The sequence below is a fragment of the Caretta caretta genome, chromosome 24 (assembly GCF_965140235.1).
Source record: "Caretta caretta isolate rCarCar2 chromosome 24, rCarCar1.hap1, whole genome shotgun sequence".
NCBI lineage: Eukaryota > Metazoa > Chordata > Testudines > Cheloniidae > Caretta > Caretta caretta.
Window position 1 is genome coordinate 15,002,669 of NC_134229.1, and position 68,158 is coordinate 15,070,826.

A 68,158-nucleotide genomic window follows, 5' to 3' on the forward strand; every position below is an offset into this window, starting at 1 on the left:
GCTTAACAGTGAAATCCTTGCTGATCTTAAACACAAAAAAGAAGCTTACAAGAAGTGGAAGATTGGACAAATAACCAGGGGTGATTATAAAAATATTGCTCGGGCATGCAGGAGTGAAATCAGGAAGGCCAAATCACACCTGGAGTTGCAGCTAGCAAGAGATGTTAAGAGTAACAAGAAGGGTTTCTTCAGGTATGTTAGCAACAAGAAGAAAGTCAAGGAAAGCGTGGGCCCCTTACTGAATGAGGGAGGTAACCTAGTGACAGAGGATGTGGAAAAAGCTAATGTACTCAATGCTTTTTTTGCCTCTGTCTTCACGAACAAGGTCAGCTCCCAGACTGCTGCACTGGGCAGCACAGCATGGGGAGGAGGTGACCAGCCCTCTGTGGAGAAAGAAGTGGTTCGGGACTATTTAGAAAAGCTGGACGTGCACAAGTCTATGGGGCCGGATGCGCTGCATCCGAGAGTGCTAAAGGAGTTGGCGGATGTGATTGCAGAGCCATTGGTCGTTATCTCTGAAAACTCATGGCGATCGGGGGAGGTCCCGGATGACTGGAAAAAGGCTAATGTAGTGCCCATCTTTAAAAAAGGGAAGAAGGAGAATCCTGGGAACTACAGGCCAGTCAGCCTCACCTCAGTCCTTGGAAAAATCATGGAGCAGGTCCTCAAAGAATCAATTCTGAAGCACTTAGAGGAGAGGAAAGTGATCAGGAACAGTCAGCATGGATTCACCAAGGGCAAGTCATGCCTGACTAATCTAATTGCCTTCTATGACGAGATAACTGGCTCTGTGGATGAAGGGAAAGCAGTGGACGTGTTGTTCCTTGACTTTAGCAAAGCTTTTGACACGGTCTCCCACAGTTTTCTTGCCAGCAAGTTAAAGAAGTATGGGCTGGATGAATGAACTATAAGGTGGATAGAAAGCTGGCTAGATTGTCGGGCTCAACGGGTAGTGATCAATGGCTCCATGTCTAGTTGGCAGCTGGTTTCAAGTGAAGTGCCCCAAGGGTCAGTCCTGGGGCCGGTTTTGTTCAATATCTTCATAAATGATCTGGAGGATGGTGTGGACTGCACCCTCAGCAAGTTTGCAGATGACACTAAACTGGGAAGAGAGGAAAATAGGCTGGAGGGCAGGGATAGGATACAGAGGGACCTAGACAAATTGGAGGATTGGGCCAAAAGAAATCTGATGAAGTTCAACAAGGACAAGTGCAGAGTCCTGCACTTAGGACAGAAGAATCCAATGCACCGCTACAGACTAGGGACCGAATGGCTCGGCAGCAGCTCTGTAGAAAAGGACCTACGGGTTACAGTGGACGAGAAGCTGGATAGGAGTCAACAGTGTGCCCTTGTTGCCAAGAAGGCCAATGGCATTTTGGGATGTATAAGTACGGGCATTGCCAGGAGATCGAGGGACGTGATCGTTCCCCTCTATTCGACATTCGTGAGGCCTCATCTGGAGTACTGTGTCCAGTTTTGGGCCCCACTACACTACAAGAAGGATGTGGAAAAATTGGAAAGAATCCAGCGGAGGGCAACAAAAATGATTAGGGGACTGGAACACATGACTTATGAGGAGAGGCTGAGGGAACTGGGGATGTTTAGTCTACGGAAGAGAAGAATGAGGGGGGATTTGATAGCTGCTTTCAACTACCTGAAAGGGGGTTCCAAAGAGGATGACAGAACAAGGAGTAATGGTCTCAAGTTGCAGTGGGGGAGATTTAGGTTGGATATTAGGAAAAACTTTTTCACTCGGAGGGTGGTGAAACACTGGAATGTGTTACCTAGGGAGGTGGTGGAATCTCCTTCCTTAGAAGTTTTTAAGGTCAGGCTTGACAAAGCCCTGGCTGGGATGATTTAATTGGGTATCGGCCCTGCTTTGAGCAGGGGGTTGGACTAGATGACCTCCTGAGGTCCCTTCCAACCCTGATATTCTATGATTCTATGATCAAAATGCAGTTTGGGAAGGACATTGAGGACGTGTTCCAGCTTTGTGGGTCATCAAAAAATGAAGGTACCCAAAAATAAGTGGACACTTGGCAGAATTGCCCAGCTGCCCTGAAATATTATTGGCCAGCAGTTGAACTCAAATTGCAGGGTCGAGGCCAATTAGAATTTAACTCCTCATCCTTTGAATTCAACTGTTGGCAATTCTGCCAAGAGTCCATTTATTTTTGCGTACCTTCATTTTTGCATCCCCAACTTCTGGGGATTTTGTCCAGATTTCTCTTTTTTTGAGGTTTTGCTTTTATATATAAAGGGCCTGGATTGAAGTTCAACAGCTGTATGCATCCGATGAAGTGAGCTGCAGCTCACGAAAGCTTATGCTCAAATAAATTGGTTAGTCTCTAAGGTGCCACAAGTCCTCCTTTTCTTTTTGCGAATACAGACTAACACGGCTGTTACTCTGGAACAGGTGTAGACGTGACCTGAAGGCATTTTTAAAAGCAAAATCTGATGACTGATCTGCTCCAGGCACGATCTCAATCAAGATTTGCGGGCCTATAAGTCGATGAATGTTTCCCATCTTTCCAGCAATATTCTGTTTAAAAAAAAAAACAAAAAAAAACAAGCCCTATTTTTGGTGGTTCACTTTTCTAATGTTGGTGTTTAAATATCCCTCTTTCTTGTAGATACTTAGGCATGTGAGTAACTTTAAAACTCAATGGCCTAGATTATGGGTCGGCAACCTTTCAGAAGTGGTGTGCCGAGTCTTCATTCACTCACGTTAATTTAAGGTTTTGCGTGCCAGTAATACATGTTAAAGTTTTTTAGAAGGTCTCTCTCTGTAAGTCTCTATATTATATAACTAAACTATTGTCGTATGTAAACAAGATTTTCAAAACGTTTAAGAAGCTTCATTTAAAATTAAATTAAAATGCTGATCTTACGCCGCTGGACCGCTCAGCCGCGGCCAGCCTGGGGTTCCGTTCACCTAGGCCAGCAGCAGGCTGAGCGGGGCCTGCGGCCGGGACCCCGGCTGGCAAGGGGCCGGCAGCCAGAACCCCCGACCGGCAGCGGGCTGAGCGGGGCCAGCGGCCGGGACCCCAGACCGGCAGTGGGCTGAGTGGCTCAGCCCGTTGCCAGTCTGGAGTTCTGTCCGCCGGCTCCTGCTTCTGGGATCCCGGTCCTGCTTACATAGGGTGGGTACCTACCTTCTCCCTGGTTCTAGCCCAGAGGAGTGTGGGTCCTCTGCGCTCTGCGCTTTAATAATCTGTCCCCGCAGTGCAAAGCACAGCTGCACAGGACGTGGGGCAGGGTCTCGGAGTAGCCGCACTTCCTGCAACGCTTGTCTCGGTTCCCGTGGCGGACGGCTCCGTTGAGCGGGACGCAGTTGAGCCGGGCACGGGGGATGAACCGCTAGTCGGCGAAGCGGGTGAAGCTGCCCCCGGCGAGGAAGTGGTTGCTGGCATCCCACTTGCTGGTCAGTTCAAAGGCTTTTCCCTGGTCTGGCTTACGCTTCAGGGCTTCTATGTACAGCGAGTGGATGGCTGCCTTCAGGGTCCTCTCCAGCAGGCCCCTGGCGCTCGGGGTGACGATGGTGTTGTCCTCAGACCTGATCTGCGGCACCCGGGCCAGCTCTTTTCCGCCCCCCGACCCCAGTCCCCTATCGGGGCAGGGTGAAGAAGCTATGTCCTGCCGGCGGCTGCTGCAGGGCAGGCAAGCTCCCCACTCCCCCGCCTCTTCCCCCAGCCTGCTGGGTGCCTGCCCCGTCTCCTCTCCCTCCCTGCCGCCCATCAGCTGAGGGCCCTGGCAAGGGAGGGGGAGCCACAGCGCGCTCCCTGCTCCGGGGAGGAGGCGGAGAAGAGTTGGGGATGGGGCCTTGGGGAAGGGGGGTGGAATCTGGGCAGGGGGCTGGGAGCACCCCCACGACCCTAGCCCCTGCCCCCAGCCCTCTGCTCTGACCGCTGCACCCCCCCATGAACTCAGCCCTGACTCCAGCACCCTGCACACATACCCAGCCCCCCTGTCCTGACTCCAGCACCCCACACACAGCCCCAGCCCCCCCATGCCTTGGCTCTTGCACCCCCCACATTCCCACCCCTCGCACCAAATGGGAGCTGCCCAGCTACGCACTCGGCACCCAAACCTCCTGCCCTAAGCCTGAGCTCTCTCCCTCATTCTAGCTCCTGGCCAGACCCTACACCCCAACCCGCAGCCTCCTCCTTCACTCCCACCCTCAGCTCAGTGCAGAGAGAGGAAGCGAATAGGCTAGAACCAGGGAGAAGGAAGGTACCCACTCTATGTGGGCGGGACCCAGATCCCAGACTGGAAGCGGGATGAGTGGGGCCGACACCCGGGACCCTGGCTGGCAGGAGCCGGCGGACGGAACCCGAGACCGGCAGCGGGCTGAGAGGTGCCCCTGGGGAGAACCTGCTGGTTAAAAGAATTAAAAGTCAGCTGCCTCGTGCGGCTGCGGGTCTGTTCCCGGGAGCTGGGGGGTCAGCGGGTCAATCCCCGCCCCCGGCACCCGCTGCTTTCTCCGTCCGCACGAGCTGCCTCGCTCCTCTCGCCGCTGCCGCCGGACGCGGCTGATCTGCATAACCCCGCCCCCCGACAGGGGCCCCGCCCCGCGCCGCCCCCTCGTCTCCCCGCCCCAGGCGCTGGGTGCCGCGCTCCGCCGCAGCCCCTCTCGGCCCCGGCCCCGGGGGGCGCCTCCGGCCGCCACTGGTCCAGCCACCGCCGCGGCCCTGAGCTCCCCCAGCTTCTGCACTCGGCTCGGGGAGCCCGGCAGCGAGAGCCGGGCTGTGCATGGAGGGGAGTTTCTGGGGGTGCGGGGCGCGCAGGGGCGACGGAATTTCCGGTCCCTAAAAGGGGAGGGCACCAGCGCCGGAACGTGGCCACCCCCCTCCCGCGGCTCCCCTTCCTCCGAGCCCCCACCCTTGCCGCTCCCCATCCCTCAAGGCCCCGCCCCTTCCCCCCGAGTTCCCCCCGGCGCTTCACTTTCTCCCCGATCTCCTGCTCTCATGCCGCCTCTTCCCCCCAGTCCCCGCCCCCGCCCCGCCCCTTCCCCCAAGGCTCTGCCCGGTGCCGCCCCTTTCCCCAGTTCTCCAACCCCGCAATGCCCCTTCCCCCTTGTGCTTCCCCTTCTTCCTGAAACCCTGCCCTGCCCCGCCCCTTCCCCAAGACTCCGCCCCCACACCCCGCCCCCACACCGCCCCTTTTCCCCATCGCCGCTCCCGCACGGTCCCACCCCTCCTGGGCCCGCCCCTACCCCGCCTCTTGCTCCAAGGCCCCGCCCTCGCCCCGCCCTTTCTACCGAGCCCCCGCCCCCGAACAGCCCCTTCGCCCAGTCCCGTCCCCACTCCGCCCCTTCCCCGGAGTCCTCACTGCCACGCTGCCCATTGCCCCCGGGTCCCTGCCCCCTCACTGCCCCTTCCCTCTAATCCCCACCCCTGGTTGGAGGTGGAGGCTGACAGCTTGCAACCCCCCCCCCGTAATAACCTCACGACGCCCATTTTGAGAACCCCTGGGGTACAGAAGGGCTCAGCAAAGACCCGCGGGAATTCACATGAGCTGCGCCTTCTCTTCGTCCTGCCGGAAGCCTGCAGGTGGCGCTGTTACACGCCGGGGAGGGGCCACCCTGGGGCCTGTGCTGGGACCCGCACCTGAAGGGGGGAACAGCAAATTGCGGCTGCCGGCAGGCCCCGCCCCCCAGCAGCGGCAGGCCCCGCCCCCAGCTCCCGGCGGGCCTTGCGGCAGCGGCCGGCGCGCTCGGTGCTCGGGTCCCGGCATGGAGCGGGGCGGGCCCGCGCTGGAGCTGAAGCTCTGGGCGGCCCAGGAGATGGGGCTGCCCCCCGGGAAGGTGCCCCCCGACGGGGCCTTCCGCCGGTGAGAGCCCCGGGCCCCCAGCGCGGGACCCCCCCCGTCTCCCGCCCCCCCGGACCCTCCCCCCCAGCTCGGGGCCCCCCCGGCTCCTTCCCCGCCCCCCTCCCAGCGCGGGACCCCCCGGCTCCCGCCCCCCCGGACCCTCCCCCCCAGCGCGGGAGCCCCCCGGCTCCTTCCCCCCCCCAGCGCGGGGACCCCCCCCGTCTCCCGCCCCCCCGGACCCTCCCCCCCAGCTCGGGGCCCCCCCGGCTCCTTCCCAGACCCCCCCCTCAGGTCGGGGCCCCCCCGGCTCCTGCCCCCCCCGGCTCCCGCCCCCTGCCCCCCCCCCGCTCTGGGGCCTGTGCTGGGACCCGCACCTGAAGGGGGGAACAGCAAATTGCGGCTGCCGGCAGGCCCCGCCCCCCAGCAGCGGCAGGCCCCGCCCCCAGCTCCCGGCGGGCCTTGCGGCAGCGGCCGGCGCGCTCGGTGCTCGGGTCCCGGCATGGAGCGGGGCGGGCCCGCGCTGGAGCTGAAGCTCTGGGCGGCCCAGGAGATGGGGCTGCCCCCCGGGAAGGTGCCCCCCGACGGGGCCTTCCGCCGGTGAGAGCCCCGGGCCCCCAGCGCGGGACCCCCCCCGTCTCCCGCCCCCCCGGACCCTCCCCCCCAGCTCGGGGCCCCCCCGGCTCCTTCCCCGCCCCCCTCCCAGCGCGGGACCCCCCGGCTCCTGCCCCCCCCGGCTCCCGCCCCCTGCCCCCCCCCCCGCTCCCTGGCTCCTGTTCCGCGGGTTTCCGTTTTCCTCCTTGTCGGCGGGCTCCTGCGGCTCCCCCCCCCCCGGCCACCTTTCCCCTGCTCCTTCGGGGTCCCCGCTGTGGGGGCGGCCTCCCTCTCTCCTCGCGTCCTGCCCCCCGGTCCTCCTTCCCCCTTGGACCCTCCTTGGCTCCTCTGCTCCTTGGTACCTTCCTGCCCCAGCCCCCAGCCCTCCACCTTTCTTCCCCATGGGTTCCCTGACTGCCCTGCTGCCCCCACATCCCCATTCACTGCCCCTTGATTATATCCCAGCTGTGGGGCCAGAGCCCCCCCCCACTCCGCTCTCCCCCATAAAAGGGCCTCCCAGCCCCCTGCCAGGTTACCCCCGAGCCCTGTGAGGTTACCTGGATGAGCCTGGCCCGGTGGGGGGAGGGAAGGAAAAGGGGGTATCCAGCCCTGGGGCAGGGACGTGGGGGGGGTATACGGCCCTCAACCAAGGGCCACCCATGCTCCTCGTAGAGGTTTCAGGTCGCGTCCCCGTGGGGCTGATGCTGTTGCTTTGTATCCCCAGGATGTGCTCAGGCCAGTGTGCGGAGATCTGGAGATACGTCACCCGGCACGTGCACCACCAGAGGTGAGAGGAATGGGGTTCGGCGCCTTTCCCCTCAAAGGGCCGCTGGCTCCTACCCGGCCCCAGGGCGGGGGTCTGGCTGGCTCAGGGGGGCAGCAGCGGGGAATCGGACATGGGGCCTTCTGCTTTTCAGGTCTCCTCCCAGAGCCAGGGGTAGAACCCAGGAGTCCTGGCTCCCGTCCTCCTCTGCTCTAACCACTGGATCCCCCTCCGTTCCCAGAGCCATTGCTGCTTCTGCAGTAGATTCACCCCTCTCTCTTTCCTCACAGGAATGTGAAGAAGATCCGAGGGAACTTGCTGTGGTATCCTTTCCTCGTTCCCCTTTGCCGTGGGGGCTTGTTACTATGGGCAGCTTTTTCACCAAGGGGCCCATCCAGCCCAGTGTCCTGCCCCGTCCCTGCCACTTAGACCAAGCCCCTGGGCCCATCCAGCCCGGTGTCCCCTATGCCCTATAGGAGCGGGTTTAATTTCCTCGCTGACCCTTGGCTGGCGTCCGTCTCCAGGCCTTGGACCTCCAAGCTTGCTGGCTCCGACCTCTCCCTGACGTCTGTCTGTCTGTCTGTCCATCTGTCCAGGCCTCTGTCACTCTCCACGTTCAGCCTCCTTTACTCAGGCCTTGCCTCAGGTACCAGCATCTGGAGGAGGCAGAGGTGAGGGGGCTGGTGGAGACTGCTGGGTGGATAGGGGTGTGTGGGTGGGATGGGACGGGACGGGTGTTGTGGATGGGATTGGGTGTTGCTGTGGTGGGTGGGGGAGTCGGTAGGGGATGGTAATCTGGATTTGGAGGGGCGGGGAAGGGGATCGGGGTGCTGTGGGATGGGATAGAGTGGGTCAGGGTAGGGGATGGGGTCGTGGGGCAAGGTGAGGATCAGGTGGTGCTGCGGGGTGGAATAGGGTGGGAGCAGTGGGTGGGAAGAGAGTCGGGGTGGGATCGTGGTGCAGAGGGGTCCTATGGCATGGGATAGTGGGTGCCTTGTTGCTGAGCTGTGGATCTGGGAGATGAGGGTGGGGGATTGGGATTGGGGTGATGCAGGGTGGAACAGGGGCCTTGCCATGGGGTGAGCAGGATGCCTGGGTCTACAGCAGTCGGTGTCTCCCCCTCCGCACAGGGAAAGCCCAGTGGGTCGGAACCAGAGCAGGAGCGGCGCCAGCAGCTTGCCCAGGGCGTGGCCCGCCTGCGTGGGGAGCTGCAGCAGCTGGACCTGCAGATAGAGACAGCCCAGCGCGAGGTCATGGCTGACGGTAAGGGGGGAGCCCCAAGGATCTGGGAGGCGGCGTAGTCTGTGCCTCCAGCGCTCTACCCCAGGCCATTGCTCTGGGGGTGGGGGGCACAAAGTCCACCCCAGTTCTCCCCCAACACCCAGTGGGATCGTCCCCCTGCAGCCCAAATCCATTTCCCCCCACTTCTTTGTGGGGGGCAGGGTAGGATTGTTCCACTGCCCTGCTGTCCTTGAGGGCAGCATCCCCCCATGTGGTCTCTTCTCCATCCGCAAAGTTCCCGTGGCCCCTGGGGCTGCTGATTTCCCCCTATGGTCCCTCCCCAGACAATCACCTGTGGGGTTCACACCCGTCACCTCAGGACTCCTGGGTTCTGGGAGCGGGGCAGGGGAGTGGGAGAGGCTGGGAGCCAGGACTCCTGGGTTCTATCCCCAGCTCTGGGAGGGGAGTGGGGCCTTGTAGTTAGCGTCTGGGGCTTGGGGTGGGGTTTCCCTGATGGTCTTTCTACTCCCACCCCGCAGAGGTCTCCCTGGAGGCGGCCCAGGAGCGGATCCGTGATGCCCAGCGCTGCTCCCTGCTGCTCAAGGCCTATGCGGCCCGCCTGGCCAAGGAACGCCAGCAGCTGCAGGGCAGCGTAGCACAGCTGAGGGGGCGGCTGGAGCAGCTGAAGGACATCAGCAGGTGTGTGGGGGGTGGTTCCATCCTTAGCGTGGGGTCCCCACTGCTCCTGGTCGCGTCCCCCGGAATCCTTTGCTTCTGAAGCACTATCCGGTGGACATCTCTGCTGGGCAGTAGCTCCCAGAATCTTTTGCTCCTTGGTAGGGGGTCCCATGGCAGGTGGCATTAGGGATTGGGGATTGCCCATCCTGGGTAGCATCTCTCAGTATCCTTTGCTCCATGGCAGGGTCCTGCTGGGTATGGGGGGGGGGATGTCCTTAACTGTGCTCCCCCTTCCTCTCCCGCCTCCTCCCTCCCCGTCCCGCCCCCCAGCCAATTTTCACAGCCTCCTCTGGTCTCTGCAGAAAGGCCAAGGTGGAGCTGACGGTGAGAGGGAAGGTGCCTGATCTCGGGTTTGCTGGCTTGGAGCCTGAAGTACTGGTGAGTTGGGGAGAGGATAGTGGGTAGATCCTGGGTGGGGGGAGAGGAATTTGAGAATCCTGCTCCCCTCTGCAAGTTGGGGGTGGTGATCTGGGGATCCCAGTCCTGGATCTCATGGGGGGGAATCTGGAGATGCCAAGGCAGGCTCTAGTGACAAGGGGTACCCGGTAATCTGAGCCCTGTGAATGCCAGCATGGGGCTCTGGTGATCTCCCTGTGGGATCTGGCAATGGGGTTTGGTTGGGAAGGAGGAGGGAATCGGACCGGGCCCGGGGAGAGTCTGTCGGGCCATTGGCAATCAGGTCTTGGTATCCTGAGGGATCTCCCTGAGCCTGGTGCCTGGATCCCAATAAGGGGGGAGGATCCAGTAGGTCCTGGTGATCTGCAGCTTTCTTGAGGGCCGTCGTGTCTTCCCCACCCCAGTAACCCGTCCGCGTGTCTGTCCCTGTCTCTGCAGCGGGACGTGCGGACGGCCTGCCAGCTGCGCTTCCACTTCTTGAAGTCACTCTTTGAGCACAGCACTTCTGGGGCCCGCCCGTAAGATCCTGTGAACTCCCCTGCCCTCTCCTTCCCCCGTGCTCTGTTTCTTACCCGCCTCATGTGTGTCTCTCTTAGCAGCGGGACAAGCGAGGAGCTGCTGGACACGTCCTACCAGCACTGGCTGAGCACGGTGGAGGTAACGGGGGGAGGGAGGAGCAATGGGGTAGGGACTCTGGGGACGGCTCGCCTGCTGCAGGGATGCAGCCACCTCTGGAAGGGGCAGCTGGGAGCCCCTTAGCGCTGGGCTGGGGCATTGGGGCAGCCCTGACTGCCAGGGGAGAGCCCCCTGCCCTGCTCCCTGCAGCGCAGCGCCCTCTAGCCCCGTATGGGGCATTGGAGCCAGCCGTGAGGGAAGGTACAGCATCACTGGCCCACTGTGGCTCATCCCACCTCTCTGCCCACGCAGGCCATCGTGGGTTCCCACCCTCCCAACCATGTCCTGGCAGCCCTGGAGCACCTGGCCCTGGAGAACACCCTGCAGATGCAGGAGCTCACCAGCCGCATTGACATTCCCCGCGACGTAGAGGCCCTCAAGTGGGTACCGCTAAGGGGCTGACAGTGTGGGGGTGTGGTGCTGTACGGAGCTATCGCCCCCCAGTGGTGGTGGCTTGTACTTGGGGGTGGGGGCAGAGTCAGAGCTCGAGAGAGAGGGGTGCTGTGGGGCTTTGGCCCCCTGGTGGTGTCAGCTTGTACTGCAGGGGGCAGAGTCTGGGCTCTGGGGCCTGTCACCCCAGAGGTGCTGCAGTGACCCATGACACCAATGCTGGGACCTGTATCTCTGTCCTCTGACCTGCAGGTTCCGCTACGAGAGCTCCCGTCTGGAAGACCTGGCGGGGCCGCCAGCAGCCCTGCCCTCAGTCCGGGGCCTCATACAGGTGAGTGGGGGCATGGGGAGGGGCAGGCAGGGCCGCATGTGGGGGCTGGGCAGTGCCAGTGGCTAGGATATAGTGGGGGGGAGGGAGCCACATCCGGGGCTCCGGGAGTGTGGGATATATCAGGGGGAAGGGGCTGTATCTCAGTGCTGGGGGGTCCCAGGGACAACAGGGCCCATATCTCCAGCTGGGTTATAGTGGGGGGAGGGGGCAGAGTCCCCTGGCCCCTCCTTACCTGCTCCCTCCCCTGGCTGCAGGAAGGCTGGAGCAGGTGTGAGGAGCTGTGGGTGCAGCAGCTCCCCCTACAGGCCCGGGAGCAGCGCTGCACGGCCCAGCTGGCTTCTCTCGTGCAGGAGATGCACCGGCTGGTGGTGGACGGCTCGGAGCACGCAATCCTCGCCAGGTAGCTGCCTCTGGCTCTGGGAGACACCCCGCCCCCTGAACTCAGCCCTGCACAGTTCGTGACCACCCACCGCTGGGAGAGCGCTCCCTGCTGGCGGGACTTCCCACCCCAGGGGTACCCCGGCTCTGTCAGGGCTCCCTGGAGCGTGCTCCCTGCTGGGGAGACTTCCCTGTCCTGTGGGGTCCCCCTGCGCTCTCTGGGCCCTGTGGTGAGCACCCCCTGCTGGGGAGACTCCCTCCAACCCCCCCACTGAACTGGCCTGTCCCGCCCGGCCTCCAGGGCGGTGCTGGAGCTGGAGCTGCGCGCTGTGCGGCTGGCAGGGCTGCGGGATGGGCTGCGTCGAGGCTGCCAGGAACTGGAGCAGGAGGCAAGTGCCCGCCATGCGGAGCTGCAGGCCTTGCAGAGCAAGCGTCAGCGCATCCTGGACTTCCGCCACCTGGTGGTGAGTGCGGGAAGCACGGGGGGAATCTGGGGGCCAGAGCAGGGCAACCTCTGGACGTGGGACCTGCCTGGGGGGTGGGGAGGCAGTAGGGCACACAGGAGGATGAGGTGGGGTTGGCTGGGAGGGTGTCCATGGGTGGGGGGTTCCTGGAGGGGGATCCACAGGGTACCTGGCTGGCCTGTGGGGAAGGAAGTAGAGGGGGTGCATGCTGAGGGGAGTATATGGGTTTGGGGATGATGGGGGGGAGGGGAGGCAGGGAAAGGAAGGAGTGGACAAGTTGGGGGGTTGGGGGGTTCCTTCTGTGGGAAAGGGAGTGATTGCGGGGTTGAATATGGGGTGCCTTGCTGCCCCGGGGGGAGCAGGGACACTGTCTTGAAGCATCCCCAGGACTGACACTTTCTCTACCCCCTTCCCCCGCAGCGTGAAAAGCAGCAGCACGTCCGGGCGCTGATCAAAGGCACCTCCTACATCAAATGCCAGCTCCGCAAGGACCAGGCCGAGGTGAGACACCCTCCCATGCCATGGGGCGGGATCAAGGGGCACTGACAGAGGATGGGGGAGTCCAGGGCTGGGATACCAGGAGGCTGTGGGTCGGGCCTTCACGGGGGGGTGGAGCGCGAGGTCCGGCAGCTGGGGGCCATCGCCCTCCCCTGCCTGCTGCACCGCAGCCTCCTGGGGTGAGTCTCCCCCCACCCTCCTGCTCTGTCTGATTGCTCTCCCCCACAGCGAGCAGGGTCCTGGGGCCAACTGTCCCCTCTTGGGCTGCCCCAGGGGCTGGGTCCCCATATGGGGGGGGCGCACCTTGGCCTTGGGGGTGTACCTGTGCTCCCCCTCCTGCACTACTGGACTTGGGGTATGCAGGATTCCTGGGATTTTCTCCCCCCTCCCCTTCCCTCCCCACCTGTGTCCCATTGAAATGGGGCTGAGACCCACCCTGGGAAAAGCACCCTGAGATCTGCCGGTTGGAGGGAGGGAGGGAGGTGCCCGCAGAGCAGTACTGGTACTCTGCTCCTCTGCCCCAAGCTGGGGGTGCTGGTCCTCTGGGAGGAGCATCAGTACTTCAGCAGTGGGATTAATGCTGCAGTCGGGGCACGGAGACAAGCAGGAGCGTTGGTGCTGGGGAATACTAATGAAAACGCCGTATTCTCTGGGCGGAGAGCTAATACCCTGAGAATAGGGCAGGGGCTTTAATACTCTGGTGGGCGCATGAATACTCCCCCCCGGGGGGGGGGGGGTAATGCTCTGAGAGCCTTGGTACCCGAGATCTGTGGTAGGAGGATTAATACTTTCTGGGCTGATAATGCTCTAGGAGCGTCGGTAGCCTCTAGCGGTGAGAGGAGCATTGATACTCTGGGGTATTAATACGCTGGGAACACTGGTACCTGCTCTCCCGGGGGTACCAATGCTGTACTATGCCGGCAGGCTGCTGTGAGGACGGGGCCCCGCCAGCCCTTCCTGGGGAGCGGGAGGGCTGTGGGCTGGGGTGCCCGGTGGGGATGGGGGATGCCTGAGGGTGAGGGGTTCAGGGGCTGATCCTCAGCTGCCCTGACCCGGTCGTCCCCCGCCTCCAGGTCCCAACAGGTCCCAGCCCACGAGCTCTCCATCCATCGGCTGGACCAGACGGGGCTCGCCCAGCACCGGGCCTTCCTCACTGTGTGCCAGGCTGCCGGCTTCCCTCTCTACAAGGTGAGACGCACACTTGGTGGAGCAATGGGGCAGGGAGCAGGAATGTCTCCCCACAGGGTGGGAGTGAACCCCTCCTGTGAGACCCTCTTCTGGGGAGAGATGGGATGGGGGGCCCCGGGGAGGGGGTGGGGCAGGAGCACCCCCCAAGTTTATTCTGCATTAAACCTCCCCAGAGCCCCCTGGGGGGTGATCTTGGGGGAGAGGGGGCAGGTCCTGTCTCCCCTCACCCCCTGTGTCTATCTGTCTCTGCCCCAGGCCCCGGAGCACCTCCTGCCCCACATGGCTGAGCTGAAGAAGGAGCTGCTGGCCCTGCGTGCCCAGCTGAGTTACAAGAGCCAGGCGCTAGCCAGCCTGCAGCAGCGCCAGGGGACCGACGTGCAAGGTGAGCTCTCCCCATGGCTCCAGGGGGGCGACCCCCAGCCTGCGGCCCCTTCCCAGGGTCTGCGAGGGGCACCCTCCTGGCACACGAGCCGGCCTGAAGGGTGGCAGGACCATGGCATCCGCCCAGCACAGCTCAGCACCCCCCCCCCCAGCCATAACTCCTCCGGGCCTCACCAATGTCTCTTTCCCCCAGTCCTGCTGCAGGCCCTGCGGGACCACGACCGGGAGCAGGCCGGAGCCCTGGGGCCGCGGATCCAGCTGGTGACCGAGCAGTGCGAGCGCCGCATGGAGCGCTGGCCCGAGGTGCAGGCCACGATCGACGCCTGGTGAGGAGCCCCCGCCCACCTGGTTTATGGGACGCCTTGTTCTCCAGAGGGGGGAGGCCCTGCCCATCCTGTGCTGGGAGGGGGTCCAGGGTTGGTTCTCCCCTGCCTGGGGTGGGGTTGGGGCTGTGAGGAAGAAGGGGGCTTGCCCAAGTGGAGGGGGGGCACAGGAGGGACTGATGGGGGGGGGGGGGTTGGAGGCTGGGGTGGGAAGGAAGGGGGTGGTCTGGTGCCTCTGGAGAATGGGCGTAGCTAGGGGGTGGCCGGGGGGGGGGGGGGGCATTGCCATAAGGGATGATGTGGGGGGGGGCAGATTTTGAGTGTGGACGTGGTGGTGTCTGTGCTGGGGGGGGAAGTGGGGCGAGGGGCCGGAAGGAGCCATCTCACCTGCTGCCCTCTCTCTCCCCGTCCCTGTGTTCAGGTGGGAGCAGCCGGGGCAGTTCTCCCTGCCGGCGGAGCACCGCCAGGGCCTCACCTTGCAGCAGTGGCTGGAGCGCTGGACCCTGGCCCTCAAGACCCTCCAGCAGCACAGCTGGGCCTGATGGCCCCGTCCTGCCTGGGAGGGGCTCGGGGAGCCCCGCCCCCAAAGAGGTGCAGTTGTAGGTAGCCACACCCATGTTAGGCGCGTCCCACCCACACTCCTTCCCTATCTGGGGTGCAGTTATTGGGGGCCTAACCCAGCTGTCCCCTCTTCCACAAGGTGGGGGGTCAGTGTAAGGGGGGGTGACCCAGATGCTGGTGGTGGGAGGGTTGGTGGGGCTGAGCGGAGGTGGGGGAGCAGTGTCAGGTGTGGGGGGGATCCCACGTGGGTTTTGTGGCGTTCTGTAATTCCCATTGTTCTGAATAAACTGACTAATGCGCATTCAGGTCTATGGCAGGGACTGGGACATGGGGCCTTTCCCCTCTGGGGGACGCCAGCTCCGACCTGCCCCAGGGCAGGGACTGGCAGGCTCAGGTGGGTGGGGAATGGTCCCCTGCTAGGGGGCACCAGCTCTATCTGGCTGCTCCAGGCTGGCTTGGCCTGTGGTTCTGCCTGGACCATCCCACCCTCCCTTGTGCCCTGCCCTAGGGGCCAGTAAAGACGGCCCTGTCCTGGGCACCTGAGCCCAGGGGTTTATTCCTGTGCTGAGGTAGCAACAGCCCCTGCTGCATCTTCCTTGCCTGTCCTACCCAGCGCAGCCCACTTGGGGCAGGCAGGGATCCCCTCCCTGAGCTCGCTGCCCTGGCTGCGGCCATGCCCTCCTTGGCAGAACCACCTCTGAAGCCTTTGGGGGGCTTTGGGGGCAACTTTGTCCTTATCCCTCTTCCATGGAGAAACTGAGGGATGGAACAGGGAGAGGTGAGTGGCTTGAACCCAGGAGCCCTGGCTCTCAGACTCACCCCCTCCCCCTTCCTATTGGAAATCAAGTGGAGGGAAGCTTTGCTGGGGGGACCCCCAGCTAGGAAGTGGGGGTAGACAGCACCTATCGGTGGGGGGCGGGAGGCCCCTCTCAGGCTGATCCCTCTGACTTCCTCAGACTGGGCCCTGGGAGTGTCCCAGAGCTGGCCACCACCTGGGTGATTTGCAGGGGGGAAGGAGGGTGCCAGCATTGTACCCATCCCCTGGGAGCTGAGGGGGTCTGGAGTACCCTCAGCTGGTTGGGGGGACATGGGCTCCTGCTGCTCTGTGCTGGTTGATAGCATATGCAGGCTTTGGCTGATCCCCAGGACAAAGCCCCGCAGCACCCTGCAAATCAAACAATTCCCCTGCCCACAGCTAAGATGCTGCTGGCCAGGGAGCCGAGACCCCACTGTCATTGCCAGGGCTGCTAATTCCCCTCAGCTCAGTCGCAGCCCAGCTGGTTAAAACATCCTCTTGCTGGACTGTGCTTAACGTGGCTGCAGAACCGAGTGCGGAGGACCGAGCATTCTCTGGTTGCAGCAGCTTTTGTCCAGCAGGCCCAGACCTTCCCAGGCATTTTGGTGTCTCGCTGTCCCTGATTTCCAGGAATGACGGTGGATCAATCTTAATAGCCCTTGCGATTTCTTTGCTGGCTCTGGGACCCCCCCCTTTCAGCCCCCCTTTTGCACCCTGCTGTACAAACCGGCTTTAAACCCCGGCTTTCCCTACTGAGGAACAAATGTAGTAGCCCAGCATGATCGCAAAGCCCTAGAATCCTGGAGACGATCAAAGAAGCTCTGAGCCCGAGAAACGTCTTCCCTGCCCCTCCTCTAAATATCAAAGGCTGCCCCCAAAATCCAACTGGGTCTTGGCCATGGATCTTGTTCCCTTGATGCCAACGGGTTTTTGGTTTGATGCAGGGCACGAGATTCCCAGCTTCCTGGGCCACTGGGCTCGGAAGGGAGCGAGGAAAAAGAGCAAGTGAAAAAAAATGATCAGCGAGAGAGAAAAGTGTGTGAAAGACAGAGAAAGAAATAAAGGGAGAGGAAAAACATTAGAAAGTGAAGGAAAGAAAGAGCATGAAAGGTAGAGGGGGGGAAAAGGAAGCAAGAACCTGCAAACTACGGAAGGAAAGGAACAAAAAAGAACAAATGAACAAACAGGAGCGCTAGATAAAGCTAGAAGGGGACAGTAACAGAAAGGACAGACTGACCTGTTAAGCAAGGTTCCACCCCAGATTCTCCATGTTGGGGGCACAGGCCCTCCCACTTCCCTTCTGGCTTGAGATCCTTTCTCCTCTGCTTGGGTTAACCATCCATAGGTGCCCCATGCTCCCCAATCCTGACCCCCTTCCCACACGCTCAGGAATGGGTAGGGGGAGGCATCTTTCTTTGCAGGGCTTCAGCTGAGCAGTGCCGTGGGTGTCTCTCCCTGGGGCGCTTTGGTTGGGGTTCTTTAAGCTCAGTCCTGAGCGTCTGTGTGTGTGTGCGGGCGGGGGTGGCGTTTGTGGAGCCGGGGCACGCACCAGAGAGAGGAACTGAACGCAGCCCAGCACCGGCTGGAGCCCAGACGCCGGCAGGTGGAGGAACATGTCCAGAACCTACTTGGATGGTGTCGTCCAGCGCTGCTCCCCGAGGGGGACGGATAAGCGCAGGGGGGCGGGTGTAGTCGCAAACCACTGCGGCCGGTTTCCTGTTGGTGTGACCAATTTTTGTAAAGCCCTTTTTTTTTTTTTTCATCCCCGTCTTCTTTCGTCGCGAGGGCTGGGCGGCTTTCTTCACTGCCATTGAGCAGCACGAGGGGCTCAGGGCAGAGACTCGGGGAACTTGTCGGGGGGGGGGATGTACGGAGGGTCACGGGGGTAAGAATCCCAGTTAGCCCTTGCAGGGCAATGGCGGTGCCATGGCTTTTAGTATTCAGGTCTGTTGATCCGTACACAGCAGCATCTAAAGAGACCGGGGCAGAAGCAGGGCCCCCGTTGTGCTGGGGGCTGCACAGACACAAGGACAGTCCCTGCCGCAGCTGAGATCAGGGCCCTGTTGGGCGAGGCGAGAGACAGGCCCTGCCCCAAAGAGTTTACAGTCTCCATACCCAAAAAGTGGGAGGAGAAAGAGAGGCCCGGTGTCACACAGCAGCACTGAGAATAGAACCCAGGAGTCCTGGCTCCTCCTGCTCTAACCAGTGGCCTCCACTCCCCTCCCAGAGCCTGGATAGAACCCAGGCGTTCTGGCTCCCAAAATGGGCGGGAGTGGGGTCTAGGGGTTAGAGGAAGGGAGGCTGGGTTTCGGGAGTCCTGGGTTCCATTCCCAGCTCTCGGGTTAGAGTGGGGCTGGGAGCCAGGACTCCTGGGTTCTTCCCATTCCCCCTTTTAACCATTTCACACAGCAGGAGGGGGCAGGGCAAGAAGTGGTGATGGGGTGAAAACTACCAAGAAGTGCAGGGAGCCTGTACCAGGAACCCGGTGGTGCAGAAACTACGGCCCCCTCCCCACCTGTAACCCCCCCTTGGCTGACATTGGATTGTGCCCCCTCAGCCCCCAATCCACCCCCATGTACCCTGGGGGGGCAGAGAATAGCCACAGCCCAGTGGGCCCTGGCCATGCCCCCAATCCTCCCCCTATGGGCCCTGGGAGACAGAGAATAGACACCCCCGTCCAATTGAAGTTTCTCAGTGACCCAAAGTGTGTGTATAGGAGGGGAATGGGGGGGGCGGTGTGTGAGAGTATGGATTTGTGCACGTTTGTGTGTGAATCGGATTCTGTCGGGGTTTTGTGTGTGGGCGGGTGTTTGTGTAGCTGTGCAGGTGTGTGTGTTGATGTGGCTGGATTTGGGTGGGTGTTTGTGTATGTTAGTAATAATGTGTGGGTGGGGCTGGATTCATGCATATGTTTGCAATTGTGTGCGTGCATGCTCTGCTGCCCTCTGCTGGCTGTAGCGACAACCGCTTCTCCACGGTCACAGCCCCCAAACTGTCACCTCCAGTGGCGATTCCCCCATCCTACACGGGCTGGCCGGCCTGACCCTTCACCCGTCTGCGGAGTGTGGTGGGGGCTTCAGCTCGCCCCCTGTGGCTCAGCAGGGTGGAGGAGCGGGGCGCTGGGCTCCGATGCACCTGGAGGGCAAATCAGGTGGGGCAGGGCCTGTGGTTTCCGTTTCACGTTGCCTGGTGCTGGGTCATTGCACAATCCCCAGCCACGCCGCACAGCAGGCCCCGAGAGGGAGTGGGGGGCCTAGCAGATGATCCAGTACCAGGGGGGAGAGGATATGTGGTTGCGGGGAGGGAAGGCCTTGGGCTGCACTGGAGGAGTACAGAGCAGGGGTGACACCCCAAAAACCTGCAGCAAAGGGATGGGCAGATGGAGAGGGATAGAAGAGGCAGCGAGCCTAACATCTAAAAAGGGAGTGGGGTCTAGTGGTTGGGGGTGGGGGCTGGTGGTCTGAATTCCTGGGTTCTATCCCAAGCCCTGGGAGGGGAGTGGGGTCTAGTGATTAGAGTGGGAGCACGGAGAGGGGCAAGCCAGGACTCCTGGGTTCTCTCCCTGGCTCTGACTCTTGTGTAATCCCTCAGCAGTTACCCAACCCGCCAGCGTGTGGGAGCGAGGGGTGGGGCCAGGTTGCAACACGGCCCAGAGTCCCGTGCGGCCGCCTTAGTTACTCAACCAGGGGCAGGGTGGGAGATGGCCTGGGAGATCCGCTAAGAAAGGTGCTTCCAGTAGGTTTTTGTGTGGGTCACGCTGCCCCCTGCTGGATAGACCCCTCTAGATCAGAGCCATGGACCCCTCTAGCCCAGTCTCAGCCTGGGTCAGAGCCTGGGAGTCCATCCTCATCTGTCACCACGGCTATGTCTATTGGTCTCCTGGAAAGGTCCATTCCCATGGGTAGCTGTCCAGTGGCAGTGAGTTTCACAGGCCTCAGCACATGCTGCATGGGGCAAGAGGTCCTTGTGTTGGGAGCAGTGGGAGTGAACTGTGTGCGGTTATGTCTCTGAGAACGATTGTGAATATTGCGGTGTGTGTGGGGTGATTGTGGCTTGGGGTGTGATTGTCCCTCTCATTTGGGGGTGGGCTAATGTGTGCCCCGGGTGTGTCGGGGCACAGACGTCTCCCTAGGGCCAGCTTGCATGATTTCCCATTACGAACCAGCTCGGTGCTGGTGCCCCCACACACGGATGGCAGTGACCGGCCGGGGGGGGCAGATGTGATGGATTCGGAAGGAAGCACTTTGGGAAAATCAGTCAAGGCCCTGAGCAGAGCTGGGACAGAGACACAGTTACCCCTGCAGCACCCAGGCAGGGGAGTGGGGTCTAGTGGTCACAGCGGGGTGGGGGCTGGGCGCCAGGACCCCTGGCTTCTCTCCCTGGCTCTGGGAGCGGAGTGGGATCTAGAGGTTAGAGCAGGGGGACTGGGATCCAGGACTCCTGGGTTCCATAGTGGCAGCTGTTTTTTCCTGTGTCTCCCTCCCTAGAGATCCCAGCCCAGCCCCCTAGCTGAATGTGAGCGGGGTTGGGGGGCGGGAGGGAGGTTGCCCTGCCACTTCAGAGTCATGATTTGAGCCCCTCCGCCGCAGGGCTCTGACATCACAGAAATACCCCTCTCCATATCTCCAGCCCAAGTCAGAAAGTAGGGACCCCTCCCCACATGCGGAGGAAACTTGTGGGTTTCTTGGGGGTCTCTGGTAGAGGTGTCCAGAGGGGCTGGACATCCACCAGATTCCCCCCTTCCCCCCATGGCTGCAAGGAGAGACCCCCCCTGCACCCTCCTGGACAGCCCCCTGTTACGAGGGGCCCAGGGCACCCAGAGAGGGTCAGGAGGTGAGATGGGGCTGTGGTGGCAGGAAGGGGGCAGAACTGGGGGCTGGTGCCAGGTCGGGGGCAGGCTACACGCGGGAAAAACGTGTGGCTTTGTTTAATATTTCCCAAGGCTGTGGCTGGATACAGGTTTTTGGAATGACTTTCGGGAAATATTTTGTTTCCAAACAGACTCCAGATACCAAACGATGGTGCTAAGACACTCCCCCTGCGCCCCTCACCCATTACCCCAGGGTCCGAGCCTCTTCCCAACCCGCAGGGTAGTTCTCCTCCCAGGCTCCTGCGAGGGCGGGAAGCGCCACCAGCCCCATTTCCTGGATGGGAGAACTGAGGCCCAGAGAGACTGAGTGATGTGCCCGAGGGCACCCGGGAAGTGTGGGGCAGAACAGGGGGCTGGGATCGGATTCTTTTGCTTCAGTAAGTTTCTGCCCTCCCGCCTCCCCACTGTGCCGTGTTTCTGTGCCGCTGAGTGGTGCAGGGGCGGGGCCTGGGGAGAAGGGGCCGTCTGGGGCGGAGCCTAAAGTGAAGGGGCGGGGCGAGGGCGGGGCCTTGCAGGAACGGGCGGGGCATGGGCGGGCCTTGGAGGGGTGGGACAATGCGGGAGCGGCGATGGGGAAAAGGGGCGGTGTGGGGCCGGGGTTTGGGGAAAGGGTCCGTGTGGGGGCGGAGTCTTGGGGAAGGGGCGGGGCAGGCCAGGGTTTCAGGAAGAAGGGGAAGCACAAGGGGGAAGGGGCATTGAGGGGTTGGAGAACTGGGGAAAGGGGCGGCACCGGGCAGAGCCTTGGGGGAAGGGGCGGTGCGGGGGCGGGGACTGGGGGGAAGAGGCGGCATGAGAGCAGGAGATCGCGGAGAATTGAAGCGCCGGGGGGAACTCAGGGGGAAGGGGCGGGGCCTCGAGCGATGGGGAGGGGCAAGGGTGGGGGCTCGGAGGAAGGGGAGCCGCGGGAGGGGGGTGGCCACGTTCCGGCGCTGGTGGCCCCCCCCTTTTAGGGACCGGAAATTCCGTCGCCCCTGCGCGCCCCGCACCCCCAGAAACTCCCCTCCATGCACAGCCCGGCTCTCGCTGCCGGGCTCCCCGAGCCGAGTGCAGAAGCTGGGGGAGCTCAGGGCAGGGCCGCGGCGGTGGCTGGACCAGTGGCGGCCGGAGGCGCCCCCCGGGGCCGGGGCCGAGAGGGGCTGCGGAGGAGCGCGGCACCCAGCGCCCGGGGCGGGGAGACGAGGGGGCGGCGCGGGGCGGGGCCCCTGTCGGGGGGCGGGGTTATGCAGATCAGCCGCGTCCGGCGGCAGCGGCGAGAGGAGCGAGGCGGCTCGTGCGGACGGAGAAAGCAGCGGGCGCCGGGGGCGGGGATTGACCCGCTGACCCCCCAGCTCCCGGGAACAGACCCGCAGCCGCACGAGGCAGCTGGTTTTTTTCTAGCAGCAGGTTCTCCCCCGCCCCGGGGAAGGGCACCGCGCCCGGCAGCGCCGCAACACCGGGCTGATGCGTGGAGCGGACGGAGCGAGCTCCTCATCCCGCTCCCTGTTCCAAAACTCCATTTAATATGAAGCTCTCGCCTGGAGAACACACCGGAGATTAAACGGAGAAGACCAGACACTTGATCTGAGCCATAGAGACCGAGAAGCGATACCGGGAGCCTGGGACACCGCGCTGCCCTCTCGCCCCCACAGCTGTTCACGTCCCCAGGAGCTACTCTGATAACTTCGTAGCTAAGTGGCAATCACTGCCCCGGAGTGACTCCGATGCGGACTCCCCGCACCGGTTTCTGCTCAGACACAGAGCATTCTCTCCGCCCGCGTCCTCGGCTCATCTCGCCGGGCCCCCTGGCTGCCGCCGGACGCGGCTGATCTGCATAACCCCGCCCCCCGACAGGGGCCCCGCCCCGCGCCGCCCCCTCGTCTCCCCGCCCCAGGCGCTGGGTGCCGCGCTTCGCCGCAGCCCCGCTGCCCCTCTCGGCCCCGGCCCCGGGGGGCGCCTCCGGCCGCCACTGGTCCAGCCACCGCCCCGTCCCTGCCCTGAGCTCCCCCAGCTTCTGACCCGGAGTGACTCCGATGCGGTCACTCAGCGCGCTGATCTGCATAACCCCGCCCACCGACAGCTGGGGGATTACACAGGAGAGAGTCAGAGCCAGGGGGAGAACCCAGGAGTCCTGGCTTGCCCCTCTCCGTGCCCCCACTCTAATCACTAGACCCCACTCCCCTCCCAGGGCTTGGGATAGAACCCAGGAATTCTGACCACCAGCCCCACCCCCAACCACTAGACCCCACTCCCCTTTTAGATGTTAGGCTCGCTGCCTCTTCTATCCCTCTCCATCTGCCCATCCCTTTGCTGCAGGTTTTTGGGGTGTCACCCCTGCTCTGCGCTCCTCCAGTGCAGCCCAAGGCCTTCCCTCCCCGCAACCACATATCCTCTCCCCCCTGGTACTGGATCATCTGCTTGGCCCCTCACTCCCTCTCGGGGCCTGCTGTGCAGTGTGGCTGGGGATTGTGCAATGACCCAGCACCAGGCAACGTGGCACGGAAACCACAGGCCCTGCCCCGCCTGATTTGCCCTCCAGGTGCATCGGAGCCCAGCGCCCCGCTCCTCCACCCTGCTGAGCCACAGGGGGCGAGCTGAAGCCCCCACCACACTCCGCAGACGGGCGAAGGGTCAGGCCGGCCAGCCCGTGTAGGATGGGGGAATCGCCACTGGAATTGACGGTATGGGGGCTGTGACGCGTGGAGAAGCGGTTGTTGCTGCAGCCAGCAGAGGGCAGCAGAGCATGCACGCACACAATTGCAAACATACACAAACACAGGCATGAATCCTGCCCCACCCACACATTATTACTAACGTACACAAACACCCACACAAATCCAGCCACATCAACACACACACCTGCACAGCTACACAAACACCCGCCCACACACAAAACCCCTGCAGAACCCAATTCACACACAAACATGTGCACGGATCCATACACTCACCCCCCCCCCCCTTCCCGTCCTATACCCACACTTTGGGTCACTGCGACACTTCAGTTGGACGGGGGTGTCTATTCTCTGTCTCCCAGGGCCCGTAGGGGGAGGATTGGGGGCGTGGCCGGGGCACACTATGCTGTGGCTATTCTCTGCCCCCCGAGGGCTCATAGGGGGCGGATTGGGGACCGAGGGGGCACAATCCAATGTCAGCCAAGGGGGGGTTCGAGGTGGGGAGGGGGCTGTGGTTTCTGCACCACATGGTTCCTGGCACAGGCTCTTTGGAGAATTTGCATTTCTTGGTAGTTTTCACCCCATCACCACTTCCTGCCCAGCCCGCTCCTGCTGTGCGAGATGGTTAAGGGGGGGATGGGAAGAACCCAGGAGTCCTGGCTCCCAGCCCCAGCTGTGCTAACGTACCAGACCCCACTCTAACCCCAGAGCTGGGAAAGGAACCCAGGAGTCCTGATGCCCAGCCTCCCTTCCTCTAACCACTAGACCCCACTCCCGCCCATTTTGGGAGCCAGGACGCCTGGGTTCTATCCGGGCTCTGGGAGGGGAGTGGAGGCTACTGGTTAGAGCAGGAGGAGCCAGGACTCCTGGGTTCTGTTCTCAGTGCTGCTGTGTGACACCGGGCCTCTCTTTTCCTCCCACTTTTTGGGTATGGAGACTGCAAGCTCTTTGGGGCAGGGCCTGTCTCTCGCCTCGCCCAACAGGGCCCTGATCTCAGCTGCGGCAGGGACTGTCCTTCTGTCTGTGCAGCCCCCAGCACAACAGGGGCCCTGCTTCTGCCCCGGTTTCTTTAGGTGCTGCTGTGTACGGATCAATAGACCTGAATATTAAAAGCCATGGCGCCGCCATTGCCCTGCAAGGGCTAACTGGGATTCTATCCCTGTGACCCTCCGTGCATCCTCTCCCCCACAACAGTTCCCTCCCTGATTCTCTGCCCTGAGCCCCTTGTGCTGCTGCCCTCATCAATGGCAGTGAAGAAAGCCGCCCAGCCCTAGCGCCAAAAGAAGATGGGGGAGGGGGGGAAAGCTTTGCAAAAATTGGTCACACTAATAGGAAACCAGCCCTGGCGGTTTGCTTCTACAACCCTCCCCTCCCCCCGTCCGCCATGCGCTCCTCCGTCCCCCTTGGGGAGCTCCGTGGGGGAGCAGCAATGGAAGGAAGAATCAAGGTAGGTTCTGGAGATGTTCCTCCAGGTGCCGGTGTCTGGGCTCCAGCTGGCGCTAGGCTGCATTCACTTCCTCTCTTTGGTGCGCGCCCCGGCTCCACAAATGCCCCCCTGCTCTTTCCTTCTGTTACAAAAAAATTTTCTCTTTCTTGCCGTTTCTGGCAGTCGACGTCACTGAGCTTAAACAACCCAAACCAAACTGCCCCAGAGAGAGAGACCCACAGCGCTGCTCAGCTGGAGCCCCGCAAAGGAAGACGCCTCCCCCTACCCCTTCCCGAGCGTGTGGGAAGGAGGTCAGAATTGGGGAGCATGGAGGTGCCATGGGGCACCTATGGATGGTCAGCCCAAGCAGGGGAGAAAGGATCTCAAGCCAGAAGGGAAGTGAGAGGGCCTGTGCCCCCAACATGAAGAATCTGGGGTGGAACCTTGCTTAACAGGTCAGTCTGTCCTTCTTTCTGTCACTGTCCTATTCGAGCTTTATCTAGCGCTCGTGTTTGTTCATTTGTTCTTTTTCGTTCCTTTCCTTCTGTAGCTTGCAGGTTCTTGCTTGCTTTTTTCCCCCTCTACCTTTCACGCTCTTTCTGTCCTTCATTTTCTAATGTTTTTCCTCTCCCTTTATTTCTTTCACTGCCTTTCACACTCTTTTCTCTCTCGCTGGTTATTTTTTTTCACTTGATCTTTTTCCTCGCTCCCTTCTGAGCCAAGCGGGTTCTCCTCGCGCACAGATTTCGGGGCAGGTTTCCCTCCTGACCACCGAGTGGATTAAACACTCCCCAGGAGCATGTTATGGGTTACCCAGCAGCTCCACTGACAGGACCACGGCTGGCCCGGGAAGCTGGGAATCTTGTGCCCTGCATCAAACCAAAACCCCGTTGGCATCAAGGGAAAAAGATCCATGGCCGAGACCCAGTTGGATTTTGGGGTCGGCCTTCGATATTTAGAGGAGGGGCAGGGAAGACGTTTCTTGGGCTCAGAGCCACTTTGATCATCTCCAGGATTCTAGGGCTTTGCGATCATGCTGGGCTACTACATTTGTTCCTCAGTAGGGAGAGCCGGGGCTTAAAGCCGGTTTGTACATCGGGGAGCAAAAGGGGGGCTGAAAGGGAGGGTCCCAGAGCCAGCAAGGAAATCACGAGGGCTATTAATATTGATCCACCGTCATTCCTGGAAATCAGCGAGGGAGCAAAATGCCTGGGAAGGTCTGGGCCTGCTGGACGAAAGCTGCTGCACCCAGAGAATGCTCGGTCCTCCGCACTCGGTTCTGCGGCCACGTTAAGCACAGTCCGGCAAGAGGATGTTTTAACCAGCCGGGCTACGACTGAGCTGAGGGGAATTAGCAGCCTTGGCAATGACAGTGGGGTCTCGTTGGCTCCCTGGCCAGCGGCATCTTGGCTGTGCCCAGGAGGATTGTTTGATTTACAGGGTGCTGCGGGGCTTTGTTGGGGCGGTGCCCTGGGGATCAGCCAAAGCCTGCATATGCTATCAGGCAGCGTCGGGCAGCGGGAGCCCGTGTCCCCCCAACCAGCTGAGGGTACTCCAGACCCCCTCAGCTCCCAGGGGATGGGTACAATGCTGGCACCATCCTTCCCCCCGCAAATCACCCAGGTGGTGGCCAGCTCTGAGACACTCCCAGGGCCCGGTCTGAGGGAGTCAGAGGGATCAGCCTGAGAGGGGGCCCCCCACCACCCACTGATAGGTGCTGTCTACCTCCACTTCCTAGCTGGGGATCCCCCTCCTCAGCAAAGCTTCCCTCCACTTGATTTCCAACAGGAAGGGGGAGGGGGTGAGTCTGGGAGCCAGGGCTCCTGGGTTTAGGCCACTCACCTCTCCCTGTTCCATCCCTCAGTTTCTCCATGGAAGAGGGATAAGGACAATGTTGCCCACAAAGCCCCCCAAAGGCTTCAGAGGTGGTTCTGCCAAGGAGGGCATGGCCGCAGCCAGGGCTGTGAGCTCAGGGGTGGGATCCCTGCCCCAAGGGGGGCTGCGCTGGGTAGGACAAGCAAGGAAGATGCAGCAGGGGCTGTTGCTACCTCAGCACAGGAATAAACCCCTGGGCTCAGGTGCCCGGGACAGGGCCGTCTTTACTGGCCCCTAGGGCAGGGCACAAGGGAGGGTGGGATGGTCCAGGCAGAACCACAGGCCAAGCCAGCCTGGAGCAGCCAGATAGAGCTGGTGCCCCCTAGCAGGGGACCATTCCCCACCCACCTGAGCCTGCCAGTCCCTGCCCTGGGGCAGGTCGGAGCTGGCGTCCCCCAGAAGGGAAAGGCCTCATGTCCCAGTCCCTGCCATAGACCTGCATGTGTATTTAGTCAGTTTCTCTGCCTTTCATGTTCTTTTTTCTCTTGCTGGTTATTTTTTTCACTCGCTCTTTTTCCTCGCTCCCTTCCGAGCCAAGTGGGTTCTTCTTGCACACAGATTTCGGGGCAGGTTTCCCTCCTGACCACTGAGTGGATTGAACACACCACAGGAGCATATTATGGGTTACCCAGCAGCTCCACTGACAGGAGCGCGGCTGGCTCTGAAAGCCGGGAATTTCGTGCACTGCATCAAACTGAAAACCCACTGGCCTCAAGGGAACAAGATCCATGGCCAAGACCCAGTTGGATTTTGGTGGCGGCCTTCAATACTTAGAGGAGGGGCAGGGAAGACGTTTCTCGGGCTCAGAGCCACTTTGATTGTCTCCAGGATTTTAGTGCTTTGGGATCGTGCTGGTCTACTACTTTTGTTTCTCAGTAGGGAGAGCCAGGGCTTAAAGCCGGTTTGTACAGCGGGGAGCAAAAGTGGGGCTAGAAGGGGGAGTCCCAGAGCCAGCAAGGAAATCACAAGGGCTATGAAGATTGATCCACTGTCATTCCTGGAAATCAGTGGCAGCAAGGCACCAAAATGCCTTGGAAGGTCTGGGTCTGTTGGATGAAAGCTGCTGCACCTGGAGACCCCACTCCCCTCCCAGAGCGAGGGAGAGAACCCAGGAGTCCTGGTTCCCAGCTCCCCGCTCTAACCTGTAGACCCTGCTGTGACATTCCCCTCTGGTGTTATCCGGACTGGTGATCTGCTTGGTCACTCCAATCCTTGACTCTGGGAGCCAGACTTACCCTGCTCTGCTGTGAGAACCCCACTCCTGGGCTGTTCACGCACAGCCTCTGGCATGTCAGCTGCTCCTTGGATTGTGCAACTGAATGACACTAGCCAATATCTCTGGTCCCAGACACAACCCTAGGAACCTCCGTCTTGCAGTGTCCAGTTATGCCTGCTGGACATTGCAAGCTTATATGAGTTCATCAATTTAAAAAAGAAATTGATATGTACCAGGCTTGTTATCCCAAGGGGAGTCTCTGAGACGCTTCAAACCAAACGCACTGCTTCAGGTAGAATAAACAAACAGATTTATTAACTATAAAGATAGATTTTAAGTGATTATAAGTCAAAACATAACAAATCAGATTTGGTCAAATGAAATAAAAGCAAAACACATACTAAGCTGATCTTAACACTTTCAATGTCCTTACAAACTTAGGTTTCAGAGTAGCAGCTGTGTTTGTCTGTATCAGCAAAAAGAACAGGCGTACTTGTGGCACCTTAGAGACTAACGATGCGTCTCACCACAGGCTGGCTAGTTGCTCTTCAGCCAGCCTCTCCCCTTTGATCAGTGCTTCAGTCGCTTGGTGTTGTGTCTGTAGATGTAGGTGGAAGAGAGAGGAAGAGCATGGCAAATGTCTCTCTCTTTCATCATGTCCTTTCTTTCCTCTTGGCTTTGCCCCCCCCCCCCTTCAGAGTCAGGTGAGCATTACCTCATCGCAGTCCCAAACTGGCTGAAGGAAACGGGGTGACTCAATCGAGAGTCCATCAGACCTGCTGCCCAGGCCAGTATCCTTTGTTCCTGTGAGGCTGGGCTGCGTTTGTCCCATACCTGCCCTGATGAGGTGTGAACTGCCTCTCTGCTCTTATTTTAAGCCACGAGGATACATTTTCAGGCTCATAACTACATACATGAAATTATAACCTATAACTTTACTATAACACTACTGTAACAACAATGCCCAGTGCATCATGAGCCTTCCGAAGACACCCAACATGACAAACTTTGCATTGGATACCACACAATCATTTTACAAGGATGAACATGGGGGTGCTGGGTGTTCCCCTGAGGTACAGAGCATCACACCCGCTCCCTTCCCAGAGCTGGATAAAGAACCCAGATGGCTGGCTTTTACCACTGGTCTTTGTGCAGCAGGACTTTGGGGAATCGGGGAGGGGTCAGAGAAGGGCAACTGGAACTATCCGAAGGCTGGAAAACCTGCCCAAGAACCAAGGACTGAAGGAGCTCGATCTTGTGAGTTTCTCCCAGAGAAGGAGACAAGCTGATTAGATCCTGGTCTGTGAGCACCTCTCTGGGGAGGAGCTTTCGGGGAGCAGAGAACTCATCAACTCAACAGACAGGGCAGAGCAAGAGCTGATTGCTGGTGGATGAAGCCAGACAAATCAAGACTGGGAATAAGGGGCAGATTTTCCCCAGGAAGGGGAATTGACTCTGGGAATCACTGCCCCAGGGATAGGGCAGAGTCTCCAGCTCTTGGAGTTTTTCTATGGAGATCAGACGTCCCTAAAAGCACCGCTCTAGCTCGACCGTCAGATCTGGGCTGGAATCTGGGATCCCTGGGTGGCGGTCTCCAGGCTGGGCAGACTGCATGGGCACAACGGTCCCTTCTGGCATGAAGATGGGCAGATCAATGAATGTACTGTAAGCAGCTGGGCAGGTGCATCGGAGCCCAGCGCCCCGCACCTGCGCCCTCCTGCGCCACGGGGGGGCGAGCTGCAGCCTCCACCACACTCCGCAGACAGGCAAAGGGTCAGGCCAGCCAGCCCTTGTAAGATGGGGGAATCGCCACCGAGGTTGACGGTATGGGGGCTGTGACACATGGAGAAGCAGTTGTCGCTGTAGCCGGCAGAGGGCAGCAGAGATGCACACACACAAACATAACTGCAAACGTACACAAACACATGCATGAATCCAGCCACACACACACATTCTTACTAACATACACAAACACCCGCACAAATCCAGCCGCCACAGCTGCTAACAGATGCAAACACAGGCACAAATCCAGCTACACAAACGCTACACAAACACACCCACCTGCACAGCCACACACACACGCACTGCCCCGGTGTCGTTGCATATGCTTTATAAAAATATGTTTACAAGTGTGAATGTGAGGTAACCAGTCACAGCCCCTTCCTCCGACGCCCCGCCCCTTCACCTGAGGCCCCGTCCCCTGCCCCACCCCTTCACCTCAGGCTCCGCCCTTGCACTGTCCCTTTCCCTGAGGCTCCGCCCTTGCCTCAGCCCCTCCCCCGAGTTCCTGCCCTTGCATTTACCTTCTCCTAGAGACTCTGCCCCTGCACCACCCCTTCCCCAGGCCCCGCCCCCGGCCTGCGTCCTCCCCTCAGACCCCGCCCTCGTACCGCCCCCTCACCCTGAGTCCCCGCCCTCATGCCATTTCTTTCGCCCAAGATCCCGCCCCCCCTTGCTCCTCTCCGCCCCTCCCCTCTCGCTCCCCCCTTATGGCAGGTATAAAGTGAGGGATCCTGGCCCCCGGTCCGCACCCCTGGGTGCGTGGCGCGGCTCATTGTGAAGACGGGAGGACCCGGGAGGATGGAAACTAGAGCCTGGCACATGAATGAGTGGGATTGTGTTCTGTGATTGGCTGCGATGGGGGGAGACCAGGGGTGGCGCCCGCCTCTTCCCACTGCGGGGGTGGGTAAGGTGGGTTAGACAGAAAATTGTGGGGTGCTCCCCCCCTCTCGCCACAAGGCCTTGCCCCTCTCTGTGACCCTTCCCCTCCTCTCCCTCCCCCCAGACTCCGTCCCCTAGGGAGGCTGGAAGCCGGAGCCGGGTGGGGGCCAGCTGCCCAGGCCGCCCCCAGCAAGCGTACATTGGCTTCTTTCAGAGTAGCAGCCGTGTTAGTCTGTATTCGCAAAAAGAACAGGAGGACTTGTGGCACCTTAGAGACTAACCCATTTATTTGAGCATGAGCTTTGGCGAGCTGCAGCTCACTTCATCGGATGCATTTGTAATTGCCAATTCATTTCATTAAGTAGCGCCTTGCTGCTCTGGGGGTGCGGGGGGGGGGGGAGGGACTTCTGCTGCTTTTCTGTTTTTTGTTTGTTTGTTTTTAATTCCCCGCCGGAGAGCGACTGGCTCCCGGTTGCACAATCTGCTAAAAACCCACCTTTGAAAGGCTGCTTGCTGCGTCATCTTTCCCTTTCAAGCCTTGGAGCCCCCTGCCCTCGGCAAAGCCTCCCTGTCCCGCGGCAGCCACCCAGGCTGATGGGTTTGTAAACCCACTTTACTATCCAGTAACAATAAACAAAACAAAGGCAATTCCCTGACGAAAACTGTGTTAAAGCTGAGAAAGGGGCTGGACCTGGAGGGAAACAGCAGCCTGGTGGGTAATGACACCTTGTCCATGTCTAGTGCTTTCCGGCCAGAGATCTCCAAGCACTATACACAGGAGGGAAGGATCATTTCGGGGAAACTGAGGCACAGAGCAGGGCTGTGAGTTGCCCGTAGGCAGGCAGACCCCGGATCACCTCCCTCCCAGTCCTGTTCTCTGTCTGCTAGGCCAGCCTGCCTCCCGAAACCCAACACAGCCTGGAAAATAGGAACTACAAATGCCCCAGAAATGCCCAGTTCCAGTGGCCCAAGTGGGACCTTGCCCCAGGGCTCTGCTGCGGGGTGGGAGGAGGGCTGGGAGTCAGGACACCTGGGTTCTCCTGGGTTTCCCCAGCTCATGGAGGAGGGTAAATGCTGCCTGGGGTGTGAGCGGTGGACTCTCATCGAGATCCGGGTTGCGGCGGCACGGAGGGGACCGCGGACGGTCGGCAGGGGTCTTGGCCGTGCTCAGTTACAATAGTCCTTGGTGCTGTTATAATAGTCGCCGTTGTCATCTGAGGGGCAGGGAATCTCCCCGGCACATGGGATTTCCTGCCGAGGACACAGGAAGAGAGACAGATTGTGTGAAAGAGGGGACACTCCCTGAGCAGGAGACCTCTGTGTGATGTCTGCCTGTAACTTCAGTAATGGGGGCGGGGCGGGGGAGTGGGATCCAGGACGCCTGGGTTCTCTCCCTGGCTCGCGGAGTGGGGTCTAGTGGCTGGGGGGGGGGAGGCTGGGATCCAGGATTCCTGTGTTCTATCCCCAGCTTTGGGAGGGGAGTGGGGTCTAGTGGTTCGAGCAGGGGAGGGTCTGGTAGCCCGGACTCCTGGGTTCCATGCCCACCTTTATGGCCCTGCAGAGCTGTGAACTGCAGTTATCTGGCAGACTAACGAGCATCCCCAGTTGTATTTGGGCAGAGATCTCCCAGCCTCCTGTGCCAATGCAAGTCTTGGCTATTGGATGTGAAGGAGAATCTCCCCATAGCCATTAGCAGGACGGGGTCTATGATGCATGGTCAGGTAGTGCTGATTCCATCCAGCTGGGGATGGTGGGGGGGGTGCACAGGCTGCAGCTGCATACTCAACCCCAGCCAGTATGTGGGGGCAGTGGGGACCCTAACAGACCCCCGCAACTGACCTCATAGAGCGAGTCTCTCTGTGGCTTGCTGGGGTCCTCTCTGCTGCCCTCTGGGGAAGGAGACACAATTATCCCCTTTCACTGTTTATTTTCCTTCTTTAAACATTTTCCCCCAATTCGATCGTTTCCCCCCTCTGGCAACCCCCCCACAAAGCAGGCCGCTTCCGCCAACCCTCATACACACAGTGTAGGGCTCAGTCCCTCCAGCAGGGGGCAGCAGGGACACACACACACACACACACACACACACACACCCAGCAGTGGGCTGATTTCCTTCACACGCCCACACTCCAGGTTTTCCACAATGCAGCCAGAGGCCCCCCTTTTCCTGCCACTCCCCCAATTCCCACCCAGGGGGGTCCCTTACCCTGCAGACTACCCCCTGGTTCTTTCCGTTGGCGGGTTCTCCTGGCCAGACAATAAACCCCGAGGTTGCTCAGGAGGAAGAGCAGCAGGACCCCTGCTCCGAAGCCTGCCATGGGGCCAGGGCTCAGCTGGTACCAGTCACTGCCGTCTGTGGGGGGAGAGATGGAGAATAGGGTCATTAGCTCCAATGTCATGCAGGGTGCAGTGGGGCAGGCCAGGGGAGATGGGGAGGTGGGAGCTGGTTGAGGGGGCAGCATAGTCCTAGGGGGGACAATGAAGGCAAGTGTCAGTGGAGGGGGCAGGAAGGAAGCTGGGTTTTTAACCAGGAGAATTTTCCTCCCAAGAGTTTATTGGACATTGGAGTTTTTTTCCAGGTTCCTCAAACCTCCAGTCTCCTCTTATTACAATAGCACCTAGAAGCCTCTGCTGAGTTCAGAGCCCCGCTGTGCTGAGCACTGCCCGGACACAGAGACAGAGACAGGCCCTGCCCCAGCTGGGATCAGGGCCCTGTTGTGCCAGGCGCTGCCCAGACACACAACCAGAGACAGGCCCTGTCCCTGCTGAGACCACAGACTCAGAGCAAGAGACAGACCCTGCCCCAAGTGCGACCAGAGCCCCCTTGTGCCGGCAGCTGCACAGGCCAATGGAAGAAAAAATGTGAACGATCACAAACCTGTGTGTGTTGCTGTTTCGCTGGGTACAAAATGGAGCCATTTCCCCCACTTTCCCCCCAGAGTTTTGGGAATTTGGCATTTGAAACTTTTGCTAAACTTTGAATCTACCCTTTCGCCAAAGATTGAATCTGACTTTGAGCAAACGCTTCCTCCAACTTTTCAACCATTCTTTTATCGGCATTTTGATCAAATATGGTTCTGTTCAGTCATCATAATTGTCTGTTTCCCAAAATCCTAAACAATTTTGTTTGCCAACCTCCCCCCCCCGCCCCAGCATTTTCTGTTTAAAAGATTATTTAACTTTAATTTTAATTGATTATAATTTTCAACAATTGCCCCATGGGTGGCGGGTAGCGTAGGATGGGGAAGGCGGTGCCTCCCCAAACAGCCAGGCATGGCCCCACCCACGCTCCGCCCCCAGTTCCCTTCCCGCTCTTCCGTGGCTGAGAGCCTGGGGCGGGCAGGCTGGGGCCGGTGCTCGTGAGGCCTGGGGTTGGGGGCGCTGGGGTTGGGGCCATGCCACGCTGCCAGGCACTGGGGTTGGGGGCACTCTGGAACTGGGGGTACATGGGGGGGTGGCGGCCGCAGGGGCGGGCAGGGACACACAGACACAGAGCAGGGCTCAGCTCCTACAGCAGGGGGCCGCAGGGACACCCCCCAACCACCCACCAGGGCTCTGGGCTCCGGTGGGGAAGGGGAGGTGGAAGGGGAGGGGTGTGGCCTCGGGCAGAGAGGGAGGGGCCAGGGGCTAGGCTCCCCCAACAGCTCGTTCACCCAGCGCCCACGAATTGCTCCTTCAAAACACTGTAAGTAAAAACTGAGACGAAAAATGTAATGAAAAGTCCGGCAAAGAGCTAATTTTGAGGGTGGCAAACCAAACATTTTTCCTGATGATTAAAAAATATTAAATTTCAACCACATGTACGTTATTTGAATGGGTGTTTCTCGGCCTGATGACAGGTTGACTTGTAATGTCATTTGGCTGCTAGATGGCTCTGTGCGCTGGACAGGGATACTGGAGCCTGGTCAACAAAGCGGACCCAGCTGGAGCACGAGCTGGGAGCTTGTTTATTTTGGTTGGCCTTGCAGAAGGACGGTGCGGGGTTCAACCATGGTGCATGGGGGACTCTAAGCCATTCCCTGGCAACGTAATGCGTAACGTGGAGTCAAATGCGCCCAGTACTTACACACAACAGTGATGGTGAGTGGCAGGGAGGTGGATTTCCCTAGGGTGTTGTACACCTCACACTGATATTCTCCCCCATCAGCCACCTGGACGCCCAGGAAAGCCAGTTCTGGCTGTGCCCACCCCAGCCGCTCGCCATCCTTGTACCAGGAGAAGCCCACTCCGCCATAGGCGCTGGTGTCCAGCCGGCACATCAGGGACAGGGGTTCCCCCGTGCTGCGATGAGGGCCTGGGGTGGCCACCACATGCACCACGGGGGGGGCTGCAGAGGAAGCGAATGAGATATGAGCTAATGACACCCCTGTGGGATGGCAGTTGGGGGCTTAGGCGCTGCATGGCATGGGGTGGAGGGGCTCCATGGCTCCGTCCCCAATGCTCTAGCCCCACTCCCATATCCAAGTGATGGCATAAGGAGGGCCCCTGGACCCTCCCATTTGTGAACCTGGTTCTACCCCCATGGCTGTGGCCCTGCCCCCAACTGGAATGTCAGTGACAGAAAGGCCCCCCCTCCAATCTGTGCTCTCCTGCTCCGCCCCCAGGGCTGTGGTCCCGCCCCCATTTGGAATGTAGGTGAGACAAGGATCCCCCCCCATCTGTGCTCCTTGGCCCCACCCCCAGGGCTGTGGCCCCGCCCCCAATTGGCATGTCAGTGACTGAAGGGCCCCTCCCATCTGTGCTCCTTGGCCCCCACCCCCAGAGCTCTGGCCCCACCCTGGCACTGGCTACTCACCAAGGATGGCCACATAGGTGGTGGGGGATATAGCCAGGTAGCCACGCCCAGTGCCGGAGACCCACTTCATGCAGGTGTAATTGCCCCCGTGAGACAAGGTTGCCCCTTTGATCTGCACAGAGGGGCCCCCGGGCAGATCCTCATAGTTGTGAATCCAGAAGTAGAACTCGTCCAGTGACCTGCTGTCCTCCACGCATCTCAGTGTGAACGAGTCACCCTCCCTGATCGGGCCCGGGCCGTCCGTGTCCACCAGGACCTTCAGGTGGGGGGTCCAGCCTGAAAAAGCCATTGGGGATGGGTCAGAACCGGCGCTCTATTGAGGGGAAGGCCCAATGCCCCATTCCCTGCACCCATGAGCCAGCCAGTCCCTCATCCTGGGGCCGGATGGGAGCTGGGCCAGCTAGAGGGGAAAGGTCCCGTGTCCCATTCCCCACCCCTTGTGCCAGCCAGACCCCTGCCCTAGGACTGGATTAGAGCCAGAGCCTGCTAGAGGGGAAAGGCCCCGTGCCCCGTTTCCCGCCCCCCCCAGTTCGTGCCCTGGGGTCTGATGGGAGCCGGTGCCCCCTACAAAGGAAAATCCCCATACATAATGCTACTCACCTGTGGCTGGGGGCTGGGACCCTTTGGGGAGGCACCTATTCTGGTAGCCCCGCACCCGGCACTCCAGCGCCGCCCCCCGGTGCTGCCAGACGATGCGCATGCTCAGCCAGCTCTCGCGTTGGCCAGCTGCAGTTTCCGTCAGGATCCGCGCGCCGGCTCCGTCGTACCAATGCAGGCCGGAGGAGGAGCAGCGCTCGGAGATGGAGCAGAACAAGCTGCCGCTCAGGGCTCCCCCGGTCCTGGCCATGCCATAATTGACCCTGCAGGGATGTTCTGCACAGGGTGGGTGAGGGGGAGAACCAGTCACTGCTGGGGGCACGGCCATGGGCCCAGCCACCTCCAGTCACCACCCACTGTCCCCTCTTTGAGAGCTTCCTCAAGCCCAGGTGGGGGTGTGACCTGTACCAGGCTCCCCTCCCAGAGCTGGGAGAGAACCCAGGAGTTCTGGCTCCCAGCCCCCCTTACTGTGACCACTAGATCCCGCTCCCCTCCCAGAGCTGGGAGAGAACCCAGGAGTCCTGACTCCAATTTTGGCTTCCTCTAACCACCAGACTCCACTGTTTCTTCACAGCTCTGCAGAATGTGGCCATCTGATTTGAGTGAAATGTTAAGAGCGGGGTACAGCAACCGTCCTTGGGGATGGCTTGATGGGCGCTGAGGTGCAGCCACTTCTGGGGCGGGGCAGCTGGGGAGCAGCCGCACATAACGCTGCACGGGGCCGGGCTGGGTTGCTGGGGAAATGTTTCTGGAAGAGGAGCTGGGGATTACCTGACACCGTGAGGCACAGGGCTCGGGGGCTTCTCCAGCTTTGGCTCTGGGTCTGGAACTCAAAGGAGTAGGCGCCCCCGTCTCCGAGTGCCAGCGGGTTGAGGCGCAGGGTGCAGTTGTGCTGCAGGTCGCCCAGGAACTGGGCGCGCTCGGCCTTGCCATAGCCCTGCCCCGCTGCTGCAGTGAGCCGCACAATTCTCTCCTTGTTCCGGCTCCAGGTCACGGCCCTGACGAGCTGCCCCTCGGGGTAGGTGTAGGAGCAAGGGATTGTCACACAGGAGCTGCTCCATCCAGCCAGGGGGTCCACGGGCAGGGTCACTCCCCAGTCCTGGCAGCCTGCACCTGGAGGGGAAGCAGCATCCTGCTCCCTGCAGCGCAGCGCCCCCTGGTGCTGCCCTGGGGCATCGGGGCCAGCCCTGACTGCCAGGGGAGAGTCCCCACCCTGCTCCCTGCAGCACAGAGCCCCCTGGTGCTGCCCTGGGGCATCGGGGCCAGCCCTGACTGCCAGGGGAGAGTCCCCACCCTGCTCCCTGCAGCACAGCGCCCCCTGGTGCTGCCCTGGGGCATCGGGGCCAGCCCGGACTGCCAGGGGAGAGTCCCCACCCTGCTCCCTGCAGCACAGAGCCCCCTGGTGCTGCCCTGGGGCATCGGGGCCAGCCCTGACTGCCAGGGGAGAGTCCCCACCCTGCTCCCTGCAGCACAGAGCCCCCTAGTCCTGCCCTGGGGCATCGGGGCCAGCCCTGACTGCCAGGGGAGAGTCCCCACCCTGCTCCCTGCAGCACAGAGCCCCCTGGTGCTGCCCTGGGGCATCGGGGCCAGCCCTGACTGCCAGGGGAGAGTCCCCACCCTGCTCCCTGCAAAGTCCACCCCAGTCCTCCCATCTGTTCTCCCCCAACACCCAGTGGGATCGTCCCCCTGCAGCCCAAATCCATTTCCCCCCATTTCTTTGTGGGGGGCGGGGCAGGATTGTTCCCTTGCCCTGCCGTCTTTGGTGGTAGCATCTCCCCACGTGGTCTCTTCCCCATCCGCAAGGTTCCCGTGGCCCCTGGGGCTGCTGATTTTCCCCCATGGTCCCTCCCCAGACAATCACCTGTGGGGTTCACACCCATCACCTCAGGACTCCTGGGTTCTGGGAGCGGGGCAGGGGGGTGGGAGAGGCTGGGAGCCAGGACTCCTGGGTTCTATCCCCAGCTCTGGGAGGGGAGTGGGGCCTTGTAGTGGGGCCTTGGGGTGAGGTTTCCCTGATGGTCTTTCTGCTCCGACCCCGCAGAGGTCTCCCTGGAGGCGGCCCAGGAGCGGATCCGTGACGCCCAGCGCCGCTCCCTGCTGCTCAAGGCCTATGCGGCCTGCCTGGCCAAGGAACGCCAGCAGCTGCAGGGCAGCGTAGCACAGCTGAGGGGGCGGCTGGAGCAGCTGAAGGACATCAGCAGGTGTGTGGGGGGTGGTTCCATCCTTAGCGTGGGGTCCCCACTGTTCCTGGTCGCGTCCCCCGGAATCCTTTGCTTCTGAAGCACTATCCGGTGGACATCTCTGCTGGGCAGTAGCTCCCAGAATCTTTTGCTCCTTGGTAGGGGGTCCCATGGCAGGTGGCATTAGGGATTGGGGATTGCCTATCCTGGGTAGCATCTCTCAGTATCCTTTGCTCCATGGCAGGGTCCCGCTGGGTATGGGGGGGGGGGATGTCTTGAACTGTGCTCCCCCTTCCTCTCCTTCCCCTTCCCCCCCCCCCCAATTTTCACAGCCTCCTCTGGTCTCTGCAGAAAGGCCAAGGTGGAGCTGACGGTGGGAGGGAAGCTGCCTGACCTCGGATTTGCTGGCTTGGAGCCTGAAGTACTGGTGAGTTGGGGAGAGGATAGTGGGTAGATCCTGGGCGGGGGGGAGAGGAATTTGAGAATCCTGCTCCCCTCTGCTAGTTGGGGGTGGTGATCTGGGGATCCCAGTCCTGGATCTCATGGGGGGGAATCTGGAGATGCCAAGGCAGGCTCTAGTGACAAGGGGTACCCGGTAATCTGAGCCCTGTGAATGCCAGCATGGGGCTCTGGTGATCTCCCTGTGGGATTTGGCGATGGGGTTTGGTTGGGAAGGAGCAGCGCTGCGCCCTCTAGCCCCGTATGGGGCATTGGAGCCAGCCGTGAGGGAAAGTACAGCGTCCCTGGTCCACTCTGGCTCATCCCACCTCTCTGCCTACGCAGGACATGGTGGGTTCCCACCCTCCCAACCATGTCCAGGCAGCCCTGGAGCACCTGGCCCTGGAGAACACCCTGCAGATGCAGGAGCTCACCAGCCGCATTGACATTCCCCGCGACGTAGAGGCCCTCAAGTGGGTACCGCTAAGGGGCTGACAGTGTGGAGGTGTGGTGCTGTACGGAGCTATCGCCCCCCAGTGGTGGTGGCTTGTACTTGGGGGTGGGGGCAGAGTCAGAGCTCGAGAGAGAGGGGTGCTGTGGGGCTTTGGCCCCCTGGTGGTGTCAGCTTGTACTGCAGGGGGCAGAGTCTGGGCTCTGGGGCCTGTCACCCCAGTGGTGCTGCAGTGACCCATGACACCAATGCTGGGACCTGTATCTCTGTCCTCTGACCTGCAGGTTCCGCTACGAGAGCTCCCGTCTGGAAGACCTGGCGGGGCCACCAGCAGCCCTGCCCTCAGTCCGGGGCCTCATACAGGTGAGTCGGGGCATGGGGAGGGGCAGGCAGGGCCGCATGTGGGGGCTGGGCAGTGCCAGTGGCTAGGATATAGTGGGGGGGAGGGAGCCACATTCGGGGCTCCGGGAGTGTGGGATATATCAGGGGGAAGGGGCTGTATCTCAGTGCTGGGGGGTCCCAGGCACAACAGGGCCCATATCTCCAGCTGGGTTATAGTGGGGGGAGGGGGCAGAGTCCCCAGGCCCCTCCTCACCTGCTCCCTCCCCTGGCTGCAGGAAGGCTGGAGCAGGTGTGAGGAGCTGTGGGTGCAGCAGCTCCCCCTACAGGCCCGGGAGCAGCGCTGCACGGCCCAGCTGGCCTCCCTCGTGCAGGAGATGCACCGGCTGGTGGCGGACGGCTCGGAGCACGCGATCCTCGCCAGGTAGCTGCTGCAGGCCCTGGGAGACACCCCGCCCCCTGAACTCAGCCCTGCACAGTTCGTGACCACCCACCGCTGGGAGAGCGCTCCCTGCTGGCGGGACTTCCCACCCCAGGGGTACCCCGGCTCTGTCAGGGCCCCCTGGAGCGCGCTCCCTGCTGGGGAGACTTCCCTGTCCTGTGGGGTCCCCCTGCGCTCTCGGGGCCCTGTGGTGAGCACCCCCTGCTGGGGAGACTCCCCCCCACCCCCCCATTGAACTGGCCTGTCCCGCCCGGCCCCCAGGGCGGTGCTGGAGCTGGAGCTGCGGGCTGTGCGGCTGGCAGGGCTGCGGGATGGGCTGCGTCGAGGCTGCCAGGAACTGGAGCAGGAGGCAAGTGCCCGCCATGCGGAGCTGCAGGCCTTGCAGAGCAAGCGTCAGCGCATTCTGGACTTCCGCCACCTGGTGGTGAGTGCGGGAAGCGCGGGGGGGAATCTGGGGGCCAGAGCAGGGCAACCTCTGGACGTGGGACCTGCCTGGGGGGTGGGGAGGCAGTAGGGCACACAGGAGGATGAGGTGGGGTTGGCTGGGAGGGTGTCCGTGGGTGGGGGGTTCCTGGAGGGGGATCCACAGGGTACCTGGCTGGCCTGTGGGGAAGGAAGTAGAGGGGGTGCATGCTGAGGGGAGTATATGGGTTTGGGGATGATGGGCGGGAGGGGAGGCAGGGAAAGGAAGGAGTGGACAAGTTGGGGGTCGGGGGGGTTCCTTCTATGGGAAAGGGAGCGATTGCGGGGTTGAATCTGGGGTGCCTTACTGGCCCGGGGGGAGCAGGGACACTGTCTTGAAGCAGCCCCAGGACTGACACTTTCTCTACCCCCTTCCCCCCAGCGCGAAAAGCAGCAGCAGGTCCGGGCGCTGATCAAAGGCACCTCCTACATCAAATGCCAGCTCCACAAGGACCAGGCCGAGGTGAGACACCCTCCCATGCCATGGGGCGGGATCAAGGGGCACTGACAGAGGATGGGGGAGTCCAGGGCTGGGATACCAGGAGGCTGTGGGTCGGGCCTGAGGGGCACCGGCAGGGCTGGGGGAGTGGGGCCCAGGGCTGGGAGGGCGGGGCAGCAGCATGGTCTCCCCCAAACCCCGCTCTCTCTCTCTCAGGTCCAGGCCTTCGTGCAGAGGAAGCTGCTGGGCCCGGAACAGGACGTGACCCTGGAGTCGCAGCGGCTGCACGGGGGGGTGGAGCGCGAGGTCCGGCAGCTGGGGGCCATCGCCCTCCCCTGCCTGCTGCACCGCAGCCTCCCGGGGTGAGTCTCCCCCCACCCTCCTGCTCTGTCTGATTGCTCTCCCCCACAGCGAGCAGGGTCCTGGGGCCAACTGTCCCCTCTTGGGCTGCCCCAGGGGCTGGGTCCCCATATGGGGGGGCACACCTTGGCCTTGGGGGTGTACCTGTGCTCCCCCTCCTGCACTACTGGACTTGGGGTATGCAGGATTCCTGGGATTTTCTCCCCCCTCCCCTTCCCTCCCCACCTGTGTCCCATTGAAACGGGGCTGAGACCCACCCTGGGAAAAGCACCCTGAGATCTGCCGGTTGGAGGGAGGGAGGGAGGTGCCTGCAGAGCAGTACTGGTACTCTGCTCCTCTGCCCCAAGCTGGGGGTGCTGGTCCTCTGGGAGGAGCATCAGTACTTAGGCAGGTTTCAGAGGAACAGCCGTGTTAGTCTGTATTCGCAAAAAGAAAAGGAGTACTTGTGGCACCTTAAAGACTAACCAATTTATTTGAGCATGAGCTTTCGTGAGCTACAGCTCACTTCATCAGATGTATACCGTGGAAACTGCAGCAGACTTTATATACACACAGAGAATATGAAACAATACCTCCTCCCACCCCACTGTCCTGCTGGTAATAGCTTATCTAAAGTGATCAACAGGTGGGCCATTTCCAGCACAAATCCAGGTTTTCTCACCCTCCACCCCCCCACACAAATTCACTCTCCTGCTGGTGCTAGCCCATCCAAAGTGACAACTCTTTACATAATCAAGTCGGGCTATTTCCTGCATAGATCCAGGTTTTCTCACATCCCCCCCACCCCCATACACACACAAACTCACTCTCCTGCTGGTAATAGCTCATCTAAACTGACCACTCTCCAAGTTTAAATCCAAGTTAAACCAGAACATCTGGGGGGGGGGGGGTAGGAAAAAACAAGAGGAAACAGGCTACCTTGCATAATGACTTAGCCACTCCCAGTCTCTATTTAAGCCTAAATTAATAGTATCCAATTTGCAAATGAATTCCAATTCAGCAGTTTCTCGCTGGAGTCTGGATTTGAAGTTTTTTTGTTTTAAGATAGCGACCTTCATGTCTGTGATTGCGTGACCAGAGAGATTGAAGTGTTCTCCGACTGGTTTCTGAATGTTATAATTCTTGACATCTGATTTGTGTCCATTTATTCTTTTACGTAGAGACTGTCCAGTTTGACCAATGTACATGGCAGAGGGGCATTGCTGGCACATGATGGCATATATCACATTGGTGGATGTGCAGGTGAACGAGCCTCTGATAGTGTGGCTGATGTTATTAGGCCCTGTGATGGTGTCCCCTGAATAGATATGTGGGCACAATTGGGAACGGGCTTTGTTGCAAGGATAAGTTCCTGGGTTAGTGGTTCTGTTGTGTGGTATGTGGTTGTTGGTGAGTATTTGCTTCAGGTTGCAGGGCTGTCTGTAGGCAAGGACTGGCCTGTCTCCCAAGACTTGTGAGAGTGTTGGGTCATCCTTTAGGATAGGTTGTAGATCCTTAATAATGCGTTGGGGGGGTTAGGCAGTGGGATTAATGCTGCAGTCGGGGCACGGAGACGAGCAGGAGCGTTGGTGCTGGGGAATACTAATGAAAACCCCATATTCTCTGGGCGGAGAGCTAATACCCTGAGAATAGGGCAGGGGCTTTAATACTCTGGTGGGTGCATGAATACTCCCTCCGGGGGGGGGGGGGGGAGGAGGGTAATGCTCTGAGAGCCTTGGTACCCGAGATCTGTGGTAGGAGGATTAATACTTTCTGGGCTGATAATGCTCTAGGAGCATCGGTAGCCTCTAGCGGTGAGAGGAGCATTGATACTCTCTGGGGTATTAATACTCTGGGAACACTGGTACCTGCTCTCCCGGGGGTACCAATGCTGTACTATGCCAGCAGGCTGCTGTGAGGACGGGGCCCCGCCAGCCCTTCCTGGGGAGCGGGAGGGCTGTGGGCTGGGGTGCCCGGTGGGGATGGGGGATGCCTGAGGGTGAGGGGTTCAGGGGCTGATCCTCAGCTGCCCTGACCCGGTCGTCCCCCGCCTCCAGGTCCCAGCAGGTCCCAGCCCACGAGCTCTCCATCCATCGGCTGGACCGGACGGGGCTCGCCCAGCACCGGGCCTTCCTCACTGTGTGCCAGGCTGCCGGCTTCCCTCTCTACAAGGTGAGACGCACACTTGGTGGAGCAATGGGGCAGGGAGCAGGAATGTCTCCCCACAGGGTGGGAGTGAACCCCTCCTCTGAGACCCTCTTCTGGGAAGAGATGGGATGGGGGGCCCCGGGGAGGGGGTGGGGCAGGAGCACCCCCCAAGTTTATTCTGCATTAAACCTCCTCAGAGCTCCCTGGGGGGTGATCTTGGGGGAGAGGGGGCAGGTCCTGTCTCCCCTCACCCCCTGTGTCTATCTGTCTCTGCCCCAGGCCCCGGAGCACCTCCTGCCCCACATGGCTGAGCTGAAGAAGGAGCTGCTGGCCCTGCGTGCCCAGCTGAGTTACAAGAGCCAGGCGCTAGCCAGCCTGCAGCAGCGCCAGGGGACCGACGTGCAAGGTGAGCTCTCCCCATGGCTCCAGGGGGGCGACCCCCAGCCTGCGGCCCCTTCCCAGAGTCTGCGAGGGGCACCCTCCTGGCACACGAGCCGGCCTGAAGGGTGGCAGGACCATGGCATCCGCCCAGCACAGCTCAGCACCCCCCTCCAGCCATAACTCCTCCGGGCCTCACCAATGTCTCTTTCCCCCAGTCCTGCTGCAGGCCCTGCGGGACCACGACCGGGAGCAGGCCGGAGCCCTGGGGCCGTGGATCCAGCTGGTGACCGAGCAGTGCGAGCACCGCATGGAGCGCTGGCCTGAGGTGCAGGCCACAATCGACGCCTGGTGAGGAGCCCCCGCCCACCTGGTTTATGGGACGCCTTGTTCTCCAGAGGGGGGAGGCCCTGCCCATCCTGTGCTGGGAGGGGGTCCAGGGTTGGTTCTCCCCTGCCAGGGGTGGGGTGGGGGCTGTGAGGAAGAAGGGGGCTTGCCCAAGTGGAGGGGGGGGCACAGGAGGGACTGATTGGGGGGTTGGGGGCTGGGGTGGGAAGGAAGGGGGTGGTCTGGTGCCTCTGGAGAATGGGCGTACCTAGGGAGCGGCCGGGGGGGGCATATGCCATAAGGGATGATGTGGGGGGGGGCAGATTTTGAGTGTGGACATGGTGGTGTCTGTGCTGGGGGGGGAACTGGGGCGGGGGGCCGGAAGGAGCCATCTCACCTGCTGCCCTCTCTCTCCCCGTCCCTGTGTTCAGGTGGGAGCAGCCGGGGCAGTTCTCCCTGCCGGCGGAGCACCGCCAGGGCCTCACCTTGCAGCAGTGGCTGGAGCGCTGGACCCTGGCCCTCAAGACCCTCCAGCAGCACAGCTGGGCCTGATGGCCCTGTCCTGCCTGGGAGGGGCTCGGGGAGCCTCGCCCCCAAAGGGGTGCAGTTGTAGGTAGCCACACCCATGTTAGGGAAGGAGTGTGGGTGGGACGCGCCTATCTGGGGTGGAGTTATTGGGGGCCTAACCCAGCTGTCCCCTCTTCCGCAAGGTGGGGGGTCAGTGTAAGGGGGGGTGACCCAGATGCTGGTGGTGGGAGGGTTGGTGGGGCTGAGCGGAGATGGGGGAGCAGTGTCAGGTGTGGGGGGGATCCCACGTGGGTTTTGTGGCGTTCTGTAATTCCCATTGTTCTGAATAAACTGACTAATGCGCATTCAGGTCTATGGCAGGGACTGGGACATGGGGCCTTTCCCCTCTGGGGGACGCCAGCTCCGACCTGTCCCAGGGCAGGGACTGGCAGGCTCAGGTGGGTGGGGAATGGTCCCCTGCTAGGGGGCACCAGCTCTATCTGGCTGCTCCAGGCTGGCTTGGCCTGTGGTTCTGCCTGGACCATCCCACCCTCCCTTGTGCCCTGCCCTAGGGGCCAGTAAAGACGGCCCTGTCCCAGGCACCTGAGCCCAGTGGTTAATTCCTGTGCTGAGGTAGCAACAGCCCCTCAGATCCCACCCCTGAACTCGCCGCCCTGGCTGCAGCCATCCCCTCCTTGCAGAACCACCTCTGAAGCCTTTGGGGGGGTTTGGGGGCAACTTTGTCCTTATTCCTCTTCCATGGAAAAACTGAGGGATGGAACAGGGAGAGGTGAGTGGCCTAAACCCAGGAGCCCTGGCTCCCACACTCACCCCCTCCCCCTTCCTGTTGGAAATCAAGTGGAGGGATGCTTTGCTGGTGGGGGACACCCCCAGCTAGGAAGTGGGGGTAGACAGCACCTATCATTGGGGGGCAGGAGGCCCCTCTCAGGGCACCGCCCCAAAAAAGCCCCACAGCACCCTGCAAATCAAACAATCCCCCTGGACACAGCCAAGATGCCGCTGGCCAGGGAGCCAACAAGACCCCACTGTCATTACCAAGGCTGCTAATTCCCCACAGCCTGCTGGTTAAAACATCCTCTTGCCGGACTGTGCTTAACGTGGCCGCAGAACCAAGTGCGGAGGATTGAGCAATCTCTGGGTGCAGTAGCTTTTGTCCAGCAGGCTCAGACCTTCCCAAGCTTTTTGGTGCCTCGCTGCCACTGATTTCCAGGAATGACGGTGGATTAATCTTCATAGCCCTTGTGATTTCCTTGCTGGCTCTGGGACCCCCCCCCTTTTGCTCCCTGCTGTACAAACAGGCTTTAAGCCCCGGCTTTCTCTACTGAGGAACAAATGTAGTAGCCCAGCACGATTGCAAAGCGTTAGAATCTTGGAGACGATCAAAGTGGCTCTGAGCCCAAGAAACGTCTTCCCTGCCCCTCCTCTAAGTATCGAAGGCCGCCCCCAAAATCCAACTGGGTCTTGGCCACGGATCTTGTTCCCTTGATGCCAGCGGGTTTTCGGTTTGATGCAGGTTCCCAGCTTCCCGGGCCAGCCGTGGTCCTGTCAGTGGAGCTGCTGGGTAACCCATAATATGCTCGTGGGGCGTGTTTAATCCACTTGGTGGTCAGGAGGGAAACCTGCCCCTACATCTGTGCACAAGGAGAACCCATTTGGCTGGGAAGGGAGCGAGGAAAAAGAGCAAGTGAAAAAAAATAACCAGCGAGAGAGAAAAGAGTGTGAAAGGCAGAGAAAGAAATAAAGGGAGAGTAAAAACAATAGACAATGAAGGAAAGAAAGAGCATGAAAGGTAGAGGGGGAAAAAAGCAAGCAAGAACCTGCAAGCTACAGAAGGAAAGGAACAAAAAAGAACAAATGAACAAACAGGAGCGCTAGATAAAGCTCGAATAGGACAGTGACAGAAAGAAGGACAGACTGACCTGTTAAGCAAGGTTCCACCCCAAATTCTCCATGTTGGGGGCACAGGCCCTCCCACTTCCCTTCTGGCTTGAGATCCTTCCTCCTCTGCTTGGGTTGACCATCCATGCTCCCCAATCCCAACCCCCTTCCCATATGCTTGGGAATGGGTAGGGGAAGGCGTCTTCCTTTGCAGGGCTTCAGCTGAGCAGGGCCGTGGGTGTCTCTCCCTGGGGCGCTTTGGTTGGGGTTCTTTAAGCTCAGTGACATCGAGTGCGACAAATGAGAAGAGGAAATTTTTTTGTACCAGAAAGGGGGGGGGGGCACCAGAGAGAGGAACTGAACACAGCCCAGCGCCGGCTGGAGCCCAGACGCCGGCAGGTGGAGGAACATGTCCAGAACCTACTTGGATGGTGTCGTCGAGCGCTGCTCCCCGAGGGGGACGGATAAGCGCAGGGGGGCGGGTGTAGTCGCAAACCACCGCTGCTGGTTTCCTACTGGTGTGACCAATTTTTGCAAAGCTTTTTTTTTTTTTTTTTTTCCCCCGCTCCCTGTCTTCATTTGTTGCTAGGGCTGGGCGGCTTTCTTCACTGCCATTGATGAGGGCAGCGGCACGAGGGGCTCAGGGCAGAGACTCGGGGAACTTGTCGGGGGGGGATGCACAGAGGGTCACAGGGGTAAGAATCCCAGTTAGCCCTTGCAGGGCAATGGCGGTGCCATGGCTTTTAGTATTCAGGTCTGTTGATCCGTACACAGCAGCACCTAAAGAGACCGGGGCAGAAGCAAGGACCCCGTTGTGCTGGGGGCTGCACAGACACAAGGACAGTCCCTGCCGCAGCTGAGATCAGGGCCCTGTTGGGCGAGGTGAGAGACAGGCCCTGCCCCAAAGAGTTTACAGTCTCCATACACAAAAAATGGGAGGAAAAGAGAGGCCTGGTGTCACACAGCAGCACTGAGAATAGAACCCAGGCGTCCTGGCTCCTCCTGCTCTAACCAGTAGCCTTCACTCCCCTCCCAGAGCCCAGATAGAACCCAGGCGTCCTGGCTCCCAAAATGGGCAGGAGTGGGGTCTAGTTGTTAGAGGGAGGAAGGGAGGCTGGGTGTCAGGACTCCTGGGTTCCATTCCCAGCTCTGGGGTTAGAGTGGGGTCTGGTACGTTAGCACAGCTGGGGCTGGGAGCCAGGACTCCTGGGTTCTTCCCATCTCCCCGTTAACCATCTCACACAGCAGGAGGGGGCTGGGCAGGAAGTGGTAATGGGGTAAAAACTACCAAGAAATGCAAATCCTCAAAAAAGCCTGTGCCAGGAACCATGTGGTGCAGAAACCACGGCCCCCTCCCCCAACACCCTCTTGACTGGCATTGGATTGTGCCCCCTTGGCCCCCAATCCACCCCCTATTTGCCCTGGGGGGGCAGAGAATAGACACCCCCATCCAATTGAAGTGTCACAGTGACTGAAATTGTGTGTATAGGAGGGGAAAGGGGTGTGTGTGAGTGAGTGTATGGATTTGTGCATGTTTGTGTATGAATTGGGTTCTGCAGGGGTTTTGTGTGTGGAATGGTGTTTGTGTAGGTATGGGGTGGGGGGTTGTGTGTGTGGCTGTGCGGGTGTTGGTGTATGTTAGTAATGTGTGTGTGTGTGTGGCTGGATTCATGCTTGTGTTTGTGTATGTTTGCAATTGTGTGCGTGCATGCTCTGCTGCCCTCTGCCAGCTGCAGTGACAACTGCTTCTCCACGCATCACAGCCCCCATACTGTCAACTCCAGTGGAGAGTCCCTCATCCTACAAGGGCTGGCTGGCCTGACCCTTCATAGAATCATAGAATATCTGGGTTGGAAGGGACCTCAGGAGGTCATCTAGTCCAACCCCCTGCTCAAAGCAGGACCAATCCCCAATTTTTGCCCCAGATCCCAAATGGCCCCCTCAAGGATTGAACTCACAACCTTGGGATTAGCAGGCGAATGCTCAAACCACTGAGCTATCCCTCCCCCCAGTCTTTGTCTGCAGAGTGTGGTGGGGGGCTTCAGCTCGCCCCCTGTGGCTCAGCAGGGTGGAGGTGCAGGGCGCTGGGCTCCGATGTACCTGGAGGGCAGATCAGGCGGGGCAGGGCTTGTGGTTTGCGTTCCACGTTGTCTGGTGCTGACTCATTGCAGAATCCCCAGCCACGCCGCCCAGCGCGCCCCGAGAGGGAGCGGGGGGACCAGGCAGATGATCCAGTACCAGGGGGGAGAGGATATGTGGTTGGGGGGAGGGAAGGCCTTGGGCTGCACTGGAGGAGTACAGAACAGGGGTGACACCCCAAAAACCTGCAGCAAAGGGATGGGCAGATGGAGAGGGATAGAAGAGGCAGCGAGCCTAACATCTAAAAAGGGAGTGGGGGTCTAGTGATTAGAGTGGGAGGGGCAGAGAGGGGCAAGCCAGGACTCCTGGGTTCTCTCCCTGGCTCTGACTCCCTCTTGCATATCCCTCAGCAGTTACCCAACCCGCCAGTGTGTGGGAGCAAGGGGGTGGGGCCGCGTTGCAATGTGCGGGATGGCCTGGGAGATCCGCTAAGAAAGGTGCTTCCGGGGGGTTTGTGTGTGGGTCACACTGCCCGCTGCTGGATAGACCCCTCTAGATCTGAGCCATGGGCCCCTCTAGCCCAGTCTCAGCCTGGGTCAGACACTGGGAGATCATCCTCATCTGTTGCCACAGCTATGTCTATTGGTCTCCTGGAATGGTCCATTCCCATGGGTAGCTGTCCAGTGGCAGTGAGTTCCACAGGCCTCGGCACATGCTGCATGGGGTGGGAGGTCCTTGTGTTGGGAGCAGTGGGAGTGAACTGTGTGCGGTTATGTCTCTGAGCAAGATTGTGAATATTCCAGTGTGGGGGGCAGTGATTGTCCCTCTCTTTTGGGGGTGGGCTAGCATATGCCCTGGGTGTGTCGGAGCACAGACGTCTCCCTGGGGCCAGCTTGGATGATTTCCCATCACGAACAGTCACCGTGCTGGTGCCCCCACACGCGGGTGGGCAGTACCAGGCGGGGGGGGGGGGGGGGGCAGATGTGATAGATTCAGAAGGAAACACTTTGGGAAAATCAGTCCAGGCCCTGAGCAGAGCTGGGACACAGACACGGTTACCCCTGCAACACCCAGGGAGGGGAGTGGGGTCTAGTGGTCACAGCAGGGTGGGGGCTGAGCGCCAGGACACCTGGGTTCTCTCCCTGGCTCTGGGCACGCAGTGGGGTCTAGAGGTTAGAGCAGGGGACTGGGAGCCAGGACCCCTGGGTTCCATAGTGGCAGCTGTTTTTTCCTGTGTCTCCCTCCCTAGAGATCCCAGCCCAGCCCCCTAGCCAAATGTGAGCAGGGGCAGGAGGGAGGCTGCCCTGCCACTTCAGAGTCATGATTTGAGCCCCTCTTGCCTGGGGCTCTGACATCACGGAAGCACCCCCCATCACGCCCCAGCCCAAGTCAGAAAGTAGGAGCCCATCCCCACATGTGGAGGAAACTAGTGGGTTTTTTGGGGGTCTCTGGCAGGTGTGTCCAGAGGGGCTGGACATCCACCAGACCCCACGCCCTGCCCATGGCTGCAAGGAGAGACCCCCCTCCCCCTGCACCCTCCTGGACAGCCCCCTGCTAAGAGGGGCCCAGGGCACCCAGAGAGGGTCAGGAGGTGAGATGGGGCTGCGGTGGCAGGAAGGGGGCAGAACTGGGGGCTGGTGCCGGGTCGGGGGCAGGCTACACGAGGGAAAAACATGCAGCTTTGTTAAATATTTCCCAAGGCTGTGGCTGGATACAGGTTTTTAGAATGACTTTCGGGAAATATTTTGTTTCCAGACAGACTCCAGATACCAAACGATGGTGCTAAGACGCTCCCCCTGCGCCCCTCGCCCATTACCCCAGGGTCCGAGCCTCTTCCCAACCCGCAGGGTAGTTCTCCTCCCAGGCTCCTGCGACGGCGGGAAGCGCCACCAGCCCCATTTCCCGGATGGGAGAACTGAGGCCCAGAGAGACTGAGTGATGTGCCCGAGGGCACCCGGGAAGTGTGGGGCAGAACAGGGGGCTGGGACCGGAGTCTTTTTCTTCAGGAAGTTTCTGCCCTCCTGTCACAGAGTCCCTAGGCGATGCTCTGGAACTGCTCCCCACGAAGCCAGTCAGGACTCTGGGGAAGTCTCCTTTCTGTGAGCAGCCTGTCTGCAGGACACACAGCTCACACAACTTCCACCTTCCTGGGTCTGACCTCGGAGCATTCAGCATCCTCTACCCCTCCGTGCGCTTCCCACAGCGAGTCCGCCCAGGCATGGATGCCCCAGCATCTCCTGTTCCTTGGTGGGAGTTACACCAGGCCCTTCCAGTTTCTTGCCCTGGCTTAGGTCGGGGGTGGTCGATAGCACTCGCATGCCACATGTGGGAAGGTTTATGCGGCCCGTGCCTTTTGCTACCCCAAAACCCCCAGGGATCAAACTGGGATCGGGTCTTCTCCCAGCGCTCTAGTCTGGAGGGCTGCAATTCGGGCTGTCTTGGTTAAGAGTCCCCATCTTGACCTGGGCCACATACTGTTCACTTACAGAACTAGCATGGAGACATCCCTTTCTCAACAACCTTGTCTCCCCAACAAGCTGGCCAAACACAGCCACTTGGTTAGAGGACTGTAACTTTCTTAATAGCTTTCACTCTATCCGAGACCTTCTCAAAGCTATCCACACTGGATCTTTCAACAGGAAAGTCAGTGGCTTCATTCACAACAGAAAATTTCTGGCTGTTAGGAACTGAAAGTTTCTTGATTAAATCACTTTCACACCCTTCAGTTGTAGTCAACTGCTTGCAAAGACTCCATGAGGATTCCTTTCCCTAGGGGCTTTTCAATGCAACAATTCACCCTTCACAGAAATTCTGCTCTTACCCTCTTTACCTAGGGCTTGCTCTAGAGGAACACCTTCCTGAGCAACAACAGCCTCTTTCTGGGTCTCACTGACATCCAGAATTACCTCTGGCCCATCAGGCGGATTCCTACACAATCCCCTTTCAGACAAACTGACAGATTTCCTAGATAAAAGGTTAGAAGCCTTCTCCTTCCCTTTGCCACACACAAGCTCAGGAATCTTTTCTTTCTTGCTACAGGTTTCCACACCCTTAGTAGGTAACACAATCAAATCACCTTTCTGCTCTCTTTGTGCCCTGGTTAGAGTCTCACTCTGATTAGACAGAGTTGCTACACCCTTTCCCAGCCACACACTAGCAATGGGCAAAATACAAGCTCCAGAATTGTCTGGTCTCTGGGATTTTGCATAGACACTAACTGAATGCGACCTAGTTACAGGGCCATTCTCCCGAGCAGACACAAACTTAGGACCATTCCCTTCCTGGGCTTCAGTTGAATCCAGAACCAACTCTGAGACAACTGCACTGCCCTCAACTATCACAGGCTGAAAGGCCCCTTCTGTCTGCTCCACAGACAAAGAAGAGCCGGACACACTTTCTCTTTACCAGACACACAGCTTGGGGTCTCATTCCCCTTGTCCCAGCACACAAGGCTGTCCACAGACAACTGCTTGGAGATCAGGGTAGCTCCCACCATAGGCAAGTCAATACCCCTGACAGACACAGGCACGTTTCCTTCACTGTCACACTTCTTGACCCAGGTAACAGGTAAGGTCCAGGGACACTCTCCTCGCCTTCCCACACTGCTGACTAGACACAGCCATCAGCACACAAGGCTGCCTAGGCTCATCCAAACTTTCCTTACCAAGCACCTTGCCACTCCCCACAGATCCCCTGCCCTGCCTGTCTCCCCCCCACTCAGCTGGGGTCTCAGCTCCCACTGTGCTCAGCGCTGCCCTTGCTGTCCCAGTGGGGGTAGGCAGCGAGCTCGCTGCTTTCCTCACTGCATCAGAGCCAGCGTGAGCCCCCTCTCCGGTGTGCAAGAGGGCAGGGAGCATCTCTCTGTCCCACCCAGCCCCAGGGGTCTGGTTACAGGCATGCAGGTATCCTGAACCTAGCACCTCCTCCCCGCTGCCAGCCAGGTCATCTGCATTTTCACTGACCATTTCCCTCTCCGCCGATGGGTTCCCTGGATTCAAATTCAAACACTTGGCCGTTACAGGAGCCAGGCCTGGATCCTGTCCCAAAGAGACACAGTCACCCCACAACAGGGTCTCGCAGCTGGTGTCCCGGAGAACCCCAACGACCAGCCAGCCCCACCCCTCCTGGGTCTGCACAGGGACCTGGGCCATAGGCAGGGCGAGGGGCTTCGTCCCTGGGACCCTCACCCAGCTCACACAGCCCCTCAGCATCTGATGCTGCACCACCAGGGGTCTGACAACAGTTCTCTCTGTCCCAGGATCTCGCCACCCCAGGAATGTCTCCCCATCGACCATCACCTTCCGCTCCCACTGGGGGTCCGAGGGTCCTGACCCCAAGAAACTCCACACAGACATATAGGTTGGGACCAGGGGTGGGAGCCTGCCCACCTCTCCACCCATCTGGCTGACGGAGTCTACGGCCTTGGGACCCAGAAAGGGAGCTAGACACCAGGGCTTTTCCACAGGGTCCCCCTTGTTCAAATTGCCAGCCTGCTCAAAGGCAGTGAGGTGGGCATCCACATCCCCACCTCCTTAACGAGGGGCAGCAATTTAGTATGGAGGTTCCCTGTGGAACTGGCCCCCCCAAGGTCTATCCCCACTCACCCCTGGGAGGTCCCCTAGGCCTCTCCGCTCCACCATCGCCAGTTCATGCTGCTGCTGCAGCTCTTTCTCGGGCTCTCGCCGTCTCTCTCAGTCCTCTTGCTCTCTCGGACTCAGCTCCAATCCCATCCGTCTCCAATCCCCCGATGGGGAACCCGATCGTGAAGACCCCCGTCTGGTCGGGGACAGGAGTCTTCGGGATGCCTGGCTACCACTCCAGCTGCTCCCAGATCCTGCTGTAGCCCCATTTGGGGTCAGGAATCTGTTCCTTAGAGCGGTCATCCTCCTCCAGCTGCACGATGAACTGTGCTTTGGTGAACTTTCCAATGCTCAACCCTCTTTTTGCACAGGGTTACAGTGTCCACAGGCCATCACGCCACTATTCCCAAGTTGTTGTGGACTCACAGGCCTGTGCGTTCTCAGCTCCCCACGGTTTCCAGGGAGAACCCCTAGTGTGCCAGCCCTTCTCGAGGTCACCACCTCTGTGCCATAGTCGAGCTGCAGACTCCTCCGCCCCTGGGACCGCTCGCTGAAATCCCCAGGGGAACCCTGTTACTGCAAAAGTCCTTCTCTCTCCCAGGGCCAAGCCGCAGGCTCCTCCGCCCCTGACACTGCTCACCGCAGTCCCCAGGGGGACCCCATTACTGCACAGTCTTTCTCGGTGGTCACACACTCCCAGGGGTTAACCGCCCCCCAAAACTGCTCCTCTCTGAGCCTTCAGCACGCCTGATTCTCATCAATCCCCCTTCATTTTACTGCTCCCCAACCACTTACTGCAGGAAGCGCCATCCACGGGGTGCAGTAGATCCCACCGCTGCCACCAGTTGTCACGGAGTCCCCGGGAGATGCTCTGGAACTGCTCCCTGCGAAGCCCGTCGGGACTCTGGGGAAGTCTCCTTTCTGTGAGCAGACTGTCTCCAGGACACACAGCTCACACAACTTCCACCTTCCTGGGTCGGACCTCGGAGCATTCAGCATCCTCTGCCCCTCCGTGCGCTTCCCACAGCGAGTCTGCCAAGGCGGGGTCCTGGGGAAGCCAGAGGGTCCTGCCTCCCAACTCCACGCTCAGACGGGACTCTCAGCCAGCCAGTAAAACAGAAGGTTTATTAGACGACAGGAACATCGTCTCACACAGAGCTTGTAGGGGCAGAGAACAGGACCCCTCAGCTGGGTCCATTTTGGGGGGCAGTGAGCCAGACAACCACGTCTGCCCTTCACTCCATGTCTCCAGCCAGCCCCAAACTGAAACTCCCTCCAGCCCCTCCTCCTCTGGGCTTTGCCCCTGTCCCAGGCCAGGAGGGCGCCTGATTCCTTTGTTCTCCAGCCCTTTAGCTCTCACCTTGCAGGGTGGAAGGACCAGGCCATCAGTTGCCAGGAAACAGGGTGTCGGCCATTCTCTGTGTCCAGACCCCTGCACACACCTGCCCTCTAGGGCGCTGCAACGATCATACATACTTAAGAACTGCATAGGGGAAACTGAGGCACCTCCACACTATTCAGAGGAAATAAGAACAGTCCCGCTTAGTCACACCTCCTGCCTCCCCACTCTCGCCTGCTCCTGGGCTGCTGGGTAGTGCAGGGGCGGGGCCTCGGGAGAAGGGGCGGTTCATGGGCGGGGTCTCAGGTGAAGGGGCGGTGCAAGGCAGGGGAATCGGGGGGGAAAGGGGCAGCGTGGCAGTGGGGACTCGGGAGAAGGGGCGGTGCAGGCGTGGGGATTAGAGGGAAGGGTGAGTGAGGGGGCAGGGACTTGGGGGGAATGGGCAGCGTGGCAGTGGTGACTCAGGGGAAGGGGCGGGGACGGGACTGGGAGAAGAGGCGGTGCAAGAGTGGGAGCTCGGTAGAAGGGGCGGTTCGGGGGCAGGGCCGCGGTAGAAGGGGCGGTGCGAGGGCGGATCCTTGGAGGAAGAGGCGAGGCAGGGGCAGGCCCTGGAGGGATAGGACAATGCGGGAGCGGGGATGGGGGGAAGGGGTGGTGTGAGGCAGGATTTGGGGAAAAGGGGCGGTGTGGGAGCGGAGTCTGGGGGAAAGGGCAATGCGGGGTTGGAGAATTGGGGAAAAAGGGCGGCACCGGGCAGAGCCTTGGGGGAAGGGTCAGTGCAGGGGCGGGGATTCAGGGGAAGAGGCGGCATGAGGGCAGGAGATCGGGGAGAAAGTGAAGCTCCGGGGGGAACTTGGGAGAAGGGGCGGGGCCTTGAGGGATGGGGAGCGGCAAGGGTGGGGGCTCGGAGGAAGGGGAGCCGCGGGAGGGGGGTGGCCACGTTCCGGCGCTGGTGCCCCCCCCTTTTAGGGACCGGAAATTCCGTCGCCCCTGCACACCCCGCACCCCCAGAAACTCCCCTCCATGCACAGCCCGGCTCTCGCTGCCGGGCTCCCCGAGCTGAGTCCAGGGCGGTGGCTGGACCAGTGGCGGCCGGAGGCGCCCCCCGGGGCTGAGGCCGAGAGCTGGGCGGGGCCGAGAGGGGCAGGGGGGCTGCGGCGGAGCACAGCACCCAGGGCGGGGCGGGTCCCCTGTCGGGGGGCGGGGTTATGCAGATCAGCCGCGTCCGGCGGCAGCGGCGAGAGGAGCGAGGCAGCTCGTGCGGACGGAGAAAGCAGCGGGCGCCGGGGGCGGGGATTGACCCGCTGACCCCCCAGCTCCCGGGAACAGACCCGCAGCCACACGAGGCAGCTGACTTTTAATTCTTTTAAGCAGCAGGTTCTCCCCAGGGCACCTCTCAGCCCGCTGCCGGTCTCGGGTTCCGTCCGCCGGCTCCTGCCAGCCAGGGTCCCGGGTGTCGGCCCCACTCATCCCGCTTCCAGTCTGGGATCTGGGTCCCGCCCACATAGAGTGGGTACCTTCCTTCTCCCTGGTTCTAGCCTATTCGCTTCCTCTCTCTGCACTGAGCTGAGGGTGGGAGTGAAGGAGGAGGCTGCGGGTTGGGGTGTAGGGTCTGGCCAGGAGCTAGAATGAGGGAGAGAGCTCAGGCTTAGGGCAGGAGGTTTGGGTGCCGAGTGCGTAGCTGGGCAGCTCCCATTTGGTGCGAGGGGTGGGGGTGGGAATGTGGGGGGTGCAAGAGCCAAGGCATGGGGGGGCTGGGGCTGTGTGTGGGGTGCTGGAGTCAGGACAGGGGGGCTGGGTATGTGTGCAGGGTGCTGGAGTCAGGGCTGAGTTCATGGGGGGGTGCAGCGGTCAGAGCAGAGGGCTGGGGGCAGGGGCTAGGGTCGTGGGGGTGCTCCCAGCCCCCTGCCCAGATTCCACCCCCCTTCCCCAAGGCCCCATCCCCAACTCTTCTCCGCCTCCTCCCCGGAGCAGGGAGCGCGCTGTGGCTCCCCCTCCCTTGCCAGGGCCCTCAGCTGATGGGCGGCAGGGAGGGAGAGGAGACGGGGCAGGCACCCAGCAGGCTGGGGGAAGAGGCGGGGGAGTGGGGAGCTTGCCTGCCCTGCAGCAGCCGCCGGCAGGACATAGCTTCTTCACCCTGCCCCGGTAGGGGACTGGGGTCGGGGGGCGGAAAAGAGCTGGCCCGGGTGCCGCAGATCAGGTCTGAGGACAACACCATCGTCACCCCGAGCGCCAGGGGCCTGCTGGAGAGGACCCTGAAGGCAGCCATCGACTCGCTGTACATAGAAGCCCTGAAGCGTAAGCCAGACCAGGGAAAAGCCTTTGAACTGACCAGCAAGTGGGATGCCAGCAACCACTTCCTCGCCGGGGGTGGCTTCACCCGCTTCGCCGACTAGCGGTTCATCCCCTGTGCCCGGCACAACTGCGTCCCGCTCAACGGAGCCGTCCGCCACGGGAACCGAGACAAGCGTTGCAGGAAGTGCGGCTACTCCGAGACCCTGCCCCACGTCCTCTGCAGCTGTGCTTTGCACTGCGGGGACAGATTATTAAAGCGCAGAGCGCAGAGGACCCACACTCCTCTGGGCTAGAACCAGGGAGAAGGTAGGTACCCACCCTATGTAAGCAGGACCGGGATCCCAGAAGCAGGAGCCGGCGGACAGAACTCCAGACTGGCAACGGGCTGAGCCACTCAGCCCACTGCCGGTCTGGGGTCCCGGCCGCTGGCCCCGCTCAGCCCGCTGCCGGTCGGGGGTTCTGGCTGCCGGCCCCTTGCCAGCCGGGGTCCCAGCCGCAGGCCCCACTCAGCCTGCTGCTGGCCTAGGTGAACGGAACCCCAGGCTGGCCGCGGCTGAGCGGTCCAGCGGCGTAAGATCAGCATTTTAATTTAATTTTAAATGAAGCTTCTTAAACGTTTTGAAAATCTTGTTTACATACGACAATAGTTTAGTTATATAATATAGAGACTTACAGAGAGAGACCTTCTAAAAAACTTTAACATGTATTACTGGCACGCAAAACCTTAAATTAACGTGAGTGAATGAAGACTCGGCACACCACTTCTGAAAGGTTGCCGACCCATAATCTAGGCCATTGAGTTTTAAAGTTACTCACATGCCTAAGTATCTACAAGAAAGAGGGATATTTAAACACCAACATTAGAAAAGTGAACCACCAAAAATAGGGCTTGTTTTTTTTTGTTTTTTTTTTTTAAACAGAATATTGCTGGAAAGATGGGAAACATTCATCGACTTATAGGCCCGCAAATCTTGATTGAGATCGTGCCTGGAGCAGATCAGTCATCAGATTTTGCTTTTAAAAATGCCTTCAGGTCACGTCTACACCTGTTCCAGAGTAACAGCCGTGTTAGTCTGTATTCGCAAAAAGAAAAGGAGGACTTGTGGCACCTTAGAGACTAACCAATTTATTTGAGCATAAGCTTTCGTGAGCTGCAGCTCACTTCATCGGATGCATACAGCTGTTGAACTTCAATCCAGGCCCTTTATATATAAAAGCAAAACCTCAAAAAAAGAGAAATCTGGACAAAATCCCCAGAAGTTGGGGATGCAAAAATGAAGGTACGCAAAAATAAATGGACTCTTGGCAGAATTGCCAACAGTTGAATTCAAAGGATGAGGAGTTAATTCTAATTGGCCTCGACCCTGCAATTTGAGTTCAACTGCTGGCCAATAATATTTCAGGGCAGCTGGGCAATTCTGCCAAGTGTCCACTTATTTTTGGGTACCTTCATTTTTTGATGACCCACAAAGCTGGAACACGTCCTCAATGTCCTTCCCAAACTGCATTTTGATCATAGAATCATAGAATATCAGGGTTGGAAGGGACCTCAGGAGGTCATCTAGTCCAACCCCCTGCTCAAAGCAGGGCCGATACCCAATTAAATCATCCCAGCCAGGGCTTTGTCAAGCCTGACCTTAAAAACTTCTAAGGAAGGAGATTCCACCACCTCCCTAGGTAACACATTCCAGTGTTTCACCACCCTCCGAGTGAAAAAGTTTTTCCTAATATCCAACCTAAATCTCCCCCACTGCAACTTGAGACCATTACTCCTTGTTCTGTCATCCTCTTTGGAACCCCCTTTCAGGTAGTTGAAAGCAGCTATCAAATCCCCCCTCATTCTTCTCTTCCGTAGACTAAACATCCCCAGTTCCCTCAGCCTCTCCTCATAAGTCATGTGTTCCAGTCCCCTAATCATTTTTGTTGCCCTCTGCTGGATTCTTTCCAATTTTTCCACATCCTTCTTGTAGTGTAGTGGGGCCCAAAACTGGACACAGTACTCCAGATGAGGCCTCACGAATGTCGAATAGAGGGGAACGATCACGTCCCTCGATCTGCTGGCAATGCCCGTACTTATACATCCCAAAATGCCATTGGCCTTCTTGGCAACAAGGGCACACTGTTGACTCCTATCCAGCTTCTCGTCCACTGTAACCCGTAGGTCCTTTTCTACAGAGCTGCTGCCGAGCCATTCGGTCCCTAGTCTGTAGCGGTGCATTGGATTCTTCTGTCCTAAGTGCAGGACTCTGCACTTGTCCTTGTTGAACTTCATCAGATTTCTTTTGGCCCAATCCTCCAATTTGTCTAGGTCCCTCTGTATCCTATCCCTGCCCTCCAGCCTATTTTCCTCTCTTCCCAGTTTAGTGTCATCTGCAAACTTGCTGAGGGTGCAGTCCACACCATCCTCCAGATCATTTATGAAGATATTGAACAAAACCGGCCCCAGGACTGACCCTTGGGGCACTTCACTTGAAACCAGCTGCCAACTAGACATGGAGCCATTGATCACTACCCGTTGAGCCCGACAATCTAGCCAGCTTTCTATCCACCTTATAGTTCATTCATCCAGCCCATACTTCTTTAACTTGCTGGCAAGAAAACTGTGGGAGACCGTGTCAAAAGCTTTGCTAAAGTCAAGGAACAACACGTCCACTGCTTTCCCTTCATCCACAGAGCCAGTTATCTCGTCATAGAAGGCAATTAGATTAGTCAGGCATGACTTGCCCTTGGTGAATCCATGCTGACTGTTCCTGATCACTTTCCTCTCCTCTAAGTGCTTCAGAATTGATTCTTTGAGGACCTGCTCCATGATTTTTCCAAGGACTGAGGTGAGGCTGACTGGCCTGTAGTTCCCAGGATTCTCCTTCTTCCCTTTTTTAAAGATGGGCACTACATTAGCCTTTTTCCAGTCATCCGGGACCTCCCCCGATCGCCATGAGTTTTCAGAGATAATGACCAATGGCTCTGCAATCACATCCGCCAACTCCTTTAGCACTCTCGGATGCAGCGCATCCGGCCCCATAGACTTGTGCACGTCCAGCTTTTCTAAATAGTCCCGAACCACTTCTTTCTCCACAGAGGGCTGGTCACCTCCTCCCCATGCTGTGCTGCCCAGTGCAGCAGTCTGGTAGCTGACCTTGTTCGTGAAGACAGAGGCAAAAAAAGCATTGAGTACATTAGCTTTTTCCACATCCTCTGTCACTAGGTTGCCTCCCTCATTCAGTAAGGGGCCCACACTTTCCTTGACTTTCTTCTTGTTGCTAACATACCTGAAGAAACCCTTCTTGTTACTCTTAACATCTCTTGCTAGCTGCAACTCCAGGTGTGATTTGGCCTTCCTGATTTCACTCCTGCATGCCCGAGCAATATTTTTATAATCACCCCTGGTCATTTGTCCAATCTTCCACTTCTTGTAAGCTTCTTTTTTGTGTTTAAGATCAGCAAGGATTTCACTGTTAAGCCAAGCTGGTCGCCTGCCATATTTACTATGCTTTCTACACATCGGGATGGTTTGTCCCTGTAACCTCAATAAGGATTCTTTAAAATACAGCCAGCTCTCCTGGACTCCTTTCCCCCTCATGTTATTCTCCCAGGGGATCTTGCCCATCAGCTCCCTGAGGGAGTCAAAGTCTGCTTTTCTGAAGTCCAGGGTCCGTATTCTGCTGCTTTTCTTTCTTCCTTGTGTCAGGATCCTGAACTTGACCATCTCATGGTCACTGCCTCCCAGGTTCCCATCCACTTTTGCTTCCCCTACTAATTCTTCCCGGTTTGTGAGCAGCAGGTCAAGAAGAGCTCTGCCCCTAGTTGGTTCCTCCAGTACTTGCACCAGGATATTGTCCCCTACACTTTCCAAAAACTTCCTGGATTGCCTGTGCACCGCTGTATTGCTCTCCCAGCAGATATCAGGGTGATTGAAGTCTCCCATGAGAACCAGGGCCTGCGATCTAGTAACTTCTGCGAGTTGCCGGAAGAAAGCCTCGTCCACCTCATCCCCCTGGTCCGGTGGTCTATAGCAGACTCCCACCACGACATCACCCTTGTTGCTCACACTTCTAAACTTAATCCAGAGACACTCAGGTTTTTCTGCAGTTTCATACTTGAGCTCTGAGCAGTCATACTGCTGTCTTACATACAACAACCCTACAGCTAAATCCCATAACTTCATACACACGAATGATGTACATATTTGGACAGAACAACGGGTATCAGCAGATCGTGACCTTTCATATGATATCTTACATGGCATGCTTCTTATGAAATATCACAACCACATATGAATGATGAATATGGGGGTCAGAGGGTGCTATTTTGAGCTACAGAGTGTTACAGTGGGTGAAACCAGGCAATCACTATGCTCTCAAATGAACTCGTACAAGAAGGTAAGAAGACAAGAACACCAACCACATCACCTATGCGTGAGCACTTCTCACAGAGCAATCACTTTTGTATGTGATCTATCAGCCCTCGTCCTCAAAGGAAACCTGCACAACACTTTCAAAAGATGGACCTGGGAGTTGAAATTCATAACTTTGCTAGACACTAAAAAGCACAGATGGAATAAAGATACTAGATTTATTGTTTATTTACAACAATCTGTACACCACTAACAACCTCCCGCAAGTGCTTTCTTCTCTGCAGGGGTGAAAGTAACTCCACCCTCCAGATCTGAAAGTATCTTGTCCTCTCATTGGTCATTTTGGGTCAGGTGCCAGCTAGGTTACCTTAGCTTCTTAACCCTTTACAGGTGAAAGGGTTTTGCCTCTGGCCAGGAGGGATTTTATAGCACTGTATACAGAAAGGTGGTTATCCTTCCCTTTAGATGTATGACAAGATGATACCTCACAAGGCATACTTTGTACAACGATTATTACAACAGTGTTTAGGGTGCAGACACGGGTGCATTCTGTCACATCTACCCAGAGGTGACAGCATTTCAGTGGTGGGTGAAGTGATCCCGACATACCCCTTACCTTCTTCACCAGGATATCATGACACTTAGTGGTTTTATAGCCTTCGGATATTCCCAGATGAAAGGTGCTAGAGGAGGGCAAGGGCTTGTTATTATTATTGTTGCTACACAGAATATATGCAAGTTTCAGCTTTTTACAGTCTGAGCAGGACTATGGCAGTCCTGAGGTAACTTTTCCAAATTCTCAGCAGAACCAGTTAGAATTTGGGGGGAAATTTCCCCAGTGTGGACCGGCCTTTTGTTGTCTTCTTTAATAGCTCAAATCTACTGTGATAAAACCAGCGTTGCCAACTCTTGCCATTTTTTCCACACATCTTAGGTATGTTCCTTAAAGCCCCTGTGACTGAAGTCATATGAGTATGTGAGAATATTAGCTTCAATTAAAAAAAAAAAAATTCTAGCTCTCATGGTTAGAGAAAAGAGCTTAAAAATGTTCCCTGAGTATGACCTAAAGGCTCAAAAACCAGAAGACAAATAAAAAGAATGCTAAATGATTGGCTTATAAGTCACTAGATTGTAGATAAGCAATCTCATGACTTTTGGAGGCCTGACTCATGTTTGGAGCACCTCCTTTAGCGGATGGGCAGGGTTGGACTGTGGTACCTGTCCTTCAAGGGCATGCTGTCCAGAGCGCTCCAGGTTTCAGCAGATCGTGACCTTTCCTATGATATCTTACATGGCACGCTTTGTATGAAAGATCACAACAATATATGAATGATGGATGGGGGGGATTACAGGGTGCTACTTTGTGGTACAGTGTGTCACAGACAGCCATTCAATTACCCTTCCTTCAGGGTTCCAGCTTCTCCCATCTCTTATTTTTTGCTTTGTTTTATTGAAGAAACAAAGTGCGTGGTGTTCTGCGTTACTCCCTGCCACGAGAGGAAACACCACGTTCAGTAGAATTCCAAAAAGGTTCAGAAACGTATATATGAAAAACACAAACAAAAACTGTTATGCCATCAAGCGTATAAATCCAAGGATCCCAAAGTGCTTTATAGGCATGAATTGATTAATCTTTACAATACCCCTGTGAATATTATTCCCATTTTACAGATGGAAAACAAAGGCACAGAAGCACAAAGCAGGTCAATGGAAGAACCATGTCACCTGATTCCCACTGGAGTTAAATGATTTGTGGGTTCAAAGTCCCATTTTCAACGATGCAAGTCCACTGACTTTTAAATGAGATTTAAGGTTTGTATACACAGGGTGTTCTTTTGGAATAGCTATTCTGGATGAACAGCCGCATAGATGCTCTTATTCTAGAATTGTCCATTTTGGAAGTGGCTTCAGCTATTTCAGAATAAAGTGCTGATACCCGCACACTCTAGGACACCCTAACTTTATACTTCCATGGTCTCAAGGTGTAAGCCGGTTAATTTGGGTACCCCCACCCTTTCCCAGTTCCTAGGGCTCAGGGCCACCCATACCCAGTTCCTAGGGCTCATGGTGTAACCTGGTTAATGTAAGTACCCATTCTTACCCAGTTCCTAGGGCTCAGGGCGTATTCTTCTGCAGGTTTGCAGTGCCTTTTACCAGTGAAAGAGCCTTACGCAGTAATATCCTTAACCTCTACTTATTCACAGTTACCAAAACAGAAGGTGCACGCTAAGCACACAGTTCTCACCACCATAGGCGCCGACTTCCCCTCTTTCCCATGCGTGCTTGACCCCCCTCTGTCCCCGCCCCTACTCCACCGCTGCCATGAGGCCCCGCCCTGCCCTGCCCCGCTCCCATTCCAACCCCTTCCCCAAAGTCCCTGCCCCAACTCCCCCCCCGCCCCTATTCCAACTCCTTCGCCAAATCCCCGCCTGAGCCCCACCTCGTCCCCACCTCCTCCCCTGAGCGTGCCACGTTCCCGCTCCCCTCACCTCCCAGAGCGTGCTAACGCTGCCAAACAGCTGTTTGGCGGCAGCCAGGCAGGAAGCACTGGGAGGTAGGTGGAGGAGCGGGGACGCAGCGCGCTCAGGGGAGGCGGTGGGGCAGGGGGTGAGGGGAGCTTGGCTGCCGGTGGGTGCAGAGCACCCACTAATTTTTCCCCGTGGGTGCTCCAGCCCCGGAGCACCCATGGACTCGACACCTGTGCTCACCACTCCCAATACGGCAGACAGACGTTTCTCGGTGGCTAGTCAAGATTAGATCATCTGAGGCCTCAGACAGCTGCTTCTGCACAATATAGTTGGCCGGGTGCTGAGGTCTGTCAGCTCTCATCTTGGCCTGTGTCCTGGCGTTAGGTTCCAAAGAACTTCCTTTTGGACCCCAGTTTATTTACGTAGCGAAACTTGAGTCCTGCTTAGCTGCACCTTAACCAATCATTTTAAACTCACGTACTACAAGACAGTATTTTTCACCAATCTTAGCCTGTTATGAAACAATTCTTTAACCAATCCTATCCCACCACCTTAGTTGATTTACATCTGGCAAGATTAGTTGGGCAACTTACAGAAACAATTAAAGACTCGGAAACCATACAGCTAAACAATAGAGAAGTAGGGCCCATAAAGATACAGCAATAAAGTAGTAGAGATTTCACACCCACAACTGTCCTAAGGGATTCCTTGCCAGAGACAATGCCATCAAACAAAGTTTTCTGTCAACATCTTAAGATCTCTTTCTTTGTCTGGTGATGGTGGGTGCTATTAAGACAGGAGCGCCTTCTTAACAGCCTGTTGTTATACTGTTTTGATATAATTTAGATGGAATGTGAGGCTGTGGCTTTCTGCTCCTTAGCTCATGCTTGCTGCTCTCCTAAGGTGGCTGCTGCTGCCTCTTACTGTAGGAAAAGGTAGAGCTTACCCTACTTTTATTCAAGAAAGAGAGCATCCACACAGAGAGTTAATCAGGAATAGCTATTCTGCTTTGAATTCACATCCTGTCTTCTTCCGAATTAACTTCTCAGTGTAGACAAACCCTTAAGCGACTAAGTGCCTTTTGGACATGGGATTTAGGCACTTGTGAACGTTTTCTCCTTGGGAATATTTCCCACTACATTAACCACCATCAAAAGGCCAGGGAAAACACAGATAGTTTAAAGTGATTAATTTCCGTGTGGTGCTCTGCAGTGTGCAGGCAGTAAAAGCACCCACAGCAGAACATTTCCACGAGGCCGAGGAAACGGAAACCCATACCGTCACCCTAATTTTTCCCAGACTGATGGTCTCCCTGAAGGGAGCTGCACCGTTCCCCCCAGGCCTGCCGCACCAGGCCGGTGCAAGCCTCCCATTCCATGTCCCGATGGCAAAAATCCATTTAATACGCAGTCCTCAGAGAGAGGAAGTACCGGATATTGAATGGATAAAAACAGATTTATTTTTAAGCTGCTTTAAGTCAACCTTTTATTACAATCTTTACAAAACCATAGAAAAGAAGTCAAGTTCACTGGGATGACTGGTCCAACGCCAAAGGCCGTCTTAAATGTTTTTTGCCAGCGAGTTACTTAGAAGTGATCTGTTCATTTAAAAAGTGTCATAGTACCGTTAGTGCAAGATAAACCTTAGTTCTAATAAAAAAGATCCAGTGTTTTGATTTATCTCGAAACAAACTACAGCCAGATGGCCAGCCACAGAAATACAGCTCCACAACCCTAACGATGATCTGCTTAGGTACGGCCCGTCTAGAGACAAGTACAGGTTGAGTAGGAGTTAATTGTCCACATAGTGACCGCCACCGCACTGGGCAGCAAGAATGCAGAAAGTAAACAAAAATCTATCAGAAAGGAAACAAGAGCAAAGGGTAGATAGATCTGGTTAGCGCCACCACATGATCTCCGTTTAACTGTGCAAGAGATAATCTTGGCAGATTTCCTTTTATATATCATTTGAATAGATGACATGAATGTACCATGCATCAGGACATTTATCCTGTACATGAACATTTGTAGAAGGGTTCAGTTTTAACCCACCACGTGGTGGCTTTAATAGTAGAAAAATATCAATACAGAAACAGCGCACACAGGGCCGAGAGCCCTATACATCAAGGAAAAACAAAATCATCATAAACTGTGTCACGAGCAAAGGATACGTTGCCCGCTAACCAGACGCAAATATATTCCCATGCACAACCCCACAGCAAAAAGGAGCATACAGCGGCTGACGAGGACAGATCAGTTTCCCCATCGCTAAATGGAGCGCGGCGCATCCTGGGATGTGCAGAATGTCCCATCATGCACCGCTTTGTGTCCCAGGCCTCCAATGGTTTCTGGCTTCCTTTCGCACTGCTTTGGCTTTCCCTTCGCGCCGTTTTTCTGACTGTCAGTCTTTGTAGTGCGTGCCAGCATCTACAGTGAGAGAGGATGGATCCCGCACTTCTCTCCTGTGCGCTGTTAATTGTCGCGAGGACCTTGCACGTGGCAGCAGAGTTACTCGCAAAGTTACTGACAGAGGATGAATCGCAGGCTCCCGAGCGTGATATGGACAGCAGCAACTTTTATCAGTGCCTTTGGCATTCACAGAGCAGCTGCATACGGTAGACCGTCACTTTTGGGCTAGGGAAAAAAGCACTGATTGGTGGGATCGCATTGTCGTGCAGGTGTGGGATGAGGACCAGTGGGTACAGAACTTTAGGATGCGTAAAGCAACGTTCCTGGAGCTATCTGCTGAGCGGGCCCCCGACCTGCGGCGCAAGGATACCAGAATGAGAGCTGCCCTTTCGGTAGAGAAGCGTGTTGCAATCGCTGTGCGGAAGCTGGCAAATCCAGACTGCTACCGGTCAGTTGCAAATCAGTTGGGAGTGGGGAAGTCCATTGTTGGGGCTGTATGACTCCAACAGCGTGCTCTGTTTGCTTGAGGCACCGTTTGCTTTGCCTAGCAGGCTGCAAACTTCTTTACCAGGCTGAGAGCTTCTTTACCAGGCTTGGACTCCCCAAGCCCTTCAGCGCTCATCACCCCTTAACGAGGGGGCAGGGCTACTGAGGGAGAACAGGGCTTTAAAAAACCTGCTCCTGAGCAGCCAGAGGAGCTAGTGAACAGAAGCAGCTAATAGGGGAGTTTTGTTAGGGAGGGGGTGGAGGGGGTGAGATACACTTAATTAACGTTCTTTAAACTTAAGGCAATAAAGAGCCCCGATAAAAACAACAATAAAGGAAACAGCTGCAGGAGTAAAAAGAGAATGCAGGCAGAAGTCCAGCCACAGAGTGGGGGCTGTCCAGTTTATTGCACTGAAGGCAGCATGTATGATTATCTGCCCAATGGGTGGGTGGCGTATGTGTGCATTCAGTGCAAGGAGCTCCTGGCCCTCAAAAGAGACCGCGTATGGGCTTTGGAGGCCAGAGTGGCTGACCTGGAGGAGGTAAGGGAGACAGAGAGGTACATACATGAGACGTTCCGGACACAGTAGAATGGTCCCACCCCGAGTCTGACAGCCCCTGTGCTATTGAGGAGGATGAAAGTCTCAGGGAAGGAGAACATCCAACTGGAGCAGGGGGAAATGATCCCATAGTTGGGACCCTCCTCCCAGATGATGTCATGGTATCCTGTCACACTGAGGACTTGATGTCATACTGAGGATACCCCTCTGGGGGAGGGAACTCCAGTTATTAGGAAGAGACAGGTAATGGTAATGGGGGATTCGATGATTAGAAACATAGATAGCTGGGTTTGCGATGACCGGGAGAACTGCCTAGTGACTTGCCTGCCTGGTGCAAAGGTTGCAGGTCTCTCGAGACATCTAGATAAACGTTTGTGCAGTGCTGGGGAGGAGCCGGTGGTTGTGGTCCAGGTAGGTACCAGTGACATAGGGAAGGATAGGAGAGAGGCCCTGGAGGCTAAATTTAGGCTGCCAGGTAAGAGATTGAAGTCCAGGACCTCCAAGGTAGCATTCTCTGAATGCTTCCAGTTCCACGCGCAGGGCCAGTTAGACAGCAGAACTGCAGGGTCTCAATGCCTGGCTGAAACAACGGTGTAGGGAAGAGGGGTTTAGATTTATTAGGAACTGGAAAGCCTTTTGGGAAAGGGGGGAGCCTATCCAGGAAGGATGGGCTCCACTTAAACCAAAATGGAACAGGACGTCATGTCAAGTTAAAAAGGTCATAGAGCAGCTTTTAAACTAAGGGCTAGGGGAAAGCGGACAGGCGCGGAGGAGCATGCGGTTCGGACAGAGACTTCCCTTAGGGCAGCGTTTCTCAACCAGGGCTACGTGTACTCCTGGGGGTACGCCGAGGCCTTCCAGGGTTTACCTCAAACTCGTCTAGATATTTGCCTAGTTTCACAGCAGGTTACATAAAAAGCACTAACAAAGTCAGTACAAACTAAAATTTCGTACAGCCAATGACTTGTTTACACTCCTCTCTACACTCTCCACTGAAATGTAAGCACAATATTGATATTCCAATTGATTTATTTTATATTTGTGTGGTAACAATGCACAAGTCAGCACTTTGTACTGGGATGCGTTTGTATTTTTATGTCTGATTTTGTAAGCAAGTACTTTTTACGTGAGGTGAAACTTGAGGGTACACAAGACAAATCAGACTCCGGAAAGGGGTACAGTAGTCTGGAAAGGTTGAGAGCCAATGCTTTAGGGGAGGATCTATGAATGGAAATTCGCTATATCCAAGTAAGGAGGAGAGGATGGAATATGATAACATACGGGTAGGATCTGATGAGAAACGGTGAAATGAAAGAGCTCCATTCAATTATATCACATAATGGCAGATGGCCAAAAAGTGACAATTTTTTTAAAGTGCTTATATACAAATGCTAGAAGACTAACTACTAAGATGGGTGAACTAGGGTGCCTCCTATTAAATGAGGATATAGGTATAAGAGGCATCACAGAAACTTGGGGGAATGAGGATAATCAATGGGACACAGTCATACCAGGGTACAAAATCTATCGGAAGGACAGAACTGGTCACGCTGGTGGGAGAGCGGCACTGTATGTGAAAGAAAGCACGCAGTCGAATGACAGAAAAATCTTCAATTAACCAAACTGTACCACAGAATCTCTATGGAT

At 58.3% G+C, this 68,158-nt stretch overlaps 3 protein-coding genes, 1 long non-coding RNA gene and 1 other non-coding gene across 5 annotated transcripts; 3 read left to right on the plus strand and 2 right to left on the minus strand.

The window, feature by feature from the left end:
* The first annotated feature begins 6,244 nt into the window (after positions 1-6,244).
* Positions 6,245-14,878, plus strand: LOC142069927 (HAUS augmin-like complex subunit 5). The gene is given in 18 exon segments (XM_075122727.1): positions 6,245-6,408; positions 7,127-7,189; positions 7,456-7,488; positions 7,812-7,836; positions 8,296-8,428; positions 8,926-9,085; positions 9,427-9,502; positions 9,959-10,038; positions 10,117-10,177; positions 10,448-10,575; positions 10,838-10,916; positions 11,171-11,316; positions 11,596-11,758; positions 12,179-12,435; positions 13,330-13,444; positions 13,700-13,826; positions 14,019-14,151; positions 14,570-14,878. Coding segments are annotated over 18 exon segments (1,998 nt in total). The 5' UTR covers positions 6,245-6,310; the 3' UTR covers positions 14,691-14,878.
* A 6,896-nt stretch (positions 14,879-21,774) lies between these two features.
* On the minus strand, positions 21,775-21,961 carry LOC125626239 (U2 spliceosomal RNA). The gene has a single exon (XR_007353710.1). It is a non-coding gene; the product is annotated as a U2 spliceosomal RNA (small nuclear RNA).
* Positions 21,962-22,316: 355 nt separating this feature from the next.
* Positions 22,317-29,875, plus strand: LOC125629936 (uncharacterized). The gene is made up of 3 exons (XR_007354520.2): positions 22,317-23,032; positions 24,633-24,904; positions 28,239-29,875. It is a non-coding gene; the product is annotated as an uncharacterized LOC125629936 (long non-coding RNA).
* A 1,272-nt stretch (positions 29,876-31,147) lies between these two features.
* LOC142070062 (B-cell receptor CD22-like) lies at positions 31,148-37,389 on the minus strand. Its single transcript, XM_075123037.1, has 8 exons — positions 37,374-37,389; positions 36,365-36,760; positions 35,597-35,869; positions 34,997-35,272; positions 34,268-34,528; positions 32,408-32,554; positions 32,041-32,090; positions 31,148-31,452 (listed from the first exon to the last, which is right to left on the minus strand). Exons 1-8 carry the CDS (start codon positions 37,387-37,389, stop codon positions 31,369-31,371), a joined length of 1,503 nt encoding a protein of 500 aa, XP_074979138.1. The 3' UTR covers positions 31,148-31,368.
* A 42-nt stretch (positions 37,390-37,431) lies between these two features.
* LOC142070063 (HAUS augmin-like complex subunit 5) lies at positions 37,432-44,277 on the plus strand. The gene is made up of 13 exons (XM_075123038.1): positions 37,432-37,461; positions 37,637-37,794; positions 38,125-38,200; positions 38,557-38,684; positions 38,947-39,025; positions 39,280-39,425; positions 39,705-39,867; positions 40,288-40,368; positions 40,561-40,706; positions 42,741-42,855; positions 43,111-43,237; positions 43,428-43,560; positions 43,968-44,277. Exons 1-13 carry the CDS (start codon positions 37,432-37,434, stop codon positions 44,086-44,088), a joined length of 1,503 nt encoding a protein of 500 aa, XP_074979139.1. The 3' UTR covers positions 44,089-44,277.
* Positions 44,278-68,158: the final 23,881 nt, after the last annotated feature.

Excerpts from the sequence above, each read along its gene's own strand:
- LOC142070062 (XM_075123037.1), bottom strand. Across the intron at positions 35,870-36,364 it reads CCTGTGCCTCACGGTGTCAG|AACATCCCTGCAGGGTCAAT; the intron begins GTAATCCCCAGC and ends CACCCTGTGCAG. Across the intron at positions 34,529-34,996 it reads CACCTATGTGGCCATCCTTG|CCCCCCCCGTGGTGCATGTG; the intron begins GTGAGTAGCCAG and ends CTTCCTCTGCAG.
- LOC142070063 (XM_075123038.1), top strand. The coding sequence starts at position 37,432 with ATGGTCCCTCCCCAGACAATCACCTGTGGG. Across the intron at positions 38,685-38,946 it reads CGCGACGTAGAGGCCCTCAA|GTTCCGCTACGAGAGCTCCC; the intron begins GTGGGTACCGCT and ends TCTGACCTGCAG. Across the intron at positions 39,026-39,279 it reads CAGTCCGGGGCCTCATACAG|GAAGGCTGGAGCAGGTGTGA; the intron begins GTGAGTCGGGGC and ends CCCTGGCTGCAG.